This window comes from Hakea prostrata, chromosome 9 (genome assembly GCF_041222555.1).
Source record: "Hakea prostrata isolate BN-2017 chromosome 9, UWA_Hpros_2, whole genome shotgun sequence".
In the NCBI taxonomy this organism is placed as follows: domain Eukaryota; kingdom Viridiplantae; phylum Streptophyta; class Magnoliopsida; order Proteales; family Proteaceae; genus Hakea; species Hakea prostrata.
Genome location: NC_142608.1, coordinates 32,569,950 through 32,630,897, shown reverse-complemented (window position 1 = coordinate 32,630,897; position 60,948 = coordinate 32,569,950). Strand labels below are relative to the sequence as shown.

At 39.2% G+C, this 60,948-nt stretch overlaps 1 protein-coding gene and 1 non-coding gene across 2 annotated transcripts; one reads left to right on the top strand and one right to left on the bottom strand.

Annotated features, from left to right (window-relative positions):
• Window positions 1–5,141: 5,141 nt before the first annotated feature.
• LOC149005126 (Rab3 GTPase-activating protein non-catalytic subunit) lies at window positions 5,142–48,396 on the top strand. The gene is made up of 8 exons (XM_089167701.1): window positions 5,142–5,641; window positions 18,524–18,658; window positions 18,909–19,097; window positions 36,417–36,478; window positions 36,605–36,762; window positions 43,318–43,466; window positions 43,553–43,690; window positions 46,410–48,396. The coding sequence occupies exons 1-8, from the start codon at window positions 5,294–5,296 to the stop codon at window positions 46,593–46,595; spliced, it is 1,365 nt and encodes a 454-aa protein (XP_089023827.1). The 5' UTR covers window positions 5,142–5,293; the 3' UTR covers window positions 46,596–48,396.
• A 9,225-nt stretch (window positions 48,397–57,621) lies between these two features.
• On the bottom strand, window positions 57,622–57,728 carry LOC149005125 (small nucleolar RNA R71). The gene has a single exon (XR_016169992.1). It is a non-coding gene; the product is annotated as a small nucleolar RNA R71 (small nucleolar RNA).
• Between the last annotated feature and the right edge of the window lie 3,220 nt (window positions 57,729–60,948).

The window sequence follows — 60,948 nt, the reverse complement described above, 5'->3', positions numbered from 1 at the left end:
GTCCTCATCAGAAACCATGGTTGGGGATTTGGTCACCACTCTCTCACATCACCATTGGTATAAGTATTGGCGCATGTCACGGCAAAGCCTAGCCCAACGCAAGTCATCTACTCAGTCGTATCAAGTTAGATCTGAATACTTCCCCTATAGCACCGACCAACTCGGTTCCGTATCATTCACACTAGAGTCAGTGTATCCTATGGCTACAACCAACTCGGACTACGGACTCATCAAACCTATTGGTCATCCACAAATGGTAAACGGGAAGCTCTCACGTCCTCTCATGGATTGGTTACCGGTCTTAAGCGCCCGTGAGCCCAAGTCTATCCATTTGCAACCCTACCAATAAATGGCCCCTTCCGGGTATCCGCAGTATGGTTTATGTCCTCTCACGGGGTGGTTACCGGTCTTGAGCTCCCATCAACCATACCCTACCACGGGTCGTTCGGTCTCAATACCCGGTCTGATACAACAAGGATAGTCCTAACCATACATCTAGACAATCCTATGTATTGATTGCAATAGCAAGAATTGATGGGGAATAAATTAGGGGGATGATAAGAACTAAATTAGAATCATGAATCAATAGTAATTCAAACCTAGCATACATCTACACTTCAATTTGAATTAAAGAATAGGTTGAAATGGAGGAAATCATGGGGTTGTAATGTAGGTGAACATAATCATAGCAAGAATGAATTGAGATTGGTGGAAATGAAAGGGGAAGCTCATGGCCAAGTGTTTGCAAGGTTGCAGCACTTCAGCCATGGTCCAAAGATTATAAATTAATAATAGATTGAGTAGATTAGAAGAAGAATAAGAGAATTCATACATTCATTTGATGATTGAGATGGAAAACCAATGATTGGAGTCAATGATCTTCACAAACACCAAGAGATGGCCTAGGGAATGTCACTCCTCGTTCTTTGGAGTGCCAATGATCAGGGTAGACATTCATTCAGGAGTTCCAAAAAGGTAGGGTCAAAATGGTAAGTATTTTTGTGATTTTCGAATTTCATAACTACTGGTTGACTGGCTGGTCGACTGGTTAGTCGACCAAGGCTGACAGCAACCTTAGAACATGGATTCGGAAGGCCAGACTAATCCGAATTGAGTTGGGTTTTCTCCTACAAGTCAATCAACAAGTCTAGTTTCAAGAAATACCTTCGAATTGAGCATGGGGGTTCAATAGGTGCTTCAACTAATTCAATCTTCTTCAATATGCAGATTTTCACTAAACATTGACAACGTGCTCAAGTAAGGGGCATCATTGTCAATGTCCACAGGCTCTGGATCAAGCATCAAATCTTCAACCAAGAGGGCCCTCAAGTCTCTTCTACCTCCACTTTGGGTCTTCGAACCTACAACAGTACAAAATCCGGGCCGGGTCAGGGTTAGGATAAGGCTGGATTTTACAGGAATGATCCTGACATAAAAGAAGCTAAGTTTACCAGGTATATCTTAGAAGCAAATTCAGTTTTCTTCATGAAGCTGAAAGCAACAATGTATTACACTGTAATACTTTCTTAGCACATGAATTAACATACTTTGAGATCTGGTACTATAACTCCGTGTTATAGTTTTTAAAGACCTAAATTTACCCTTCCTCAAAATCCATCCCTTGGCCCTTCTTTTTTGGGCTGCCCTTCTCTCTAGTCCACCCATGTCACTTCCCCTTCATTCACCTTAGGCCAACCCATCATCTCTCCCCACACCCCTCTCAGCCTAGTCTTTCTAGCCCTTCCTCTCTATTTGCCCTTCTCTCTCTCTCCTTGTCTCCTGAGTTCCCCCCCCCGGATTTGTTCTCTTCCACCCTCTCCCCCATTTTGGGGATTTGTTTTCATCCACCCTCAGTCCTAAACCCTGGTTGTTTTGGTTGTCCTATTTTTTTTTTTTTTTTTAGTGGTCAAATGGCCATATTTTGGCACAAAACTTTAAGCAACCTAATTAATCATTTTTTACTACAGTTGAAGCTTTAAATATGAAAACAAACTAAAGCTTAGATTGATTTCATTTCCAAGGGTGGTACTATACTTTTCGAACTACACATAATTTAGTTCTAGAATGCATGAAACCCAATGACAACTACTGCAATATGCATTAGAAACAGATAAAATCCAATTAATACAAAATAAATGTACTAGTTTACAAGTAGTTAAGTACGGTTGTATGAGCAAAGGTTAAAACATCCCCACAAAACCATTTGTCCAACTCTGTCAACATGCATGGGTTTTGGATATGCTCTAACTCTCGAAGGAAAAAGGGTGTGTGTCTATAAAATGGAATGGTTCCGTTTCAAGTACCTGCAGAACGGAATGGTTCTGTTTTATCACTGTGATCAGTCTAATGAAACGGAATGGTTCCATTTCAAGTACCTTCAGAACGGAACCATTCCGTTTCATCAGACTGATCACAGTGATGAAACGGAATGGTTCCGTTATACAGGTACTTGAAATGGAACCATTCCGTTTCATCAGACTAATCACAATGATGAAACAAAACCATTCCGTTTCGTCACTGTGATCACTCTGATAAAACGGAATGGTTCCGTTTTGAAGGTACTTGAAACGAACCATTCCGTTTTATCAGAGTGATCACAGTGATGAAACGGAATGGTTCCGTTTCAAATACCAGCAGAACAGAACCATTCCGTTTTATCAGAACGGAATGGTTCCGTTTCAAAGTATTTCCATTTCCTCTAAAATGTGTTAAAAAAAAAAAAAAGACATCAAATTCGTCATTCAACCAAATAGATCACATACAAATTGTCAATCATAAAAAGCATAGTTTTTTTCCAAATCCCCTTAAATACAAATTGTTAACCAAATTGTTCAATACTTTAAATTCCTCTAAACTTCTTAGAAACACCTATAAACTTCTCATAAAAAGCATATTTGTTCCAAATCCCCTATAACTTGGTGCCAATCTCTACATTTTTCTCATCCACTGGAACAAATAAGGGCTTTAAATTGGATGAAGACTTGGAGGAACTGAGGAAAACGGATTCAATGGAACAAGATATAAAAAGTGAAGCAGGCTCAAATAGGCCTCTTTGCTTGCATAGAAAATTGAATAACCTGGAAATCCCTAGAAGGAATGGTCTATTTGAGAAACTAGAGTGCAACAATCCATGGGTAGTCACAGGTGAGAACAATTTATTGGCAGACTCTTTATTGGGTGCTTATCAAACAGCAAGAGAATCATAAAAAACAGATTAAGATGACATGGTTTATAAGCAGAACTTAGATCATGCAGAATATAATTCCCAAGGAATCAATCTTCCGGCAGATCAACTCACACAAAGGATTGAATTCTTATAAATTAGGAAAGCAGCTATCTTGCAAATGGACAACAGGAGTGGGACCTCGTATTGGCTGTGTCGGAGACTATCCATCAGAGCTTCAATTCCATGTTTTGGAGCAAGTAGACTTGTCTAACAGAAGTGTCAGAGCCAACTCCTCTTCAAGGAATTCATCAGGCTTGAGCTCGAAGGTCTCCACACCAACCACATCGCGAAAAGAAAACACAACAACAAAAAAATCTGATATCAAACAAGGGAAAATCCCTAATAAGTTCTTTTGTTAGCGTAGACAAGTTAGGGAAATTCTTTGGCATTCTTTTTCAAGATTATTTTTTTTTTTATTCTTTTTGTAGATCAACAACAAAAATTCTATGTAACCTGTACGAGGTACACCCTCCCAAGTCGTGCAAAATTGTACCAGAAGTGAGTGCTCAACTTGGCAAGAGTATTAGATTAAAGCAAAGAAGGCAAAAACATAAGGATCTAAACAAAAACTACATTTGCAGGAATAATCCTTGACACCATAGATTGTGTATTCAAAATTAAGGAACATCCCCAAGATTAGAGATAAAAAGAACCACCCAAGTTAAGAAGGGCTGCAGATGCTTTTTAATCAACTCCCCTACAAGGTTATGTAATAACAGCAGAAAAAATAACAACAAAAGTAAAAACAACCATGTACAAACTACCCACTGATCTACTACATTTAAAAAGATCACACAATTCTAACGCTAGAAACAAAATGAAGAAGATCCATAACAACATAATTCAACATGAAGGACAGAATACTTCTAGCTCTGTAGATCCAAAGCATGAAAGGAATAGGACATATAAATCTTACTGAAACCAAATTGTTGTTCAGGTTGAATCCTAGTGAAAACCAGACTGAGCGTGTTCTTGAACAACCTTTGTATCGTTTAGACTCTCAGAAATCTTTAGAAGTGGAAAAATCAACCTTTGCACATGGGAGAGAGTTCTTGAACAACCTTTGTTGTCTTCGATTGCCGGGAAAGCTTCATCGAGCTTGGAAAAAACCAACGTCTTCCCTTTGATTTACCATCTTTAGATTCAGGGACAGAAGAAAGTTTGATCGATTATCAAATTTGGGAGGGAGAATAGCCATGTGAACGAAGAACTACCGAGATAACGAAACTGAAGAGAGAGAGAGAGAGAGAGTGACGAAGCCTTCAAAAGCCCTCTTTGTGGAAGAGTTGCTGAGTTTTGCCCTGTTCGCACCTTCATTTTCTTTTTAAAAAACTCAATTTTGTAAACCTCGGTTTTGTGTTTTTGTAATTGTATGTTGTTTTTTAAAACGTATTTTCTGTAATTGTATGGAATATGATTACAAATACATATTATGGTTTTGGACGGTTTAAAGCAATTGAGTTTGAGTCGAGCCGCCCACTCGAATTGCATTAATACGCTGGACCAAACCATCCAAATGAACCTTGCTTTAACACTTTTTTTTTTGGTAACAAAGGCGCTTTATATATAGAAAAATTGGGGTGGGATATTACATATGCCGTCGGTAAGGATTGAACCCATGGGTTTTCAACCACTCCACTATTTTGCCACTGGCAAAGGAAACCCTGCTTTAAGCCTTTAACACTTGTTTTTATTTTTTCAGTATTATAATCAATCCAGCCATCCGATCTTAATCGGACGGCTGGCTTGACGGATGGCGCATGACCCAAACAAAATCCGGCGGAGTCCCTCAGAAGTATTAGGAAATGTGAAGGTAATTATGCCGGTTGAACCGGCGGTCTAGTCTTCGGTTCATTTCGGTTGTTCCGATATCAAGCCTGGTGGCCATACGACAGGTAATCGCCCTCCAGCGAGAAGCAAAATGTTTCCGTTGAAAACGCTTTGCCGACGCCAAGGGTAAAGAAGCGTCAAGCCTCTTTCTTTCATCCGTTGATCTCCTCATTCTCTGTGTCTGCTACCTATCCTTACACTTCTTGCTCTGGGATTTGGTTCTATAATGGTTTATCGATGGCCAAGAGGTCGCATGTGACGGAACTTGGCTGCATTGCTTGTGAAGAATTGTCCGAATTTGGGGCTGGCAAGGAAGGGTGGCTGGTCGACAACCCCTCCCTTCTTACCGCCCTCGACACTCATTCTCTCGCTCTTGCTGATCGTTGTAACATTCTCATCCTCGGCTGGAATGAAGATGATCCCTATAATCGTTCCTTCAAGATCCGACCTTCTCTGTCCCCCACGGAGGGCGAGATTACCGCCATCGAATGGCTCATTTTTGATGAAATCCGTGCAATTGCCATTGGAACCTCCAGTGGGTGTCTGCTCATCTACTCTCTTGGAGGCGATCTAATTCATAAACAGGTATCTTCAATACCAAAGCAAAATCTCCTTATTTTTTGGGTGTGTGGGTGTGGGTGAGTAAAGACGGGATTCGGACTCTGTATAATTTTACGCTACAATGTTTGAAAACTAAATTATTTTGGGAAAATTATATTTTGATGTTTTTAGTTGGTAAAAGGTATGCTTTTGTAACCTGTTTCTCCCGCATCGGACGTAGCCGAATATGAGGTCGAAACATAAGCAACTGATTCTGACCTAAATTTTTTTTAGTTGAACGAACTTAATTTTTTCTTTGAGATTGTAGTCCATATAAATGTCAAAAATATAATTTCCTTGCTTTGGACAATGAAAAAAGCACAAGATTAGTTGCATCTAGTTAGTTGGAAGGTACACTATGATGAGATATGCTGTTTATACCTTCAACTCTGAATTGGAACATAAGATCCTGTATGCTTGTGCTAAACCTGTGACAGAAGTTATATTACAAGAGCTGGTTTAAGTTACTAAGAATATTTCCTCACAACATTCTTCATATACCTGGGTAATATTCTCGTTTGCTTGGGCACTTTTTTATCATTCAGATAGTGAGTGGTGTCTACTTTTTGTATTGATAAAAGTTTCCTTAAAATATTTTCTTAGATAATTTAAAATTTCACTGCAAATTATCATTTCCATTTGAACATGTGGCGGACTTCAAAATTCACCGATGATTGATTTTAAAGAGATTGATAATTCAAAGTGCAAAGCAATTTTCAAATTTAAATCGTTGTTTGGCATTAATAGGGCTAACTGTTAATCCTCCTTCTCACCTAAGTGAACCACAGGTTCAATTCAATGAGCTAACTTGCTTACAGAATAGAGTTCTACTGAGATTAAAACAACCACTTGGAGTTTTGAATCTTGATCAGAATTACTCTTGTAACCATCATGAGTTTCCTTTACATTTAATTGCTTTACCTCCGCTATAATATATTATATGCATCCATATTCTAAGAGCAATCTAGAAAATCAACTAATGTTCTGAAACAAAGTCTATACAAGATTTTAAATGTTCTTAAAGTTTTTTAAAGTAACTTTAAAGGCAGTATCTTTGTCCTAACCATAGTTATAGCTGGATCAACTAACATGCTTCAGATTGGAAGGTTATTGATGCTGCATAAGTCAACAATCGTGAGAAGATTGATAATGTTCGAGGTGACCTCTTTCTTCCCTTTGGGAGCAACATGCTTCAGTAGGTGAAGTAAGAGCATATGGAAAATATCTCTAGTCTTATGTGGAGGAGTGGTACTCTTAACATATGAATTTGTTAACTACTTCCTTGCAGCATTAAGTTTTCATTGAGATAGTTTTTTTTTTTTTTTTTGGCTGAGCCTGTAAACTTTGACTTTTTCGTATTGGTTATAGAAAAGAATATAATTAGGTAAGAGAGGGCAAAGGAAAATGCAAGGAAGAGATAATTGGGTCTGAGGATGAATTGGAAACATGGCCCTGCTTCCCCACCATTCCACCACCACAGATTAATCCTCCTCCATCTCTAAGAGCAGAATCTACAGAAAAATCACTACTGCTGAAGTACACCCCTCAAAGGATCCAGAACAAGTTCATCAAGGATGAAATTATAGGGAGAAGAGAAAAGGAAGACAGAAAGCCTAGAAATTATATGGAGAAGAGAAAAGGAAGACAGAAAGTCTAGAAATTATATGGAGAAGAGAAAAGGAAGACAGAAAGCCTAGCACTTCATTGAGGATCTTTACTTACTGAAGTGCAGTTAGGTCTTCTGCATTGAAGAATTTTTTTTCTTTTTTTCCATTCTCCAATTAGCTAAATCAACTTCACCGTTTACCTTGATTTAATCTCATATCATTGCTTTCAAAAACTCATTGCCTTGGAGAATCAGGCCAAATTTGTTGCCACACCTTGTGCACTAGAGACCAATTCTGTGGCTAAAATTTTCTTCTCATGGTAGTCTTTTTCCACTCTTCTTTCTTGTCTCTAGAGAAGTCTTCATCCAACTTATCTAGTTCAATATTGGGAGATTCATTAGTCTATGTTTTCTGGATGAAATGACCTGTTGGTGGAGGGTCGATTAGGAGAAGGCATGATTCAAGATCTTGACTTTGAGGCCCATCTCGCAAACTCTAAAAAGTGTGTTGGCTGGTCAAGTTGGTGGAACCTTTTTGATGTAACTCAGGTTCTGGGCTAGTCTTCGGATCCTCTCAAATTGAACCAGGTAACAAATAATGAATCCCTGGGAAGTTCATTTATTTTGGTAACTTGCAGGGAACAAAATTTAGAAAAGAGTAGGGTATGGGATGAATTTGCGAAGGTTGGGGTTTTAGTTATATCTAAGATGGGATGGTTTTGATGAAGAATATGGGAAAGTTTCAGTTAACAAAGATCCCTCGATGGGTTGGGTTTAATTGAGAAAATTATATCTTGGGTATGGAATGTGTTAGGGAAAATTAGGGTTTTAACAAGCCCAAGATAGGATGGTTTTGGAGAAGAAAATGGGAAAGGTTTAGATTAACAAAAATCTAGACGGATGTGGAAAGGATTTAGGGTTTTGGGAAAAATCAGGGTGATGTGAACACGATTTTAGGGTTGGGGTTTCTAGATGGGGTTCCCAAAGAATTAAAATAGGGTGGATGAAGTGGAGAGGTGCGTCCGGGGTCTTATGTGATCGGCGTATTCCATTAAAGCTTAAAGGAAAATTTTATAGGACCGTTGTTCAACCAGCTATGATGTACGGTGCAGAGTGTTGGACTGTTAAAAAGAATCATATAGATAAACTCAGTGTAGCATAAATGAGGACGCTAAGATGGATGAGTGGCAAAACTAGGATGGATAAGATAAGAAACGATCATATTGAGTTGGGCTGGGAGTTGCTCCCATAAGTGATAAGCTTAGAGAAAGTCGTTTGAGGTGGCACGACCACGTTCAACAGAGACCTATAAATGCTCCTGTACGGAGAAGTGATATAATCCATATTGAAGGAACTAGAAGAGCTAGGGGTAGACCTAAGATAACCTTAGGAGAAGTGGTGAGAAAGGATATGTATAGCTTAGGCCTTGTATCTAGCATGACCTCGAACAGAACTGATTGGAGGGCAAGAATCCATGTAGCCGACCCCATTTAGTTGGGACAAGGCTTTTTTGTTGTTGTTGTTGTTGTTGTTGGTTTCTAGATGGGGTTCGTTCCCTAAAATTTAGGGTTTGCCCAGAATCTTCCAGCAGTTTAATGGGATGATGTAAGGAACCAAGGATGATTATAAGACTATTATGGGAAGATCAATCTAAGATTTTTTGGGAAAGATCTATTATCACAAATCAGATGGGTATGGGTTAATTTGGAAAAGGGGCAAAATTAGGGCTTTATCGAATCCCTATGGGATGGTTTTGAGATATCCAGATCACCCTCGGGTTGATGCTAAAGAAGAATAAGACAATTTGGATCACTATGGGGGGTTGTTTCTTGGAGATCTTGGAAGAGGATTCTTGGATCTTGGACAATCTTCTCAAATCTTTCTTTTCCTTTTTTCCTTCTTCTCTTTTCTTTTCCGTTTTTCTTCTTTCTGTATTCAGATTCTGCTGCAAGTCAGAAAAGGGGGTGGGAGGGGTGCGATAGATAGACGGGATGGAATGGGCAGCTGTAGGGTAGGGAAGAGGTGGGGGAGGGGCTGGGAGGTGTGGCAGAGGGTAGGGGAGTTGCAGGGGTTGGGGAATGCTGCTGCTGTGATGCGGCAGCAAGGGGGAGGGGTCCAGGGTGGTGCGTAAGGGGAAGGGGAGGGCTTGTGGGGGTCTAGGGGAGGTGGGGGATGGCCGTGGGAACTAGGGAAGGTGAGAGAGGGGCTGGGGGAATGCTGTACTTACCTGTTTAAGGCTACTGTTGACTGTTAATTGTTGCTGGAATTGTTGAAGAAGGATGCTAGACAGTGTTGCTGATCTTAAAGAAGAAAGCTTGACTCAATCCACCGTGGCCCCCTCAAACAGGAACCATGGTCCTCCAAACTCAGTATTCTTATTCAATTTTTAGACTTAATTTTACAAGAAAGAGTAGGCTTATTTATAGCTTACTAAAAGAACTGAGAAGAAAGAGTAGGCTTATTTATAGCTTTTACTAAAAGAACTGAGTACCATAGCTATCCGAAGGTGAAATGGATGGTATCTCACTAAAATCAAGTACTTGGGGTGTCGTTCAGCCTCCTTTCAAGGGAAGGGAGGCCTTCACTTGCCACGCTTCCTCCCTCACTTGACCCTGACAATGAAGCGAGAATTGAATCAATTACTTATTTCAGTCAGCTTGCTCTCAAACTAGCAGTACTGGAACCGACCTCATAGACACGATTCAACTCGATTCCTTGTTTGCCTCCCCTCCATTCCTACTCCCTTGCTCTTGCTTGCTTGACTGACTCACTAACTCCTACCGGGACGAAATCCTGCAGCCAATTGCTGGCTCTGAATAACCAGCCCAGCATAAGCTCAATTCTTCCATAACATAACGGGGCGGGGTTGCGGCGAGCCGAATGATGTAGGTGCACAAGAGTGCTTCGCGCCACAACCATCTCTGTTTTATAGGTTACACGGACCGATGCCTGCTGCTTCATCTGGGAGAAAAAAAGCCTCCTAATTTAGGTCTCTTCCTCTTCTTTAATGGATGGGAACTCATCGAATTGAAAGGATTTCGAATGAGTTGAAAGATGGCAAAAACCCGCCCCACTTGCCCTCTTGATTGAGTTCTTGTTCTTGTGAGAAATTCAGTCTGAACTTTATTGGCTCCATCCTGAAACCAGCAGCTGCTTCTCTAGTTTCTTGGTCAATAATTAGATTTAATTTTACAAGAAAGAGTAGGCTTATTTATAGCTTACTAAAAGACCGTAAAGTGGGATTCCCTTAACAGATGTAATGAACCCTATTTGATACATTCTGAAATAAAATTATAAGTAACTTAAAACTCTAATTATCACATGCTAAATTCTATTAAATTAAGAACTCTAATTGACATGTGTTGGACTAAAGACTCAAGTACTCCTCTTAATTAACTCAAACTGGACTTCTTAACTGACCAAAACTCTTCGGAAAAATAGAAGATTAAATTCTGAAAATAAAAATCAGCCACTAAATTAGGGCTAAAGTGACCAAATACCCCTTCTGGAGGGTTCAGCCAGCCATGGAAGCACCCATGGGGCCCATTCTAGGGTTTCGGCCAAGGGCGGAATTCTAGTTCACATCACAGGGTTTAATGAAAACTAAATGGGAAGGAAGGGTTGGGGAAACTCACGGTTGATCTTGGGAAGGTTTGGAGGCTTTCTTGGTTGATATTGACTTCTCTCTTGCTTTCTTGATTTTCTTTCAAGGACTCTTAAGCTGTTGCAGGATCTTGGAGTTGAAGAAGGAAGAAAGCTGCAGAAATTCAATATGTAGCTGTGGGGATCCTCCTTGGAACCCATGATTCCAATCCTCCTTCAATGCTTGCAATTTTATTAATCCAATCTGATTTTTTCATGAGGGAGTGGCTCTCTTTTATAGCCAGCCTTACATTGAAGGAAAATAAACTAGGACATTCAAAACTCTAGTAGGCTTACTCAAAAAACTCAACTACTTTGTCATAAAAGAACTTTATAACTTAGAGGACTCCAATCCAAATTCTAAGAGTAGATATGAATTCTTGAAAATAAGGAAATTAAGATGGACTCGAATTTGGGGATCCCAACATAATTGGGAGTCTCACCTAGAATGGGAATCTTAAATAAATTGACCAAAACAAAACCAAACTCAATAATAAAAATATATATGGACTCCAACAGTAGTCTGCATCTGTCTAGCCTTACTAGGGCTCCTTAGAGGGGGGAAATGACCAAACCACCTCTGGATAGAATTCGGCCAGCCTTTTGGTACGCCAGTTGGGCTTGTTTCCCTCTTTGATGGTTTTTTTTTTTGGGGGGGGGGGGAGATGGGGGAGGGGCGGAGGTGGGCCTGGTTCCATCAGCTCTCCCCTTCTTGCAAACATTCATTTCCTAATGAATGTGCTTACCATAAAATTCTAGATCAATCCTCTGGAGATTTCCTATTTAAACTTGTCCTCGCATCTTGCAGTGGGTAGGGAGTAACATGTGCGTTGCTGCTTGCACCTTTCCCAGGCAAAACTTTGACAAGATATGAGCACTAGGAATGAAATCGTCAAGTCTGGAGACCTTTTCCAAGAATCATGGGGATATGATGAATTCAACATGTTTAGGTTCAGAATCAGTAGTTATGCCCTTGGGGTCTTCTCATTCCACCACTTCTGCCAATGCTGCTTTCTTGGGTATGCCATCATGAACTCTTGTAATGCCATCTCCGTACTTGAGTTCTTCAGGAACAACTTGAACTTCAAAGGCTCCTAGGGGAATGTTCTCAATTACTTCTTTCTCTTCCTCTGTGGTAGCCTTGCTTGCCTTGTCGTTGCTTACTGTGTTTCCTTTTGGGAAAATCAGGGTTTATCAAAACTAAACGGGAAGGAAGGGTTTGGGAAAATCTGTGGTTGATCTTGGGAAGGTTTGGAGGCTTTCTTGATGGATCTTGACTTCTTTCTTTTCTTGCTCTCTCTGTCTTTTTGGTTTTTTTCTTTCTTTCTTCTTTTCTTTTCTTTGATTTCTTTTTCTTTTTTCCTAAGCTACCGCAAGATCAAGGAAGGGAAGGGAAGGGGAAAGAGAAGGGTTGGTTGTGCAAGGGTTGGGGGGTTGGTTTGCTGCTGCTGCAAGAGAAAGAGAGGGGTGGGGGTGGTTGCACATCAGAGGAGGAAACAGGAGTAGGGGAGGGGCTGGGTTTTACTTGTTCATAGAGTGGACTGGTACACTCTAGCTCTGTTGTAGGGGAGGACTCTAAGCTGTTACAGGATCTTGTAGTTGAAGAAGGAAGAAAGCTGCAGAAAATTCAGTACTCAACCGTGGGATGGAATGCACAACTCAAACTCTCCTTCAATGCTTGGAATTTTATTAATCCAGTCTGATTTTTACAGAAGGGAGTGGCTCTCTTATATAGCTTTACATTGAAGGAAAATTAGATACGATTTTCAGTTGGAAAACCAACTAAAACTCTAATTGGCTTACCAACAAACTCAACTACTACTCTACTACTTTGACATAAAAAACTCTTTAACTAACTCCAGGGGACTCCAAATTTTGGGAGTAGTTATGGATTCCCAAATTAAGATGGACTCAAATTAGGAGATCTCAACATTACTAGGAATCTCACCTTGACTAGGACTCTTAAATAAATTGACCAACACCAAGCCAAACTCTAGTAAAAATAGATATGGACTCCTGACAGTAGTCTGCATCTGATCAGCCCTACTAGGGCTCCAAAGAGGGGGTAAAATGACCAAATACCCTTGGACGGAATTTGGCCAGCCCTTTGGTGCGCCAATTGGGTTTGGTTCTAGGGTCCATCTTTGATTTCTTTTTTGGGGGTGGGGGTCGCCTTGTTACATAACTTTTTCCCAACTTGCCTTTTCAAACACTGATGACCTCAAATTGATGAAAAAAATAAAAAAATAAAAAATAGTGTGATTGTAAGTTTCACTTTAGATCCAAAGTTGGAATGTGCTACAGTGAATTAAAACCTTAAAATGGCATATTGTATGCATCATATACTCATGTTAATGCTCAGAGTTCAAAATTCTGAGAGTCTAATACATTACACATGTTCATAGTTCAAATTACAAAGTTCAGATGGTAATTTAAATCATCAAAGTTACATCTTGATAGTTGATGCTATGTGTTAAGCACATTGTCTCATCTGCTACATCATCTTGTCTCGCTAACTGGAGAAAGCGACATATCTTGTTTCTTGTACCATAGGAGAAGGGATCAAATCAGTTAATTGAAGAGGATTTTTGACTGTAAATTTTGAATTAAGCCTTTAACAGCCTTTTTCCCTTTAATACTTATACTTTTGTTTTATAGGTTATCATGTTCTGAATTCTATATTTGTAGTTTAACAGCCTTTTTTCGCCTTTATATTCTTAATTCTGTTCAATTATACCGTGGTTTGTTACCTACTCTGTTGTTAATATAATTCATATATTGTAAGAACATCCGATGTAAATTATTTGAAGGAGTTCCATAGGGCCTAGGGTTGATTACCCAAACCCTAGGACCCCTAATTCAAACCAGCGGCATTTTGGTAACTTTGGCAATATTCAGCTTCTTAGGTCTGGGTTCCAGTGAGTCTAGTTTGTTGTCTAGACCCTAGATCTATTTTTGTTTTATTATTTCGTTTAGTCAAAGTTATTGTAAAGCCCTAGTCTAGGTGAGATTCCCAGTTATGTTGGGATCCCCTAATTGAATCCACTTTGATATTCCTACTCCATATCTACTTTTAGAATTTGGATGGAGTGGAGTTTTCTAGAGTAAGTTATGGAGGTTTCTCGTGCAAGTTAAAATCTTAGTCAATTAGTAGTTAGAGTTGGAATTGGTTAGCCTGTTGGAGTTCTAACTAGATTTCAAAATTTGAGCCCCCCCTCTCTTATTTGAGGCTGTAAATCAAACTTTGAAACTGTGTAATCACAAATTTAATTTAATGAAAATAATCTTGAGTTTGGAGGCAAGTCAAATTGTAGCTTCTTGGGAAGGCCATGCCGGCAGTGTGGGATCATCTTCTTCAATTTCCAGCTTAGTTCTTCAATCTCCAGCTGGAATTCGGAATTCAACAACTACAGCAGTCCCCTAGCCATCTCTAAGGAAGTACAGCCCCTCCTCCCTCTTCCCTGGCTCACACAAACCCTCCCCCACCCTTCCCCTCTATTGCAGACATCCCCAACCCCCTTGTAAATCCTGTGACACCCACCCTTAGGACCCCTCCCCCTTCAACTTTAGTTCATCGCCTGTCCTTCCTAACCCTAAACCCTTAGTACAGCTCATCCCCCTTCTCCTGTCTCCCTCCTTCTTAAACCTGTGGCAGCTTAGTAAACCCTAAAAGCTTAAATGCAGGATTTTCCCTAACCCTAGAACGCCTGTAATTCCCAAACTCCAACTCCAATTGCATTCCCCTTTTAGTATTAGCATCCCCACCCCTTTTCTCACGCTCGACCCAAACCCTAGCCCAATCCAAGCTTTCCAAGCCCTTTAGGACTCTTCAAACCAAGGTTGTAAAAGCGACAAAGCGAGGTAATAAAGCGATAAAGCGCCAAAAAAAGTGAAGACGAAGTGGTGAAAGCATTCTAGCGTTAATTTTTTGATATTTGATCCAATCATCCAAATATCAAAAGTTACTTAAAATTCCTTTCATATAATCAGTATATAAGATTGGAAAATGAACATAGTCATTAACTTCAAACATAGCAACATCAAAGTCACAAATCAAACTTCAAATCTGTACACTGCATCTTTCCCACTCAAGCCAACAGGAGCAAGTGCCTACTGCTGATTCAGAATAAAAATTGATAACACACCCAAAAGGAGAAAGAGAAGAGCATGTACCACAAAGCAGTGTACCTCATATTGAATGCAAAATTGAATGATAATACTATTATATGAAACCTGAAAAACTATAAAGGCATAGACTTGAGATCCTGCAGTCTATATAGTACACTTGGACAGTAACCATTCTGTTCTAAGTTCTAACATCAAAGCACGATTGCCAAAACTTGAAGAACTAAGCACAATATATACTACTTATATGCTACTTAACTTATTAAGATTACAAATTCAGACTAAAAAAACCTAATGTCGCCTGAGAAGAAGATAGTGCCGGAGAGGAAGACCGCTTCACGGGGGGGGGGGGGGACTAGAAAAAAACAAGTTGGGGAAAGAGGGGCTGACTTCACTTACCTTTGACTGGAACTGAGAGATGCCCAGAAGTGACGAAACAGAGGAAGAAGTGAAGAATTGAAAAGGCCTGCAACTACCCACGATGACATCTCACAGTGAAAAAAAAAAGAAAAAAAGAAAAAAAATCCCGGCAATGACAGCTTTGCAGAGGCAGTGACTTTAATCCTGATGACTTCACTTACCTTCAACAAGAGTGAGACGCTGCTGGAAAATCCCGTGAGGAGCAGAGGGTTTGAGAGTGAGAGAGTGGAGACGATTATTTTTGATTTAGGATTTTAGGTTTCTTACTTTCTTTTCTTTTGTTTATATTTTATTATTTTTCTCTTTTTTAATTTGATTCCATGTATCACAGTTAGTATAAGTAAGCCAATAAAATTTTTGTGATTGGAATCCCCTTGATGCAGTTATTATTATGTACCATTGATTTTGGTATCTTTTATAAAAAAGGTTAAAAAGAATAGAAACCAAAAAAGCGATCGCTTGGCGATGAAGGCATCCAAAGTGCCTGCCTGGACGCCTAGGCGACGCCTTGGTCTACAAAGTGGGTGCTTTTTTGATTTCAAATAAATCGACTGTCGCTCAGTCTTTTTTATACCACTTGGATGCTTAAGCATCACTTTGACAACTATGCTTCAAACAGGCTAAACCAATTAGGTGGACCTAAACTTGTTAGATTAACCTGAAATTACAAAACACAAACAACAACAACCCTCCTAAGCCCAACCAAACCCAAAGACAGCATCCTTTAAAAGCCTAACCTAAGCTGAACTTCAAAAATAGCAGCAGCTGAACCTACTACCCTCTTCCCAACCCTTTAAACCTTTGGAGCTTAACCCTAAAACTGAATTCCAGATTTGGGACTTCAATTATAGCAAGGGTACAAGCTTTTCAACCTACAATTCATTGTTCTAAGCCTGGCCAAACCCATCTTGGGTACTGTTTAGTTCATTGAAAACCTAATTCCTCCTAGAAATCTCCTATAAGACAGCTGGTTCATCGAGAGAGGGTCCTGGAGTAAGCCCAATTTTTGGCATAATATTGAAACTCGAAATGGCTTACATCAGTATCATTGAACATGATCCTTAGGTGACACTTTATTAGGATGTTGATCACGTTGGAATGCCTAGTGCCTTGACAAGTATGTTCCAGAGTTTCCTTAATTTTTTTCTTTTCTTTTTTTATTTTTTGGGTTGGGGGGGGGGGATGGTGGAGGAAATGCATAACCATGCAGAGAGAAACCCAGTTGCTTTTGTATTCAATCCTGTCCCTTGGATACAAGCAATGCTCATATTTAAAGATGTAAAATTATTACTCTTAACTAGACTCAAACTGGAAAAGAACTTGCAAACCAAATCCAAAACTAAGTAGCCTATTCCCCTTTTTCTTTTTTTTATATAGAATGAATAAATTGTCTATTCTTAATTGTCCAACTTGAACAAGTATGCAATTTCCAACCTTTGTTGTATAAAATCCAGGTAGGACAAATTCTTGCTTTGGCCCTTGAAATGGGTCAAATTTGTCTAGCTTGGCTAGAGCAACTGCATCACCCATCCAGAACTCTAGTCGCCTCATGCATGCGTAGCTTTCCATTTTCCATCAGAATGGAGAGCGAATAGATTGGTATTGCTGCTGAATAGCGTGGAACTATCAATATGGTAAAGAGGTTAAACGTGTAGGACATTAATGATATGGGACTGGATTTAAGTGCTTAAATCAAGAGAATACCACTTTTTAAAATATTTTACTGTCATCTAAGAGGTTTGTATTTGCATTTCTTATGTGACCACCTTGAATAACATTAAGTTATTGAATACTTACTTTACCCTATCTATGTCAATATTAGACAATAGCATATTCTTTAGTACTTAGTTTATTATCTTAGAGTGTAGGATCTTTTATTTATTCATATATTTATAGAAGGGTGTATACCTGGTGCACTAGGCTCATGCCACTGTGGGAAAGGCTGATTCCTGAGTCGAACCTGTGACCATGGTGGGAGATCTTGCTCTCGAGCGAGATCTCACCACTCCAAAATAGAGATATCTCGACCGAGATGGCGAGATCTCGGTCGAGATCTACCAAAATTTTGGCGTAATCTCGATGGCCCATCTCGGTGGGTTTTAGGGCCCCGGTTGGGCTGAAATTTGGTATTTAGCCTATTTAAGGCCTTTTGAAGACATTGGTAGCCTTAGATTTGTGAGAAAATAACCCTAAGTATGTCTTCTAAGTCGATCCTATGTGTGAAACCGAAATGCTGTGAAATGCAAGGTTAAACAACATGTAATGTAGAGATATCAAGTAATTCATTTCATCAACTATAAAGTATCAAATACATTACACATCAAACTATCAAAGAACTTAAATGTCTTCAAAATTTTACAACCATAAGAAGTTTTAGACTTCTAGAAAGTCATAAATCATCATCCATAAGTTCACAATCACAATAGTATGTGAGTAATAAGATTACAAGATTACAAGACAACAAGAGTATCACTCAGCATTCTGCATCAACTGATTCTGAACGGTGGCCACATATGACTCCCAAGTCAACTCATCACTGTAGTATTTCACATATCGGTTTAAATGTCACATTAAATTGGTTTCCATGAAAGTGTAGATCAAAGCTTGTGGATCAACATATATTTACACTAGACTCACACACCCATTGTTGAACATTCTATTTGAAAAAATTCAAATTTGGGTAAAATCTTACCTTTGTTGAAGATCTAGTTGAATTATGCTTGAATGATGATAATTTGATGTTATAGATGTCTTAAAGATGTTTAGAAGTTGAATCCCCAACAAATTCCGACAAAAAATCAAGTTTCTGGCAAGTTTTGATGGTTTGCAGCGAGAGAGAGGCGAGATCTCGCCGACATATGGCGAGATCTCGGTGAGATGTGGCGAGATCTCCCATCTCTCAGATCTCGTCTCTCCTCTCATCTCACTATCTCAAAATAGCAAGATATCTCGCGAGATCTTCCACCATGCCTGTGACCACTATATTGAAATGGAGCAATTAGCACCTTATTGTTGCATGGTCTATTGTCATTATTTGTTAAAATTTTTGACTCTTGTTTATTCTTTTTATACAGAATATATATCCTGGGCGTGTACTTAGGTTGAGAATTCGTGGAACCAGGAATGGTTTTTCTCAGAATACATCTTCAGAAGAGGTTTCTGTTGTTATGCCAGGTGTAATAGCACGCTTTGATGCATCAGTTATTCAGGTATGTCAGTTCAGTAATATGGAGAAAGTGCTGTAATAAAATTGCATTTTTGATGTAGTGATGATCAAGCAGATCCAACAATTATGAGTTCTTTTCTTTGAGGAGGGAATGGTAATTGCTCAAAAATAGACATTTGAGAGCAAGTTTAACTGTCATTCACTAGAATATTTTCTTAAACTAATAGATTTCTTATGAGTTTACCTCATGGAAGTTACATGTATCTCATGCAAGTCACATGTATTGGATGTAGAGCTTGCTCCAACGTTGGTTTCAAGAAGCACGTTCACACTGGGATCAGATATTACAAAAGCAAAATCCAGAGGAATCGGGAAACTCGTATGGGAGACTGCAACACCAGCTTTGGAATGTCAGCAAGTATGGGACATGTGTTGATGCAGCAATTACAGGGATAATGCCACCTCCACTGATGGAACTTCAGGTTAAATAGCTTCTTTATAAGCTGTATAAGTTAACTATCAATATTTGAAAATAATTGCCAGGATCATATGCTCTGGAGTGATGGCCTAATCTCAATTGGCTTATGCCGTTCACAAATGACTTCTGATTGGCATCAGTCATATTCCACTTATACACTCTATTACCCATTTCTGCTGTTTGTTGGTGTTAAAAATTTCTGTTAGACATGTTTGAACCACTTCAAATGGCTTTTCTTCATCTCGGCATATATTGGATTTTCTTCCCTCGGATTTGTTAGCAATTTTGTTTTCTTTTGTCTTGCTGCTTACCATCTCAACATCCTTAGATGTGCATGTTTGTGTCCTGTTTATCTGTTTTTGCTACATTCAGGTTCGTGTAACTTCTGGCCTTGTAGCCATCTTATGAATGATATTTGTTTCCGATAAAATGTTCTATCCAGTTCCAGTATCCGCATAAAATTCCAGAGCCTTCTCTCAGTCAATCTCCCTGCAATAATTCTGGAAGTGTCAGTCAATGTGCCTCCTTAATTACTGAATTACTATTTAACCATTGCACCACTGAGATCAGCCTTCTGTTGATCAATTTTCTTGTCCCATTCGCATCCCTAGTTACTTATTTATCCATGTTTACGACCAATGCTGTACTTCTGCTGCTACTTTTACTTACGTGTTCTAGTAAAATGACAATAATAGGTAGATTATTAGAAAGGTAGTAAATCTCAGTTCAGCCAACCGATGGGGCTGAAACTATGATAAGTGGAGGTCCTAATAGCTGGTTATGCAGCTAAAATAACAACTGATGGTTAGATTAGGAGAATCATGTGTCAACATGGAATGGAAAAAATGGATCTGTTGGTCAGATGCTTCCTAGATTCTGGTTATGGTAGCATGGGTGCTGAAGGATAAAATATAGAAAAGGAGGCCTATCCAATGGCTGCGAAGGAGACAAAAAACATGAAGTTCCTACAACTAGAATTGAACAGAACCAAAATTGCAGGAATAGAAGAGCTAGAGAAAACCTGAAGAAATTAAGTGTGTAGCAGACAAGTAGCAGCAGGAACAAAATAGTAATGATAATTTCCAAAGGAGTTCTAGAAATCATTGAATGATAGGCTATGATACAGTGAGCTTACCTGCTGGAACTGATAGAACTGTGAAAAAAAAAAAAAAAAGAAGGAAAAAAAGAAAAAGAAAAAGAAAAAAAAGGAGGCCGTGAATCAAGAATTTCGGTTGATAGATGAAGGCGTTGGTCCATCGTGCCTTAGGGGTAATCATCTGCGCCAGTGTATAAAAAGACATTTGAAATTCTTACAGTTGCAAGGAGAGCTTATGGACAAAAAATGAGCATTCCGGCAGCTTTTCCACTTATGATCAGTGTGGTTCGAGAACTTGTAAGGTATCTCTCTCTTTCGAAAGGGTGAGACGAAATGAAGGATGAGACTCAAGAGCATAAATCTTGGTTGAGTCGAGATCATGAACCAAGTTTGATTCAACCTGGGTCTTGATCAACCCAACCCTTTGATATATCTCGCTTGAGTTGATATAAACTCCTCAAAACTCTGGCGAGATATCTGACTTTCACTTTATTACTTCTGGTTCTTCAAATCTTCTACTTTTGTTAGACTTTTTTTCAGAAATCTTGGTCGGAGCAGCTCCTCCATGTGATTAAGATCACTCCCACTCCATCTAGGGCAAGGATTGAAGTCTTTTTCAGGCAAAACTTCAATGTGTAATGTATTAGACTTGTTTGAAGTGAAGTTTGAACATTAGATTATTCATAATATTGCTTATGTGATGCATACAATAGGCCATTTTTGGGTGCGTCTTCAGCCTAGCCATATCAAGCTTGGTGTGGGAACTCATATTTATCTTACTTTTCATTACTCAGAGGTTCATCACTATGTTTAGGAGTCCTGAAATAGGGTGGACAGCAAGTATTAGCCACAAAAGACACCTAAAACCCATTGAGTTGGGCATCAAGTTGGGAAGAAATTTTTTTCCTAACCTGGTGAGATCATGCCAAGATCTTGGTTTTTTGGCCGAGCGAAATGGCTACCAAACTCGAGATCTTGAACCATTGGAAGAAGTCATGGAAGAAAGGGGGAATATGACCTGGCTTTACCACCAATGCCAGGGGAAAGGCCACCTTGAATCCCAATCTAGGATTCACCACCTTGGAGTTGCTGCTGCTTCACCACAGCAGCCATCAAATTGCATTTAATAAGAGACAGTATAATTGCTCTCCCTTTACTTGTGTTTATATATTTAATGCTGTTAGAAAATGAGTAACTCTTCTTAAAGGAAGATCTTATTTCTTTTGCTATTACATAAAAGGAAATAACGGAAAAAGTAGCTACTGAGGTAGCTGTTGGCTTGACTAAGAAAATATCTTAAAATTTAGAATAAAATGTAATCCGTATGAGAATATTTCAGCAGACCTTCCAGCAATATCCCGACAGATCTTCAGACTCCACACACTTCCAACAGTAGAAAAACACACTTTTGAGGATAATATTTGACAACAAATATGGGAACTACTAGTAGCTATCAGTCTTTGAAGGCAGCCCACACATCATCTGATCTTAAAAGCATGTTTTACTAAAATCACTTGATGTAGATATATAAAAATGATTAAAGAACCTTTAGGAGGATGAATGTAGGTAATGCACAATGCCTGAGTGAGTCTTAATAAAGGTCCGAAGAGCTTATGAGGTTGTGGTTTATCTTGGACTCTTGGTAGTTGTATTAACAAACTAAAAGGAAAATGCCAGATGAATGGTGAGAACCATTGTGCTTTTTTACCAAAATAAAGCTGATTTTTTATTGCTGAAATAACTATATAGGCAAAAAACTTAATGAGTTATACTATGAAAATATGGGTGAAGATTATTGAAATCCAAAAAAAAAAATTTATTGAAATCCATGAAACAGCAAACTTTTATGGAGAACAAATATGATATCCCAGGAAGATTCATGACAAAAGCTATTCACTTACTTTGGTGACTGATAGAAAGGTCTATAGATTGCAAGAAGGGTCGGTCCCTGGAGAGTTGATCTGATAAGAACTGTATAAAGTGTTTCAAGTAAATTATACAGACATAATTGAAGATATATATGATGGTGTGTTGACTAGCGGACGCAACTGTGTAGGACTGGAGGATCAAGGTGTTGAATTCAAATTTACAGTTTGGTTGCGTCAAAGATCTTTAAGCACTTATCTGTTTGTGCTAGTCAAGGGAAGGGTTAAGGATTTACCTGGTGTGAGATGTCACATTGTTCAAGGAACCCTAGATGCTGTCGGAGTAAAGGATCATCAACAAGGGCTTTCTAGTGCGTTGTAGATTTTTATCCAAGATTTGTATCATTTGATGATGCCATGTGAATCGCTACAAACATGTAAAGTGTATGGCTAACCCAATAACGAAAGTTTTGTGAGGGGATTGGAGCAGGCTACCATGAACAAAAGTTCTTCTTTCTAAAGAGATTTGATTCGGAACTATTATATGTCCTCATTCAATATGAGATTTCATGGTGTACTATTTTGCTGGATACTGTTTGGTGGATGACAAAGGTTACGCCAGATTGGAGTTATGGAAACCAAACTTGGAAGAAAAATATTCTAAGTATGTTAGGGCAGAAATTGAGGTGGTGAAAATTAATGAGATGGAGGTTATGCAATTTTTTTTTCCTCATGTTTTCGGCCTCACTGATAATTAAAGGTGGGTTATTAGAGGATCACATTTCATATAGAATTAAAATGGGCTGGATGATGTGGAGTGGTGGCTCGTGGTCAGTGGGGAAAAGCTCGATTTTTCTGCGACAATGGCACTGGGAATTGTTACTTAGTTGGGAAAACCTTGCTTCCCTTCTCCTTTGTGTTACTCTCCCTGGTTTCCGTCTCCACTTGTGGTGTGATGAAGGTTTGAGCATGGTAGGATCTACACTAGGTACCACCTTATACTTGGATGCCAGAACACTGAGTAAGGAGAGACTAAGCTTTGCCCTTATTTGCATTGAAGTTCCTATAGAGGCTTCCCCGCCTTCATCCATCACCATCAAGGAGGAAAAGGGGTTTTCATTCACCCAACAAGTGCATTTTGAATGGAAACCTACCACATTGTCTGACTTGCAAGGATGTCCTGCCATCACTCATGCATGACTGATGCTTGACATGGGAGTGTTGCGGCTCTCAGACTAGCCCCTACCTCTGTTTCCCTGGCGGAATGATGGGAAATTCCTCTGTGGCCTGTGAGCCTTCTTGTGAGAGATCACTGCAGTATTATAGCCGGAATTGCAAGGGGTTCTCCGGTAAAATAACCTCTTTGAAAACTGGAATTTATGAAGAATCAAAACTGATTCTCCTTGTCTGATGAGATCCTTGAATAGATTGCCCCAAACTCCCTGCTGCCTTAGCTATGGGACCCCCAGATCCTGTCACTGACCCCTGCACTGATCCTGCTGCCTCTGCTCCCCTCCTTCCTTGTGTTTCTTCTTCATCTTTTGATTTCTCTGCCTGTTTACCTGCAATCACAGCCCTTGCCTCTGTTTCCTTGGCAGCTGCCTTGCATCAAAACCTCCCTCCTATCTCTTCTTTCCCTGCCGTCTACTCTCTACAATCGTAGACCTATGCCTCCTGCTCCCTGCAACCATAGCCTTCTGCTAGCCATTGCTCCATCTCAGCTCTCCTCCCTCTGTTGTAGAGAGATTGCTCTCTTTCACCTTTTGTTTCCTCTCTCCCTCTTGTGGGGCCCACTCATCAGCCTCTCCCTCACAAGAGTTCCCACCCCTTTCCTCTTGCTCCCCATCGCTTTATTTGGACTCAGATTCTATCTCACTGCGGCCCACCCAACAGGCTCTCCGCCACTCGAGTTCTGCACCCCACTCCTCTTGCTCCCCATCGCTTCATTTGGGCTTAGGTTTTGCCTTGCTGTGGCCCACTCTTCAGTGCTTACCCACTGCAACCCACCTGCTCGCCACCTCTCCCCTGGCCCACCTCCAGCCCTTCCCCCATTCCTCCTCCCGAGATCACCTCCCCCCCCCCCCCCCCCCCCAACTTTTCAGGCACTGGCCGACCCATTGGTCCCCCTCCCCTAACCCTTCTTCGGGCTTCACCCAACCCTCTTCAGGAGTCTATCTTGACCCTATTTTGGTGATTGTAGGTGGCATTGACTACAAGCATGGGGGTTCTGCTGACATTGATACCCCTTCTCCTCCTCTTTGAGATCGTAGGAGAAGTAATCATTCTACTAAAGGGCACCAACACCTTGATAAAGACTTCAATGTTGAGCTCAAGCCTTTTGGGGAGGAAGAAGAAGAATAGGAAAACCTAGTTTGGAAATTTGGGACTTCTGGGGAGTACACAAATAGAAAGAGGAAAGGGGGGAAACGGAGTTTAGAGGATTGTAAAAAGAATAGCTGATGTGAACCCAGATTTAGGGTTAAGGGTAGTATTGGAATTTTCCTAAATCTAAGGGTTGCCCAGGAATTGCCAGCAAATAGAATGGGTATCGTGGGGCTTATGGGGTATTCTGTTACTCTAAAACTCTAATGTAGTGTGAACTCGGATCTGGATTTTTAACAAAAATCAGAAACTAGGGCTTTTTTATTTCCTTGGGGGGGGGGGTTGTTTCAGCTAGGGGCAGAAGGCCTGCACTTGCTGTTCTGTAATTTCAGAACTTGTTTCGCTGGTCCGTGAGTGTAGGGTATGGGCAGAAGTTGAAGTAGTTTCAGATTTCAGAAGTTTAAAAGTAATTTGCAGAATTTTCTGTTGAAGATGTAAGTGCAGGTAACTTGTGACTTAGGGAAATAGGATTTAATTAGGTAACCAACAGTAGGACTAAAGCCTAGGGCTAGGTGATCCTACAACAGCAACCAGAAGTCTCATCCCAACTAAACCTTGTCCCAACTTAATGGGGTCGGCTAAATGGATTCTTGCCTTCGAATCAGCTTTGTTTGTGGCCATGCTAGAAACAAGGCCTAAGCTATGCATATCCTTTCTCCCCACTTCTCTTAAGGTTATCTTAGGTCTGCCCCTAGCTCTTCTAATTCCTTAAATCTGTATTACATCACTTTTCCGTACAAGGGCATTTACAAGCATCCGTTGAATGTGGCTGTGCCACCTCAATCGACTTTCTCGTAGCTTATCACTTATCAGAGCTACTCCCAAACATAAAAGAAAATTCTACCGTAATTGTCAAAATTTTGGTTGAAATGTCTGCATTTTAAAAAAATGAAACAAAATTCCAATTATTTTGGAAAAGTTGTCAAATTTCGGAGATTTTGACCATTTCAACATTCCAATTTTTTTCCCCTTAGTTTTTGTTGATTTTTATCCCATTTTCACCTAATTTCCACAACCCCTTTGCCTTCAAACACCTCCTAAGCCACATCAGCTACAAAGAAACTCCGACAACAATAGAATGTGAAGCATGAGCCATGCCCAACAATTCCAAACTTCCCCTTTTTAATTTTTGTTTTGTTAATGCCTTAAATGATCTTGTATTGCCTTGAAATTAATATATGTTTAGCCTAGGACTATGATCTATGATTGTGTTTTGTTAAACTTATCTTTTTATTATTTGCTACCATTTTTTCATTTTCTGATTTTAATAATTATTTTCTAAAATTATATATTTTTATTTTATTTATATATGATATATAGGCTTCAACTTAATATAGGTGAGAAACCATCACTAGATCTAGTTGGTCATTTTATTTTATTGACTTGTTGTACATGTAACCATTCTATCAAACAATTCATGTATGCTAATGATTCTGTGCCTGTATGCAATATAGTTTACACTTGTCGGAACCAATCATTTGTTAGTATACTTGAATGATAAATTTTCAATGGTTTTTTTTTGTGGCAAAATACTAGTTCCATTGTGTTTATTTATTATGCTTGAAATAGGTAGTATGCAAAAATCCAAATCATTTTGAGTCCATATGAGGCCCGAAATTGAAGTTCCAATTTTCAGAAAAAAGTATCCAGTTTCGACCAAAACATTGAAATTTCGGATTTTGCAAGGTTGAAATTACTGTTTGGTCAAATTTTCTTCTTTGCTCCCAAACCAACTCTAATACGATCATTCCTTGTCTTATCCTAGTGGGAGGAAAATGATGCTAAAGGGGATGGGGAAGATGGATTGGCAGAGGGGCGGGCTCTGGTGCTATCACAGGGAAGCAAAGGAGTGGGTGGGGACCTACGGATGCAAGGGGAGAGATGGGGAAGGGCTTGCGTGAGAAAGAGGAGGGGGTAGGAAAGCTGTGATGTGGGGGAGGGGATTGGACTAAGCTGGGATTGATTTGGATCTGTTGTCTGATGGCTGTAGTCGGTGGAAAACTTGCTGGAAATTGCAGAACAGAATTCAAAAGCTTGAAGACACCTGCTGGAAACTTGAGTGATGCTGAATATTTGAAGAAGATCTTCTAAAATTCGCTGAGGCCCTCTCAAAACAGGAACAACGGTCCTTAATAACTATTCATTCAATCCAACTTGAGAATTACAATGAGCAATGATGCTTATTTATAGCCTTTACAAAGAAATAAGAACTTGACTCAAACTCAACTAAGACTTTGATACCAACTTAACTACCACTTACAATAAAAGATCTCTTCTTGAAATTAAAGACTGATTTATCTATAAGTCCTCTTTAGGAATAGACTCCCTACCTTAATAAACCACAACCACTTAATAAAGATAAGTTCTAATCAAAGGCAGCCTCCTAAAAGATAGGAGCCATCTTTGTTGAAGAATCTTATCATATTCACAACCTCACCAATTCAAACGCAAGTCAAATTAAGAAATTAAAACCAACACAAAATCTAAAAATAAATCTGGAAATAATTCCAGCACTGAAAAGAGGGCTAAAATGTCATAAAATACCCCTGGAATGGGGTTTGGCCAGCTCGAGGAGGTTCTTGGAACCATCTTGAGGGCCCCACCTAGGGTTTGGCTGGGGGGGTCTTTGTGTTCACATCAATAACTTGTTGTTAATGTTAAAGAGCCTCTGGAATGCTTGGATTAGTTGCTGAACTTGCAAGCATTCCAACAGTTTTGAAGCTTCTTTAATGGAGACAAATGATAAAGCTTGGGGGAGTCAGAGAAGAGATAGAGGGAATTAGTTACTGATGTGAACCAGATTCTAGAGTTTAGTGGTCTAAGATGGCCCTAGAATCAACCTCACTCTGGGATCCTTTCTCTTGGGAACCAGCAGTCTTGTAGGGTTGTGAATGCCTTTGGAGGTTGGTGTTTGATGGTTTCTAGAGTTCACAAGGTTTAGGTGAAGTTCTAGAAGGGTTTGGCCAGGCTTAGGGTTAAAGGACTTAAAGTTCTTAAACCTTGCTATAACTAAGGTTTCTGATCCATAATTTATGATTAGGGTTAGCCTTAGGGAATTATAGGGCTGAATTGAAGGATACTAGTGTTCTGCTAGATTGGCTGCTGCTGTTTTATATTCTCAGCATTGGATTTATAAGTTAGGGTTCGGGAACTAGGGTCTTAGGGTTTCGATTAGGTTAGGAATGGGACTGTTTTTGTATTTTAGGATTTTAGGTTAAATTCTATAGGTTTTGGGTTTCAATTGTGGTTTTTCTACTTGGAGTAGGACTTTTAGGTAGATCAACTACGGTTAAGAATGGGAAGGGGAAGTAGAGGAGGTGTAGTGATGCAAAATTAAAGACATATTTAAGAAAGAAAAAAACCCATTGGGTTAAGCCCATCAAAAGCCTAAAGCTATCACTTGAATCAGCCCATGGCTTTCATGGGCTAGGACTATTTTAATGGGTTAAAGTTAGCCCACATATGTTGAACTTCATAGTCTAGACCTACGTCCAAGTCTAGTTTTTGAAAAGTTAATAAAAGCGGCTGTGGTTTGAAATTAAAAGAACTCATTGTCAATGGAGTTTTCCTTTGTCAAAGAGTTATGTAGTAGTTGAGTTATTAATAGGTAGGTGGTGTTAGCTAATGGTTGGATGTTACCATTAATGTTTATGTCTCTTTAGAATGCTATATAAAGAGACTTATGTAAGAGGTGAGGACACAACTCATCTATTGGAATCAAATTGCTTTGTTAGCATTCCTTTTCTATGGAGACTCCTTCTGTTTGATCAAGGTAGGTTGGTGTTCGATCCAATCGATCCACCTTGCGGTGTGAAGCCCGGGTGTTATATTGTTATTTTCAATTCCCTCATATTGTCCTTTAAATTTATTTATGATAGTTCTGCCCCTATTTTAAAGATCTATTCAGCCCGTATTGTTATGTTATTATCCTTATAATACCACTTTAGTTTCAGCCTTCTTTCACATTTAAATTTTGTTTCATCTTAAGTCTATCAAATCTAAACTTGATTCCCTATGAAAGGTCCTATTTGGCTACTGTTTTGATCAATCAAATACAGTACTACATTATTTGGTATCAGAGCCATGACAGGGAGTGAAAATTCTGGACCATCCAGTCCAACTAATCCTATGGCGGCAATGATGGAGATGGTTCAACAACCGAGCAACCAAATCACTGCGAACCAGAAGCAAATGGATGAGAGGTTCTCAGAAATGGAGGCTAGAGTTGCTGCCTCTACTCATGCTCCTCACCCTCCACTTGATGAAAAATCCCATCCAGCTCATTTTGTAGCCAATTTTCCTACTCGGAGAAATATGAGAGAGGACCCCAAAGGATTCCAGTTGTCCAACCAACTTTTGAGGAACACCTATGAAGTTATTTCGCTGGAGAACAACCTACATTCTATAGGCATGTTGGTGACTCTTACAGCGTTAAGCTTGAACTCAAAGAATACTCGGGTAAGCATGATCCTCAAGTCTTTTTTGATTGGTTGGCAGCGTTGGATGACTATTTTGATTGGTATGAACTATCGGAGGTACGAAAGATGAACTTTTAGCGCGTACCAAGCTGGTTGGAGTTGCACGTGAATGGTGGAGAACTCGCGAATATGAATTGGAAGATCGTGGTAGAGCTCCTACTACATGCGAGGAAATGAAGGAAGATCTGAGAGAAAAGTACTTGTTGTCTACTTTTCGATTGTGACTACGAGACAAGTAAAATTCTCTTTGTCAAGGGAACTTGTTAGTTGCAGAATATATGGAACAATTTGACTCTCTTTCTTCTCGTACAGGAATTCGAGAGAGGGAGATCCAAATCTTATCACGTTTCAGGTTGGGTTTATGGCTTGAAATCAATAGGGCCATGCTGTGGATGTAGATAACGTGTGGGATTGTTTTGAAAAGGCCTTACGTGCGGAAGAATTATTGGTATCCAACAAAAAAAGGTTTGGATACCAAGCCGGGGAGGCTAGGCGAGAATTTTCAGCACCAAAACCTACAACAACAACTTCTACTCAACCCACATTTCCTACTTGACAAGTTAAAGGGCAAGGCTCCTATGACTAGTGGCACAATGTTTTCACTGTTAAGAGGTTGGACATTATGCTAAATATTGCCCACGCTGTCAAAAGATTAATGCTGTTATTGAGATAGAAAAGTCAGTAGAGGAAGAAGATCCTGATCTACTCCCATACCCACTCGATGATGGTGACTATGACGGAGCTGCATATGATGAAGATGATGCTAATAGAGGTGATGCTTATGGCATTCATATAGTAAGCTGCATCTTGGTGGTTGAAACCAAAGGAGAGGACTAGCAGCACAATTGTATCTTCTACAGCCGTATGAAGTCCGGAGATAATACCGCTTTGGTGATAGTTGACAGTGGGAGCTGCGTCAATGTTACTTCAGACACCTTTGCGAAGAAAGCAAACTTGAAGTTGAAGAAGCACCCTCAACGCTATCGGGTATCCTTGCTGAATGGGAATACTCTAGAGGTAAAACAACGGTGTTCCGTACCACTAAAGCTCCATCAATATGAGGAAGAGGTATAGTGTGATGTAATCCCTATGCATCTTACTGATTTTCTGTTTGGTCGACCATGGATGTATGATAATGATGTTATGGTTGGGGGGAAGAAAAACCAATGTGTATTTAAATTTAAAGGACTTCACACTATCCTCCACCTAGTCAACATCCTAGCTGAAATGCGTCAACTGAGGTCCTTGAGGACCAACCAAAAGGGGACAAAAGGGAACCAATGAAGCACAAAAGTTGTTGTCCATACCACAAAAGAAGCTGTTGGTTGTTCCTCACAAGGAGTTCATTCACACTAGCCATGATACAGGGTTGGTATTGGCTCTTGTTACAAGGGAAGTCACGCCTCCACCTGAGGTGACATTCCCTCCACCCATCAAAGAGTTACTTTCTGATTTTTCTGATGTGGTTCTTGATGAGTTGCCTAATGAGCTACCTCCTATGCACGATATTCAACATGCCATTGATTTGGTACCGAGTTCGGTGTTACCAAACCTACTGACTTATTGCCTTAGCCCAACAGAGCATAATGAACTCAAAAGACAGGTGAATGAGTTGCTACATAAAGGATTCATTCAGGAGAGCTTAAGTCCAGGTGCTGTACCAACATTACTGACTCCAAAGAAGGATGGCTCATGGCGCATGTGTGTGGACAGTAGAGCAATTAACAAGATTACAGTCAAGTGTAGGTTTCCTATACTGCGGCTTGATGACATGTTAGACATGCTATCCGGGGCTAAGATCTTTTGTAAATTGGATCATAAAAGTGGCTATCATCAGATTTGTATTCAGCCTGGAGACGAGTGGAAGACTGCCTTCAAGACCAAGGATGGACTATTCGAATGGAAAGTCATGCCTTTTGGTCTAATGAATGCACCTAGTACATTCATAAGGGTGATGATACAGGTACTCCGTCCTTTTATTGGTCAATTTTTTGTCGTATATTTTGATGATATATTGATCTACAGCAAGCATCCAAATGATCACATCGATCATCTACGACAAGTCTTGAGAGTGCTTCACCATGAGAAGCTATACATCAATCTCAAGAAATGCTCCTTTATGCTGCCAAAGGTTGTGTTCCTTGGTTTTATTGTCTCATCACAGGGGGTTGAAGCTGATCCAGAGAAGATAAAAAGTATAACAGATTGGGCTACACCAAAGACAATCATCGAGGTTTGTAGTTTTCATGGACTTGCATCGTTTTACAGGAGATTCAAGTCTTTCATCTTATCAAGCAAAAGATGATAGAGGCTCCAATACTTTACCTGCCATATTTTGACCATACATTTGAGGTAGTAATTGATGCCTCACATATTGGTCTAGGAGGTGTATTGATGCAAGGAGGGTTTCTCATCGTTTTCTACAACGAGAAACTCAATGATGCCAAGCGACGCTATTCGACATATGATCTGGAGCTCTATGTTGTTGTCCAAGTGTTGTGCCATTGGAGACATTATCTCATCGGCAAAGAGTTCATTCTCTATATCGAACATGAGGTGTTGAAGTATCTACATTCACAAAAGTCGATCAACAACAGGCACGTTAAATGGGTTATTTATATCCAAGAGTTTGCCTTCGCAATGAAGTACAATGCAGGAAAGGAGAATACAATGGCTGATGCATTGAGTCGAAAAGTACTTACTCTTAGCACATTCTCAGCACATGCAGTTAGCATTAATCAGATATGTGATGAGTATGCATCTGACGAAAGCATGACGAAGATTTCAACATGCCATACAAGGAGTTACAACAAGGCATGCAACATTATAAATACTCACTTCACGATGGGTATTTGTTTTTGGGAACTTGGTTATGCATCCCAAATTCTTCCCTACGACATCACATCATACGGGAGTTGCATGACGGAGGTTTGGGAGGTCACTTCGCTAGAGATAAAACTATCATACAAGTTATTGATTGGTATTATTGGCCTTATATTGCAAAGGATGTTGATAATGTAATCAAAAGATGCAGAGTCTGTCAGCTAGCCAAGGGAACCAAGCAAAATATAGGTCTGTACTCACCATTACCAGTTCCTCATGCACCTTGGATTGATATTAGTATGGATTTCGTACTTGGGCTACCATCAACAAAAGAGCGATACGACTCCATCATGGTGGTGGTTGATCGATTCTCAAAGATGGCTCACTTTATACCATGTCACAAGACCTTTGATGCATCTCACATTGCAAAGATATTATTTAAGGAGGTTGTACGACTACATGGGCTACCAAGTAACCTTGTCTCAAATCGTGACGTCAAATTCATGAGCTACTTTTGGAAGACATTGTGACTGAAAAGTAACACAAAGTTACAGTTTTCAACCGCATTCCATCCACAAATTGACGGGCAGACAGAAGTGGTGAATCGAAGCTTGGGAAACTTACTGAGGTGTTTGGTTCGTGACTATGAGAAGACATGGCCGTCCATACTTGACATAGTTGAGTTTGCTTACAACAATTCTGTTAATCATACGACAGGTCGTACTCCTTTTGAGATTCTACTTGGAGTTCAACCCTGACGGCCTATAGACCTCATTCCACTACCACCACAAGCACGCGTGAGTATTGAGGCTGACGAGTTTTTGCGCCATATCATAGAGGTACATGCTGATGTTCGCCGAAGAATAGCTCTCAGCAATGATGTCTACAAGGCTACAACAGATCGTCATCGATGATATGTGGAGTTTCAACCGGGAGACATGTTGATGGTTCGTGTCAACCCAGAAAGGTTCCAACATGGGGTCAACAACAAACTCCATCCAAAGAAGATGGGTCCATACAAGGTGCTGAAACGCATTGGACCAAATGCTTATGTACTCGAGCTACCAGAAGAAATGAACATAAGCAATGTTTTCAACGTGGCTGACTTGCATCTTTATGTAGGACACCACTCTGATGATGGAGTCACTGAACAAATGTTGAGGCTGCCCCAACTCATGCTACCAATTACTGACATCATTGAGGAGGTTTTGGATGACTCTTACAAAACCACTCGTCGTGGCACTGGATACCATGCTTTCCTCGTCAAATGGAAGAATCGTCCACGACATGATAGTACTTGGACATGTTGATGATTTTAAGAAACTCGATCCCGATTTGTATGAACGTTACATGTCATTCATTCATTCGTCGAAGACGAATGTTTTCAAGCAAGGGAGAGTTGATGCAGAATTAAAGACATATTTAAGAAAGAAAAAAGCCCATTGGGTTAGACCCATCAAAAGCCTAAAGCTATCACCTGAATCAGCCCATGGCTTTCATGGGCTAGGACTGTTTTAGTGGGTTAAAGTTAGCCCACACATATGTTGAACTTCATAGTCTAGACCTAAGTCCAAGTCTAGTTTTTGAAAAGTCAATAAAAGGGGTTGTGGTTTGAAAATAAAAGAACTCATTGTCAAAGGAGTTTTCCTTTGTCAAAGAGGTAGGTAGTAGTTGAGTTATTAATAGATAGGTGGTGTTAGCTAGTGGTTGGATGTTACCATTAATGTTTATGTCTCTTTTGAATGCTATATAAAGAGACTTATGTAAGAGGTGAGGACACAACTCATCTATTGAAATCAAATTGCTTTGTTAGCATTCCTTCTCTATGGAGACTCCTTGTGTTTGATCAAGGTAGGTTGGTATTTGATCAAGGTAGGTTGGTGTTCGATCCAATCGATCCACCTTGCGGTGTGAAGCCCGGGTGTTATATTGTTATTTTCAATTCCTTCATATTGTCCTTTCAATTTCTTCATTATAGTTTTGCCCCTATTTTAACGATGTATTCAGCCCGTATTGTTATGTTATTATCCTTATAATACCACTCTAGTTTCAGCCCTCTTTCGCATTTAAATTTTGTTTCATCTCAAGTCTATCAAATCTGAACTTGATTCCCTGTGAAAGGTCCCTATTTGGCTACTGATTTGATCAATCAAATACAGTAGTACTACATTATGTAGGAGATGTTAATCCTAAGTATTTTTCGAGTGTGGTTGGGGGTTTAGGTTAAACTAGGTTAATTCTAGAGTTTGAAGATGAATTGTAGAATTTTAGTGAAGAGGATGAAGTGCAGGAATTTAGAAGTGCTACAGTTTGGGTCTTTTGATGGAAAATAATAGTAGGGATGGACTGATGTAATATTGGGTAAGGTGCGATCCTATTAGAGGGGTAGGGGTTGGGGAATTAAGAAGGGAGGGGTGATGCTGCTACCATATGGAAGAGGGGAGGGGATGGGGATGCGTTGCTAGGAATCTGATACAGACAAAGATTCTATCATATCTCACTAATTTGGAATCTAGGAGAATATATGGAATCGAAACAAGAAACAGTCTGAAACTAGGGGATTCCCACACAACGTAGGAAACATACCCTAACTAGGACTCTTCAATAACTCTCAAAATAATGATTTAATACGAAAGCAAAAGTAGATCTAGGGTCTTAATGACATGCTGGACCCAATGAAACCCTAACCTTTGACTTCATGAAAATTGTCAAAATGATCAAGTATCTCTAGTATGACTAGGGGCCATTGGGTTTGGGGAATGTAATCCTAGGCCATATGCTTCCCCTGGAAACTGTTTACATCAGTTAAACTAACTCAAAAAGCAATATTGCTCAAAATAGAACTTTCATTGATCTGATTGTGGCCTCAACTGAGCCATTGCATCACTATATATAAGCCACATTGGCTGACAGAAGACTTAGAAACTTGAGTTACTTGGATGGAAATAGAAACTATGACTAAAATAGAAACTTAAGCTACTGTTCACATAAACAGTAACTTTAGCTTTCTTATTGGAAAAACTACTTTAATTAAGTCTAGAGTAAAGCAATCACTAAGCTATAAATTCAAAATAACGAAAACCTAAACCCATAATTTTAGCTATTGGTGTAGGGAAGATCCCTTGCACCTGAGATTGATTTTAGGCAACCAAACTGCATTAGACCAGCTAAGATGTATGGTGCAGAATATTGAAAAGTCAAGAAGCATCATGTAGATAATTCAATGTAATGGTATGAGGATATTGCGATGGATGTGTGGCAGAACTATGATAAGGTAATGCATCTCATAATAGAACTAATCTTGGAGTAGCTTTGATATGATGTGGTAACCTACGAGAAAGTCGTCTGAAGAGGCATGGTTATTTTCAACTTGGGCCATTGAATGAATGAGTGCTCCAGTTGATAGGAGTAATTTGATTCAGATTGAAGAAACTTGAAGAGCCAAGGGGCAGACCTAAACTGACCCTAGCAGAAGCATGTTTTGAGAACTCGAACTTGAGGGCAAATGGGCAATCCCGCCCTTCCAAGAAAAGAGAGTTGGGCCAAGCTCTGAGCAAGACGTCAGAATATATATATATATATATATATTTCTGAGGGGGGGGGGCGCTCAAATGTCCTTGAGGGATATTGATGTCACTGTCGATGAAAGTTGATGTCCACCCTCTTTTGGGTCTTCGGTACAAACTGATGACTTCAGATTTTTATATAGTGTAAATGAGAGTTTTATTTCAGTTCCAAGTTGGAAACTTACTTGAAATAAAACCCTAAAATGGCCTATTGGAAAGATTAGATTTGGGAGATTTTTTTGTTAATTCCTTTTGTAGATTAACTTGAAAATGGATGGAATGAAATAGGGATGGTGTAGTAGTGCTAAGAATGAGATGGAATATCTTGTGACAACAAAATCCAGTGAAGAAATGGAGGAGTCTTGGCAACTCATTCTCCAGCAGCTCAAAAGGGAGAAAAGTCTTCCGTCTCAGCAAGATTGAGTTGGGAGACTTTTAAAGGTTGGCTTGGTTTAAGTTGCGTTGAGATTTAGGTGAACCGATATATCAACTGAGATTTAAGATAATTTGTTTTGCCTCTCATCTCGTCTTGATTTTTGGAATGAGCAAGATATCTCGCAAGATCTCATGAGTTCTCATACTATGAGGAGAATTGTAAGGAAAGACATGCATAGCCTGCGCTTTGTATTAAGTGTGATCATGATAGAGATGATTGGATGACAAGTATCCATGTAGCATCTCAGCTTGGAATATAATGATCCCAACCCTAAATTGTCTTCTTAAAAAAAATGCGGAAAGAAAATACTGTCTGGAGGCATCACAACTTGAGCCACTTCTTGAAACAGTAAGTTTATGCTGTCTCTCATAAAACCTGTCATACTGTCTATGCGCTCTCATGACAGTCAAAAGCAACTGTTGTGTCAGTCATATTCCAAACATGTGATTTGTTTGCCTTCTTTCACTGGTATTGCTTCTGGGTCCTTGATTCTGCCCCAATAATTTACCTACTGGCCCCTTAAATGTTTTTGTAGCATTAATGTGGAGGCTTATGGAGGAATCCTGTATTGCAGTGAGGCTTCCTTGTAGTCAATTATCTACCTCAGTTGATGATTTAATGGGAAATATCTGAAGTTATTCTGCTATTTGAATTCAGCTGCTTTTATTCTTGGACAGTCAAGTCAATGTTACTACTGTGCAGTCGCTATTGGAGAGGATGCTGTACTTTCTGCTTACAGGTGAGAATGGTTGCATTTGGAAAATTTACTTTCTCATACTTGTTCCCTCTTATTAATCTCATAGTGGTTCATTCTTTTTTGAGATGATTTATTTTTGGGTTTAACTTGCATTTCACCTGGTAACAGGCTTTCAGAAGACAGAAGCAGATCTTTAGTTGGAACCATTTTGTCGAAAGTTCTTCCTGTTACATTTTCAACATTGACGTCCTTCTCTAAGATGATATGGCGAAGTGAGCAAACATCAACCGGAAAAACAGACGTGAAACCTCAGCCATTTGCTAGAGGTGAATTGATGTGTACAGTTATTGTTTTTTAATGTTATGCGATGTGTTGGAAGTCTACTTTTCTGTTATATTCTATCAAGTATATAGTTGTTCTATGGTTCAAATCTTAGTTGCAACCTAATCTGAATTTCTTCTTCTTTTTTCTCTCTCTCTCTCTCTCTCTCTCTCTTTTTTTTGGGGGGGGGGGTGTGGAGGGGCGGGGGGAATTACAACTTGCAAACTGTTTTCTTTATAGCTGAACTATATTTCTAGATTGGTGTAATGTATGAACAAAATTTGGTTTCATGACATCCTTGTTGGTTGAAGCACAAGAGGTTATACTGATTGCAGATTTTTGGTTCTGCATAATAGCATTTTAGGCACAACCTACTCAAGGACAAAATCCCAAAATGCTGGTAAGTTTGCATCTAAAAAAATTACTAGGGAAAAGATAATATCACATAATTGTTTCAAAGGCCCCTGATATCATCTGTAGTTAAAGTTGACTTATTGTGCCCTAATTTTGTAGAGTATTCGATTCTAGAATGATTTTATTGTGCAAGCACTAGGGAGTCAACAAACCTCAATGTTGCTCTGAGGTCAACTGTTAAGAACCCACGAATCGAATGCAAAACTAATATTACTTAATTAATAGAATAACGAAGAACAATGATAAACTGGTTACAATCACCCCCAAAGCACATTGCTGCCCCTCTGCCTACGGCTGCCCAAACACACATAAATACTCCTTAACTCCTCCTAACATCTTACCCCTATTTATAACCCTTAATCAACCCTAATTCTCTCTCTCTCTCTCTCTCTCTCTCTCTCTCTCCTTAATGTAGCATAATACTATGATCCCAAGGCCCTTCACTACCGGCCCCTCAAAATTCACCTTGTCCTCAAGGTAAGGAAAATTAGAAGCTTGATCTTCACATGCTTGCCACGTAACCATGTCAATTCAGTGTCTTCAAGAACAAACCTTCTTGAAAACCAGCCGAGTCTATACCCACATAACTCCAAGCAGCCCACGAAAACCTTCGAAACTTCTGCTGCACTAAGTTGTGCATCAATATATATATAAAGGGCTTTCAACAGATAGGAACCATGGAGTCCCACATGGGCAGTGTCAACCGTGTCCCTTAAGAAACTGAAAACATTGTCACTATCTTCTACAAATGTGCAGAGGAAGCAATCAAATACAGGCCAGTCTACACATTCCCCCGCATATTGTTCAAGCAAAGAAGTGGAGAAAAACTCACTCCCAGATCCCAACGTTGCAAAGGGATTCAGTATGTTTGGACAAAGGCATGTATCATTGCCTTCTGGTGCATGAATAGTAAGATCTCTGTCGGCGTATACAATAAAACATCGCCTAACACTGTAAGTCCAGAACTGAATCCACCAAAAAAGTGCCTGAGTTTTCGCATAAATCGCCCCGGATGTGTGAGTATGACAAGTTCTGCAAGAAGATATCCCAATCTCGCTTCCAACCACCCTAGTGAGAAGTCTGTCCTAACCTCGTTTGCAGGCCAGCATGCACAACATAGAAAAAAAAATTGAGGGAAACTCAAGTTTCGACCAGGTGAAAATGGGAAAATGGGAAACTGGGAAATTTCGAGGAAATTTAGGATTTTTTCGTGCAAGTTTCGACAAGTTTTAGGGAGTATTTTAGGGTAGGATTTAAGCTAATTAGAGTATAAAGAACACATTGACTGTATTTTGCTAAAAAAGTCAATGTAAATATGTCACTCAATGTATATAACATCAATGTAGAGTTGTCCGAGAAGTACACTATAAATTTAACTACTTAAGTACAAAACATTCAATATATAATTTCTAACTCCAAAACATCAAATACAAAGTAACTAACAATAAAAGGAAAGTACAACTTAGTTCCAAGAGGAGTGCCAAGAGTGGATCCATCCTGTGAGTTGAGTAGTACTATGCCTGTAATATCCTCTCCTCCAACCAACGAACATAGACATCCCATGACATTTTATGCCTGTGGTTGTCAAGGTAATCGACAACTATAACTTTATTAGTCTGGTCATCAACATGTCTAAGATATCCAATCTGAGGGAATACACAATTTGGATAGGGAAGTCCTGATGGAGGGGGTTATTTGAGGAAACATGAAAGAAGCAAAAAAATTGAAAATTTGGGAAAGCTACAAAACTTGTAGAAAAAGTCCCAGGTTTCCACGAAATTTCCCAAGTTTCCCATGAAATTTCCCATGTTTCCCACAAAATTTGGGATTTTTTTTTCTCATGAACCAACTGGTCCAGCTGGGTTGAACCAAGTTTTGACAGGTTTCGAGGTTTCTACAAAATTTCGACTGTTTCGATCGAAACTTGGGATTTTTTTCAGTCCCCTAGTTTTTCGTTTTGAGGTTCCCAAAATGGAAAATTTCGCTGGAAATTTCGCAAGTTTCGACAGAACTTTGTTCTATGCGTACAAGAGATTGTCCTCCCCGCAGTTGGAACCTGCAGGTTATTGGGGGAAGAGCATCGGTGGACAATTCGCTCAGGTGGAATACCCCTTCCAGCTGTTGCTGCTATCGCTGCACTCGAGCTTCAAACTGCATTGAGTTGAAGATAGAAGAAAGAGGAAAAATATTGTTCCATTAATGCCCACGGGAGTTTTGCTTTGTCAATGGGTTATTTCCTAATTGACAACACCTAAAACAAAACTGCTGGGCTGGGCCTGAAATTAAAATTGGTAAGAGGTCCATAACTTAATTCTTGATTAGTTAACCCATAAGGCAAAAAAGTGGGTTGTGGGTATTTTGAAGTAACTGGGCTTCCCATAGCCCACTTTGCTGCTTTTAAAAACTGACCCACATGAAATGACCAGAACAGGGTTAGTGGTCCAACCACTGCCCAGTTCAATCCTTTCTTCTTCCTCTCTACTGCTGCGATCCCAACTCCAATTTCTGCTGCCGATTGTGATATCTCCTTCCTCTTTAGAGTTGTAGACAATCCAAAAAAATCATCAAAAGATTTCACGATCAAATCTACCCGGTTAACCACATCTTGGAGATCTCCGTCAATGGGAAAGAATTTATTCGGCAATTGCACCTATGTCGCACCAGATTTTTGCCAGAATTCAAGCTGTTTCGTCTCCGATGGTGCCGACGAGTCCCCTTCCATCACTACCTCCATCACCCATGGTGGTTTTGTTGGAGTTCTTGCTTCCCAATCCACCTTACTTCTTATCCGGAAAAGCCTTTATGCCCCACTCCTATGTTTTTTCTCTTCTCTCTATTTAGTGGAAAAATCAAATAAAACTTCAATGCCAATGTTTCGACTATCGGCGCCAGCCTGTACAGGTCTGAAATTAATCATGGCTTCATCTGCAATTTTTGCCTTTGTCAATCCGCTTCCTCTACCTTGTGATTGCATAGCATGGTTGTCTTCACTAACATTGATCGCTGTTTCATTATTGTGCGAATTCAAAATTCATTTTGATTCTTTGTCATAATCAAAGTCTATTTTCATGGCTTCTTGGAAACTCATCCAAGTAAATTCGGACCAAGATCTATCATACACCCAGTCCAGCGCATCTCCTTCCAAATGTTGGAGAACCACACTCAACCTTCTCTCCTCCTCAGTTTGGTGTTCCTAACAGATTAACAACACTTCAAAAAGCCATTCTTGCACATTGTCTCACCAGAGAACATGGATAATCTGGTGTCCATCTAATCCCGTGGATTGTTACTGCTCTGATACCAATTTGTTAAGAACCCATGAATCGAATGCAAAACTAATATTATTTAATTAATAGAATAACGAAGAGCAATAATAAATTGATTTACAATGGTGCCAGTCACCCCGAAAGCACATTGCTGCCCCTCTGCCTACGGCTGCCCAACAAACCACTCACATAAATAATCCTTAACTCCTCCTAACATCTTACCCCTGCTTATAACCTTTAATAAACCCTAATTCTCTCTCTCTCTCTCTCGCTTCTTAATGTAGCATAATACTATGATCCCGAGGCCCTATCATCAACCTTCTTGATCAAGCTGATGTATAAAAGAAAATTGGGAAAGTTTCAGCACCCCTCCCTGAGTTTCCCCCAAAATTAAGCCACTCCATGGTTTACCCACATGATCGGTGACACCCCCATGGAGTATCACTCAGACTGCTTGCTGTTAGTGAATGGATGTTAAGTGTGGTGTCATCAGTTCAAATATTTTTAAAAGACAAAAATACTCATCTCTCCCACAGCATTTATCCTTCAATTAACTCAACCAAGGTTCTTCTCTGAAACTTGCCGCCTCATTATGAAGCTGATAAACTCATTGCTTGGATAATTGTATCCAAGGTCATGGTAATTGCGGGACATTCTCAAACCTTCAGATCCTGAGTTTTTTGTTGACATTGACAGATGGCCCCTCACACAGAATTTGGTTGAATCCCTTTGAATCTATAGAAAATGAATCCAACTGTTGCCCCTTAAGATTTATTTATTTGAAAGAAGTATTAAAATGTTAAATGGGCTTCGTCAAGGCTGGTAATGGGGTATGCTGTCTCGCAAATTACCATTAGAATTAAAAATCAATTGGAAATATTGTTTGATTCCTCCCCAAAACTCTCCCCTTCTTTTCTGATATTTCTCAATTTCTGCCATCAATGGATGCTTCAGACTTTTGAGACTCTATTTAGCATTTCCAAAATCTATTCTTCCTCCCTTTTTGGGTGCATTGATTTCATGTCTCATTGATGGGTGCTTCAGTCTTGAGGCTTCTTTCGGAATTATAGCAATGACACAGACTTCAATTTTCCTGTTCTTCTTCTCCGTCTTCACAGTGATTGTTGGCCTCACAAGTTTGGGGTCTAGTATAGTTGGAAGTTAGAGTTTAGAATTAACTAGGTCTACCATAATAGATTTATGACAAAAGAGGAGAGAAGAACCTAGGAAGCATGAGAGTTGGGTTAGCGACGGTGATGTAGTGCCATTTAGCAGTGGTGTTGTGGTGAAATGAGAGATGGTGGTGTGGTGGGGCTTTGGAGGACAAATAGTAGTAAATGGTTCTACTTAATGGGGGGTACTATAGTAAAATGGGCTTACAAGACGAACAGTGTTAGAAATAGGGGGTCTGATCTGATTTATAGTTTGCTTGTGTTTCAGGGTTGTATTGATTTTAAGGGGTAACTCGGGTTGGTGCTAAAATTTCCCATGAATATTTCCTGCAGTCCATGTATCGACCCTGGTAACTTGCAGTGCTAGGATCCCTTAAGCAAGTCTGCGATGGGATTGAATTCTAATATTAGAGATTGATGAACAAAATGAATTATTAATCAGAGCGTGACTACTTGTCCTAGCCAATCTCATATTCTCATTTGATTTTACTGGAGGAAAATAATTAGCGTTATTCAATTTTTGGCATCTAAGGTTTTCATATTTTATGTATTTCCATGAAATGTTCTTGTGTCGGGAGCATTTCAATTTATTTTGCCTGTCGGGTTTGGGAGTTTCATGTGACTGACTGAATTTTCATTTGTTTGTCCGTCACATGTTTTTATAACTTTTCTTCGGATTGCATGAAACAATGGCACTACCGTCTATGTCAGCCCGATTTCCAATAATCTGCTCCAAGGCTGGAAATGCAAAAGTATACCTTGAACCATGAAAGAAACAGTGAGAGATCGATTGTAGCCAAGATCAACACAATAATGAAGAATGAATTGAATATAAGTGATACTTAAACTGCATTTTTATTTTGTGGTTACATGTGAAATAAGAAACGTGGAAGAGTAACTGAATAAGGATGGTATATAAAAGGAACAGGATCAGCTTGTCATCCCATCATCATCTTGCCCAGGGCCTCTTCTCTATGGTCTCTGACCGTCGTCATGTCTCACAGCTTCAACTGTTACTCTTTTTCTTCATTCCCTGTCCTTTTTCTCAGCATCATACTCTTATGCATAAATACCCAATCACAGAATTACCCAGCCCCAACCTAATTAAGAAACTAGATAACTCCCCCCCCCCAAACACCCCCCCCCCCCCCCCAAAAAAAAAAAAAATGAAAGAAAAAGAAAGGTAATCTACTAGTTCATAAAATCAACGCAATAAAGACATCTCATAAAATCTAGCTGTCATCCTTTGAAATTGGAACTTCTAATTTCTAAATTCGATAATAAAGTTTAAATAGTAACAAACTGAAATTAGAAACTTAAGCTCACCTTCTAAGTATGAAATAGAAATTATACTTTGGCATTGTAAGAATTAAATCTTTCTCCACTTGATGGGCCCACAAGATCTTCTACAAAGCATTCTTACACAAGGTAAACATGAGATGTGACACTGTTTGTGTGAAGTCTGAGCAGTTTTTCCCCCAGATGTTTCAAGCTATATTAGAGTTGGGGTTCAGTATTTTGATTACTGGGTTAATAAGTTTTGCATGCAGCAGACGTTTTCACATTATTGCGGATGTGGTGAAGAGAGATTTTGTCATTGTAATTTACGATGATACATTCCCTGCTTCTGGAAATCATTGTATTGGTAAAGTTCTTAGTTTCTTTTTCTATAACAAATAGCTTTTGACTGACACCCACCTTGTGGCAGCATTTCCTTTGACATGCTTGAAAGATAATCCAAGAAAAGGAGAGAAACTCACCCTTTCGCCTAGTGGCAAATTGGCTGCTATTGCAGATTCACTTGGTCGTATTTTACTGCTAGACACTCAGGCACTTGTAGTTGTGCGGTTATGGAAGGTTCTATTTCCATATAGACTTGAGTTGATTTTTCTATAGGATCACCAGAATTTTTCTTTCTTGACACCAGACTTCCTTTTTATTAGGGATATCGTGATGCGTGCTGCCTATTTATGGAGATGTTAGTTGATCGAGATACAGCATCGACTTCTTATTATGAACCCTTGAAGAGTGACTATTTTCTTTGTCTTGCCATTCATGCACCTCGGAAACAAATACTTGAGGTATATCGTTCTTCATTATAGAGAAGTTGTGGATGGCCTTTCCTTTGTGTATGTGATTGGTTTCACTTTTAGATCTCAGAAAAGGGCTCTAATTTATGGAACTAAGTTTATTTGATAACTATTACCATCTCATCATTAAAAAATGTTGTCTTAGGACACTTGTCTGAACGTCCTAATTAATGTTGAAGCAAGAAACTATTTGTTCTTTCACTACCCGAGAGAGAGAAAAAAAAGAGAAAAAAGGAAAAAAGAAAAAAGAAAAAAAGAGAAAGAAAGAAAGAAAGAAAGGAAACTATTTGTTCGTCCCTGTTGCAAAATGAGTTATTGCCTAAAATGCTAATTAGTTGTTAGTTTATTTATTTATTTATTTATTTATTTATTATACTTGTCAGGTGTGTTATTTGGTTTCTCATTTGAGCAAATGCCTTCCCTATCATAATCTTCTATATGGTCTTGGTTTTTGTCCAATTCCGTATCATGTCTTGAGGTTACCTGTAGCATCCATGGGAATGTCAAATACCGAGCTTTTGACCATCATCAGTTTTTAAATCCTTTTCCTTATGCTGCTTGGCTGATTTGTGTTTTCCAATAAAGATTTCTTCATATGGTCTTTATTGATCTAGAAAAAGATTTTTGTAGAGTCCCTAGAGAATTAATTTGGCAAGTACTAGAGAAGGGAAATGATGCAACTAAATATGTGGACATAGTTAAAGATATGTATGATGGTTCAGTGATAAGTGTAAAAACGATGGGAGACAAGATGGTGAATTCCCGATTATAGTTGGACTACATCTAGGATTAGTTTAAGCCCGTTATTTATTTGCACTAGAGTAGATGATTTAACTATAGACATTTGTTAAATGATTGAGTAAAATTTAGTTTCTTCGCTTTGATCTTTATGTTTTATTGGATCTGTGTAGCTGTTGCATTTAGATTTGGTCTTACATTGGTTATGATTCTTGTACGTATTTTAGGTAACAAATATGTGGGACAGAAATGATTTTATTTGTTTCTAGATTACTAGGGATGTAATCTAGATTGATTGTAACCAGTTTAGGAATCTCCTAAACTGAAGATTATGTAATGGGTATTTATTTTCTGCATGAGGGGAAGGGCAGCAACCTCTTGAGCTCCCTCTCTTCTCACTTCTTCTTCTCCATTCCTCCCTCTCTCTCTCTCTCTCTCTCTCTCTCTCTCTATCGTCTCACCATCTTCCTTCTGTTTTTCCAGTTTTCAAGATGTGGTTCTTTGGTGTATACTTTTTGCTGATGATAATGATTAATACCAAAAATCATGTAGAGCAGCTTTGGAATCAAAAGACTTTAAACTAGGTAGAATGAACATGTAATATGTAGTGTCTAACTTTAGTCGTGATTGGATGGATGATAAGGTGTTGAAACTTAATGAGAAGGAGATTCCACAAAGTGATTTTTGGTACTTTGGTTCAATCATAAATAAAGAAGGTGATATAGAAGAAGATGCTTCCCAAAGAATTAAAATATAATGGATGAAGTGGGATGCATTTGTGGTTTTTTGTGATCAACATACTCCTTTAAAGCTCAAAGGAGAATTTTATAGGACCATCATATGATTAACTATAATGTTATGGTGTTGAGTGTTGGGCTGCTAAAAATGTCATTTAGGTAGACATAGTATAGCAGAAATGAGGATGCTAAGATGGATGAGTGGCAAATCGAGGAAGGATAGGTAAAGAATGATCTTATAATGGGTAGTTCCGATAAAAAGATAAGCTACAAGAAAATCAATTGAGGTCTTTAAATGACCCTATAATCCAAATCGAAGGAACTAGATGACCTAGGGACAAACTTAACATTACCTTAGGAGAAGTGGTGAGAAAGGATATGCATGGTTTAGGCTTTGTATCTAGTATGACCTTAAATAGAGCTGATTGGAAGAGAAGGATGAATGTAGCTTACCCCATTTAGTTGGGATAAAGCTTCTTGTTGTGTTGTTGAATAAGATTGGGCAGTCTACTGATTATGAGCTTAAGTTTGTTCTTTCAAAGATTCTCTAATTTTTGTTCTCAACTACTTAGAACTACTAAGATATTGACAAGTATTTGCAATGAGTTATTTGTCTCGTTATCAGTGATGTATTCATCTATATAAGGAAATAGGGATTGGATTTCTAATTCTTTCAGTACAAGCTTAATAACCTTAGCATGGCATTTATTTTTAATTGAAAAACTTTGATAAATTTTTAGCAATCATACAGAAATGTATGTGTTGCCGGTGTGTTGACCAACTTATATCTTAACATAATCAGCATGTTCAATCTGCAAGGGGAGAAAATGTTTTGATAAACTAGATAGTTCTCAGAAATCCTTCCATATCTTTTATGTTGCTATTGGATAAATATAATAAGTTAGTTAATTAAATCCTGGAAAGCTTACATGCCTGCTAGAAGTTCTGTACCTACAACCTGCCTGTTGGCTTAACTTCCTTTCTTCCATGCCTACATGTGTAAGACACAATTCAGGATTTGTAGTCTGATAATCTGGGGTTCTCAAGGTTTGTACTCCCACGTCCACTATCCATAGCATATGATTTCCCCACTCACCATTGTATTTTAAGTAACTAGACTAATTCAACAAGTTCTCTTTTATGCTTTAGTCCTCTCTAGTTCTTTTGGTTTTTCAGAAGTGATTTTTTAGTTCTTTATCTGGGAAATCTTATATCTTTGCATGGTATGCATGCAGGTGTGGAAGATGCGAACTGGACCCCGTATTCTAACCATTCACTGTCCTAAAGGTAGTAGAATCCTTCAGCCGACCTATAGGTTTGGTTCATCATCATCATCTTCATCATCATATGTTCCTCTTGAAGTTTTCTTGTTGAATGGAGACTCTGGTCAAGTATCTGTTCTGAATCGCTCCCTCAATTGAGAGGAAACTGATATTATTTTATCATAATTTGATCAAATTCATGGGTTTCTCCACACCGATTCCATCTTTTTGGGTACCGCCATCATATTCCATTTAGTTTAGGTCATGTCTATTTTGTTTGGACTGAGTGGTTCTTTCCTGTGGTGAAAAGAGAATCTCTTCACATGGCACACACCCCTTTATTGCTGTTGGATAGAACTTCTCACTCACTCTATACTCACTGTTTTTCTTTGGGTAAGTGCAGTCTTCACTGTTCTCTTCACATAGTAGTTTGGGATTTCATGGAATTCTATTGTGAATACTTCCACCGGACTAAAGCTGACCCTCGTACATTTTTTGGTTCCCCCTCATCATCAATGAGGGAAAAATACAAAAATTTTTCTAACTTAACACCAATGAGTTATATGAGAGGGCATATGGTTGCTTGGGTACAATGAACTAATCTAGTTGTCTACCTATTCAACCATCTGATTCGTAGATCAACCCTTTAAAGCGATTACTCTAAAGTTGTCTCAGAGATTTCAAGATTTATCCTTGCGAAACTTGTCATGATCATTCCAAGAACAGCTGAGTTCACTTGTGGCTTCATTAGGCAGCATTTTTTCAATACCAGTTCAGGATCCACATGAGATCTGCCAGTGTATTTTATTTATGTATTAGAAAACAAAAAGTATTATTTTTTAATGGAAATACAATATAGGAGTTCTGTAATGTAACTATCTTCTATTGGTTATGGGTTCTTATGACTTCCAAAATATCATTTACATGAAAACTTTTACAGAGAAACAAACAAGACAAAGATCTTTTATGCTTTCTAGTTGAACGCGTTGGCTTTAACTCCTAGTCTTTGGTTCAGCCGGTGGGAGCCGTGAGGAATATGGTTGGTGGTTCCTTCCTGTTTAATGTTGTGGTCCAAACTAGCTTCTTGTGCCCTACTTAAATGTTGTCTAATAGTTCCTTTTGAAATGTATAGGTGGCTATCTTTTTGGTCGGAAAGGAGGAGCATGTTAATCAGACAATGAATGTCTCCTTTTCCCCCAATTAGCCAAGGTCTGACAGGTCAGCTTTTGTGCATCTCGACTAATTGTCGGGAGAGATTAGAACAGCAATGTAGCGGTTTCTGGTCTTGTAAACTGTAGATGCTTAGATACAACATCTAATCTAGGAACCATATATCCAACAGCGCTCTGCCCTAGTCGCTCCTATGCACCTAACCGTCTGGGTTATGGGTCGTCCGTTTTTCTAGTTTAAATGCGAAAATGCTGCTTCTGTCCAATGCTCAAACAGCTATTAAATTGTGGAGGAAAAAGTTCTGTGGAGGAGCATGGTCTATGCATACAAAGCAAAGAACCATTGAAAGCAGCTACAAAGCTATTTTGACGAAGACCAATTTCCATCATATAGGGTGCTCCTGCGTCCATTCTGGGCCCTAAATGCGTATGTGTCGCTGTTTTTCAACGTTGGTCATCACAGGGCTGCTTATGAGTTATTTTTGAGCTCTTCAAAATAATTGATTATGGGCTTCAAACTGTTTTAAAGAGCCTGCCTTGCTGTATTGGGCGGTTTTCGTATTCTCCATTTCTCCACACATATCTCTCACCCCTTTTCCATCCTTTAGGCCTATGGACACCGAGTACTTGGTGATTAGTTTGTTAAAGACCATCCCCCCTCCCCCCTCCAAAAAAAAATTAAAGGGAAAATTTCAAGAACACTCCAAAATACATAGCAAAAATCACAAATAGTCAAAAAATATATAAAGTTGGCAAGTTGGCAGAGACACCCCAAAATGTCTCTTAAAATGGCACAATGGTACACTCCGTTAGAAGATTTCGTTAAGACATATTTAGATAATTCATAATTTTTAAATTACCTTTAATGTCCTGTGACTTTACCGTATTATACTAACTATTTGTCTCTAATTTTTTTTAAATTTAATAACAATATTGCCCTTATTTGAATTTTAATCGTAACATCTTCTTCTTGAAAATTAAAAAAGAAAAGAAGAAATAAATCATACATTTTCAAATCAACATGAAGCTTTTTAGACTTCAGAGTGTAGGGTGTTTATTCACCTCCTATGATTGATTACCGGGGAAGTAAAAGTTGATTGAGACATGTTGGGGCCATACTAACTGTTCATCAAATTATAGTAAGTACAATGAAATTGATTTTTATTGGAATAGTCATCTGCTTTGATAACTGAACTAATCAGGGAAACATTATTTGGTTGACAATGGCATCAGGGCTGACCATCACTTGGTGGTTCAACTACTCAACAGCATCAGGGCTGACCATCTGGACCTGCACTTGAAGGGATATGCACAGGCATTCAATTATAGGCAGGGTATTATCCAATTCCCTGGTGAAATTATAAAATACAGTTAAATAATAGTTTTATAGATTTATGATGCTAAAATATTATAATTTATTAAATAATAATTTAAATTGACGCGAAAGAAACTCATGGGCACAGTTTGTGATTTTAGATACGGCACTTGAACATCAAAACCAACGGGGGACTCTAGGGTAGTGGATTTAGTCCACCGTGTGAATCTCCTTGACTTTTTCCTTGGTTTTCTGTCATATAATATATTCTAGTGTGGATGCATAATTTCTCTCACAGAATAAATTACTTCGCTCTGCGTCTTTTCTACTCATTTGAGTTATTTGGTAATGCACATGTAGCTGCAAAATCCTCCTTGACCGTACAAAAAGTGAACCAGTAAAAACGTGCTCGACCGGGTTGGTCGAGTAACGCCGCCGCCGATCTAGTTAGTCAAATATCCAATTTTTTAATGAAGAAAGCAAATAGCTAGTTGGTATGATTGTGAAATTTAGCCCTAACCCTAACCCGGAAACCCTTTTGTTTGTAGGTCCGAAGACCCGAAGTGAAGGTAGAAGGTAATTTTAGGCCATCTCAATGAAAGACATGGTGTTTAACCCAGAACCCATGGAGATTGATGATGGAGTCCCATACTTGGAAACCTTTTCAGAGTTGGAGAATAATTTATACCTTGAAGAAGAAGAGCTTGGTTGAGGGACTTGAAGCCTATTTGGACATGGTTTGAAGGCATCCCTCAATGCTAGGTGAATTGCTTGTTGAGTTGGGAGAAGCCCCATCGAAAATTTTGAGGTTTGGAGCTTCAATTCCCTAATATGGGCTTGCTGTCAGCCTGGGTCGATTGTTTGTGTCGACTGGACCAATCGACCCAGCCAGTCGACCCACAGTGACAGGGGCTTCATTGTGAACTTTTGATTTTTAGGGTTTTGATGCTCTATTTAATGGGACTACGTGGTTTTTAGCCACACTTATTTCTAAAGCCTTTGGAGAACGTGGGTAGCCTCTCTCAAGCCTATTTCTTCGAGTTGTGGAAGATCCTTTGCGAATTCTCAAGTCTTTCGGCGATCATTCTTCATTAAGGTTAGTAATCGATCATACTATTCATGATCTACTCTCATATTGATTTCTTCTCATCTCTGTAATTATTAAGATGGTTTTGTAACCTTGCAAACACCTCTTCTTCAATCTTTGTAGTTGTGAGTGAATCTCCATTCACTCCAATGCTTCTATGATCTGCACAACATGATTTTAGGAAAAGATCTTGTGAAATCTTCATTGATGTGTGATCATTCTGTTGTTTTGATTTCTAAAGCATGTTAGATTCATTCTTATGTTAGTTTCTAACTATGACCTACTGTTGCTATTCTTTTAGAGTGAATTCTCATTCTCTCTAGCCTTTCTGTTGAATTCACGGACTGTTTTCTCTAAAAATCTAGTTTTTTATTAAATTATAATTCTATTCTTTTGATCAATGTTGATATCTAATCTATGCTAGTTAGTCTTAGACTGCTGTTCTAGAGTTTCCCTTAAACTTCGGAGTGTTTTGAATCCCGGAAGTTGAGTTTCGGATCAAAATTCAGATTTCTATTCCTAACTGTTCATTGTTCTTGGTCTGTCTTGATCCATTTGACTTTTGATCTTTGAGGGTTTGTTCTTAATGATTGAACTATGCTTGTTTAGGGTTTATTTGCTAACCTTGGATCTATCCTCTTTGTTCCTTCGGAATTCTTCGAAGCTATTTAAGGTAAGAATGGTTGATTCTCTAATAACCTAAAATGCATGATCTTTTGTTTATGATTCGGATTTGCATGATCTTACTATTGTTCTTATAATTCTTTATAATTTTATTGTTGCTGTAAGTACTGTAATTACAGTAGGTCTTGTTCATGTATTTCTTTTATTAAATTGATCATGTATGAATGATTATCTTTCTATGCATCGGATTATCAGTTGTGTATGTGAATGACTGATTTGGGAATGTGATTGCTTAAGCATAATTTGGGAATGGGGAATGTCCTTTTGACATTTCTATCTTTGGACATCAGAGGAAGTGGTATGGGACATTTCCTATGGTGCCCCTTGACTCTTTGCCGGATTATTGGTTGACATACCTAGGTCTTGTCTAGCAATGTTTGGTTAGGATGTCCCTGTTATATCAGACCTGATTCGGAAGGGTGTTGAGACCGAGTAACCCGTGGCAGTAATGGGGGTTTGTGGGCGCTCAAGACCGGTAACCAACCCGTGAGAGGACATGAATCACATTGTGGGTGTGAAATCCAGCCCTATTCTAACCCTGACCCTGACCTGGAACTCTTGATGTTGGTAGGTCCGAATGGAAGAAGGAGAGACTTGTGGGCCCTCTTAGTTGAAGACTTGGTGTTAGATTTTGAGCCCATGGATATTGACAGTGATGCCCCTTACTTGGATACATTGTCAGTGTTTAGTGAGAAGCTACACCTAGAAGAGGGGAAGTCTAGTTGAAGTACTTGATGCGCTTTCGGGTCTTGTTTGAAGGTGTTTCTCTAATCTAGACTTGTTAATTGACTGTAGGAGAAAACCCACATCAATTTTGATCATTCTAGCCCTTCATTTCCTTGAACCAAGCTTGCTGTCATTGCTTGGTCGACTGAATTGGTCGACTGGGTTAGTCGACCGAGCCAGTCGACGAAAGGATTCCCAAATCCGAGAATTTGATGCTTTTTGGATATTCTCTTCTCTACTTAAGTGAGCATCATGTCTTGAACCCTATTTCACACTTCTAGCTTGCTAAGAACGAGGGGAGAGCTTCCCAAAGCACTTCCTTGGTAGTGGTGAAAGAATATTGCATTCAATCATTGCTAATCATTGCCTCTTGTCTCCATTATCATCTACAAGGTATGATTTCTCTCTCTTGCTTTGTATCCTACTCTATTTTCTTCTTCTTCTTGCTGTTGTAACCTTGAAGTTGGTGCTGCAACCTTGCAACTAGCACTTCAAGTGTTAATTCATTGCTAATGCATGATCTCATTCCATTTCTACCTATGCTATGCTCTCATTTTGATTCTTGCATATGCATTTCTATGATTGTCTTCTTAGCATCTTGTATTCTTGTCCTAAACTGAAGTATGAAGCATGCTAAGTCTGATTTCTATGCTAGCTTATGATCCTAATCTATTGCTTATCAATTCCCCCAGCTAATTCCCTAATATACCTTGCAATTACATTTGATTTCATTGAAGATTATGATTCTTGCATATAGAACTTAGGGTTTCAATTTGGGGATTCCTAATTAGACCATTAGATTATGCTAATTACTTGCTAGATAGTGTTCTTATATTGTTACTATCAATCCCTCCAAGTTTCAGATCCATCCGAGCCCCGGAAGCTAGGTTTCGAATCAAAATTTACTATTCAGCCCTGCACTATTCACTTGGTGGACTGGGTCAGTTGACCAAGTTAGTCAACCCATTGGTTGCTGAACTGTGTACTTCGCCGATTTGATCCGTTCGACTTCCCATTTTCCCGATTTCTTTTCTAATCTTTCATCTATGTTTGTCTAGGGTCTATATACCATCTTTGGATCCTACTCTTGTGACCTTTGGTAAGGACGGTTATCACCATATAATATAGACTATGTGATTATTACATTGATGTTGACAACTTAGTAGGCTTAGCTTATTGGTTGTATTTGGACATCATATGATTGCTGTAGGTACTTTATGACAGTAGTATCATGTTTACATACTCTTGCTTATCATGATTATTATTTCTTGTTCCTTGCTCATAAAATAGCAGAAATGATGATCGAAAACACGCTATGCCTTGATCCGCGAGTCATACTCGTCCACTAAATCGTAGGTGCAGTCACAGGGAAATCCCGAAATTCAAAGCAACCCGTTATCCAATAAAGACCTAAGATTCCTAATAATAAACCAAAATCCTCTACACGATTAGTTACAAACGCTTTTTGACAAGCATTTGGCGAACGGATAAAGCCCAGGATGGGAAGTAGCATCTCTTTCGGAGTTGAATCGGGAATCCTACTCTAAATAAGAATCTAATCACGGGCTCTCAGGTGGCAAAGGTCTTCCTTACCTTACCGCTTTCCGTTAGCTTCAATCATTATGTATTGAACAGAGGCAAAAGCCTCGGTAACGGTTGGACGATAGTAAAAAGTCATAGCAAACCCCGTAGCTACTTGTACTAAAAAACAAGTAAGCGTAATACCCCCTAATTTCATATATGATTGATCATGTGAGGTTATGACTTATCTTTCAATATGATGAAGTATCATGTATGTATGATATGGTGAAATTGAGAATGTGATCGGATAAGTATGATTTGGGATTAGGGAATGTCCTTTTGACATTTATGTCCTTGGATATTGGAGGGAATAGTATAGGATGTTCTCCGAAGATGCCCATTGACACTTTTCTAGATTATTGGAGGTCATATAAGGGACTTGTCTAGATGTGTTGGGTAGGACATCCTTGTTGTATCAGACCCGAATCAGAAGGGCATTGAGACCGAACGACCCACGGTTGTAATGTGGGTTTATGGGCGCTCAAGATCGGTAACCAACCTATGAGAGGACATAGATCACATTATGGATACTCGTTGAGGCCATTTATTGGTAGGGTTCAAATAGTTGGACTTGGGCTCACGGGTGCACAAGACCGATAACCAACCCATGAGTGGACGTGAGAGCTTCCCGTTTACTATTTGTGGATGACCAATAGGGTTGATGAGTCCGTAGTCCGAGCTGGTTGGTGCCTTAGGATACGTGACTCTAGTGTGAAGGATACGAACTGAGTTGGTTGTAGTCATAGGGGAAGTATCCGGATCTGACATGATACGACTGAGTAGATGACTTGCATTGGGCTAGGCTTTACCTTTACATGCGGCAATACTTATACCAGTAGTGATGTGAGAGAGTGGTGACTTAACCCCAGCCATGGATTGTCCCGAGGGATGCAGGACCCAATTACCACCGGAGAACCCAAGATACCGAGATGGTTTAGGGAAGAGTGATTTGAGACCCACCCAGAGAAGTATGGTGCTATGACTTAAAGCATGTCTACCATAGAGACTAGCATATGTAGAATTAGAATCATATTTGCATCATCTGTTTCATATCATCTTGCATTATGTTATGTTTTGTATCATGTTATTTATGTATTATGGAATAACTGCATTGCTGAGTTCTCTTGAACTCATTCATTTTTGTGCAATTGTTTTGTTAGATTACTCTACTCTCAAGGTCCTGGCTACTATGAAGATCACATTGAAGATCTCGAGGGTGGTTACACTCCGTTCCAGGATTAGCTCGACCTTAGTATGGGAGAGGCCGTGTTTGGTCTCCTATGTTTATACATATGAGGATATTCTGTATAAGATGAAGGAAACCTTAGTTTAGATTTTTATACTGTTATACTCCTTTTAAGTTTTGGATTTGTAAGCTTTAACATTGATTTATCTACATTCTGTTGCTACTGAGGGAGTGATTTCCGCTCACTCCCTCTCTTTTTGAATTATATGTTTACATTGGTATCTTTTATTCACCGCTTTGATTATCTTGTTCTTATCTTATTCATGATTTCATTTATTATATGCTTTGACCTTGATTATTATTGTTCATGATTGTGTTATCGCGTATGTGGGAGGTATGGTTGCTCGATACTTGATCCTTGGGATTGTGGATCACATACCCGGGTATGCCAGGTTGGGTACCGGTTGGGTGGATGTGATAGTGGTGGCCATTCATCGGTAGGGTTGTAGTAGTAGACTTGGGCTCATGGGCGCTCAAGACCAGTAACGAACCCGTGAGAGGACATGAGAGCTTCCTGTATACTATTTGTGGATGACAAATAGGGTTGATGAGTCCGTAGTTCCAGTTGGTTATAGCCATAGGATACGCTGACTCTAGTGAGAAGGATACCGGAAAGGATCGCGATAGGCGAGGAATGGAAGTATCTAACTTTGAGTTGATATAACTAAGTAGAAGACTTGCATTGGGCTAGGTTTAACCTTGACATGCGCCAATACTCAGACCAATGGTGTTGTGAGAGAACGGTGACCTAAACCCCAGCCATGGAATGTCCGAGAGGGATTTAGGACCCAATTACCACCAGAGAACCAAATATACAGAGATGGTTGAGGGAGACTGATTTGAGACCTACCCAGAGGAGTATGGTTCTATGACTTAAAGCATGTCTGCCAATAGAGACTAGCATACAAAAAATTAGAATCATACATGCATGTCTGTTTTATATCATGATGCATCCTTTATGATTTGCTATCATGCTTTACTGTGTTATTATGGAATAAACTGCCTTGCTAAGTTCTTTTGAACTCACTCCTTTTTGCTACATCTTTGTTAGACTTATCTGCAAGTATAGATGACTATGAGGGCCAGTACTATGAAGCCCAAGCGGATGACTCATACGGTACCCCAGGTATTTGCTACGGTGACTACGATGGTGAAGACTACCAGGACGAAGCTGGAGCTTATCAAGATTAGTTTGACCTTAGTACTTCTGTGTCAGCGATGGGACATCATCTATTTTCCTTATAGACATACTGTTTATAGATTTTAGGAAACATTTGTTTAGAATAGTTTACTTCTTTCGTTCCATTTTGGAAATCGGTTGTAATCTTTTTTTTAATTTCGATCTACATTTCCGCTATTACTATAGGGTGATTTCCTGCTACACTCTACATTTGATTAAAATATTGGTACCATTCTTTCCCGCAATTTGATTATGTGATAAGCATGCATTTACTGTTATTTATTTGATTTAATTCCCCATACTTATTTAATTAAAGAGAGCTAATTGAGTATTTTTGTGTATTTTTCAGGAATAAGGAGATTTTGGATATTAGAGATAATATGGAGTAAAGTTGGCAAATATATTAGATATTGGTGGATTTTAAATCATGGCATTCAATCTTGCTGTTTAAGAAATCATGAAAAGTGAGATCTTAGCCAAATTGGAAACATGTGGAGGTTTAAGGAACAAAATTGATAATAAATCTGAAAATCGGGTAAACAGACATACCTTCAGTATTTTGGGCATATCTCTATCGTATGAGCTTGGATTTCGATGATTCAAGATGATATGGAACGATATTGAAAATATCTACAACTTTCTAGTTTTGAGTTTTTTCAAAATCCGAACGAATAAAGGTCAAATCTATGGGTAAAGAGAAGGGATTCATTGTGTGCGGGAGACATAAAAGAGAAGCCAACCACAGAAGGGAAGACGGCGAACGCGGCTTTCATCTCTCTCATTGCTGAAGAAGAAGACCACATCTCTCTCTCTCTCTCCCCCCCTATGATTCATCTTTATTTTTCTTATGAACTTTATGATAATGAGTAGCTAGTTCCTTTTCTTTGGGATGCAGATGAACCATGCTTATTTCATTAATTTGATTGTTCTATCTCTTCTAGTTGATTGTGTTTGAGTTTGGCCAAAGATGTTCTATAGCTCAGCGAACTAAGCGTGCCAAGCTTCCTCGAAGGACGATAGTCTTGCGAAGATAGGGTATACTTAGGAAGACCATCCCTAATTTACTTTGAAGTGTAGAGTTATATCGGTTAGGGAAAAGCATTGGGGATTCAAAATCCCAAAGATCTTCACATATTCATAGTTAACGTTTTTGCATTAATTAGTAGATTTAGTTTAAATTTAGTTTTGTTGAATTCAATCTTAGTAACTTAGCCTTTCAGTTCCCCATAGTTCAACCCCGTACTTCTGCTTGCTAGATTAGTATAGGATTTTATTTTTGATTGGTTAGTGACACGATCAAATTTTGGCGCTGTTGCCGGGGAACCAAAGCACGGTTGCTAGGATTGATTTTTGTCAATTAGGCATAATTTTTAGAGTAATTTTAGTGTTTTTAATTTTTAATTTTTCTTTTCTTATTTAACTGATCTCTTTTTCTTTTGTTTTGTAGGTAACTGCAAGAGTAGCAATTCGATAATTAGTTTAGGTTATCTTTTCTTTCTTAGATATAATTGTATTTAGGACTTTTCAATTGTAATATTACATTAGATTGGGTCGTTTAGGTTAATTTAAAAAAAAATCCCCATCCCTCAGATCCCACATGTGTAACTTTTGTTCGAAAGATCACGTGGATTGCGCTTTAGGTACGTCCTAAACTTTCCCTTTTGCTATAGTTATTTTCTTTGAATTTTACTTATTTAGCTTCTTCTTTTTTTCTTCTTCTATGTGTATGCATGGTCGTCCGTCCCTAAACCCTGAGTTGACTCCACTTGACTTAGAGTTAGAAGAGACTTTGGCCAACCTTAGCAGGCAAAGAACCATGGCAAACTATGAGCCTCCAATGAGGCCCTTGAGTGAGCATTTCATTCCTACGATATATACTCCGGTTTCTTGTATTCAGTTGCCTAACATAGAGGCGGCTCAATATGAGATCAAATCTAGTGTGATTCAAATGCTACCATCTTTTTATGGACTTGCCAATGAAGAGCCTTATAAGCACTTAGATGAGTTTTTAGAGGTGTCCTCCACGGTTAAAATTCAAAACCTCTCAGTTGATGCTTTAAGGTTACTTCTTTTCCCATTCTCCCTTAAAGATAAAGCTAAGCATTGGCTTCATTTTTTGGACAATGTTAAAATTTTCACTTGGGTAGAAATGCAACAGGAGTTCCTTAAAAAGTTCTTCCCCATTGGCCGTACCAATAGCATTAGGGGAGCGATAACGAGTTTCTCCCAACAAGAAGGAGAACAATTTCATGAGGCTTGGGAAAGACTAAAAGAATTACCTAGAAAGTGCCCCCACCATGCTATTCCTAAATGGCAATTGGTTCAATGCTTTTATGATGGCCTTAGAGACCGACATAGGCAAATGGTTGATTCTTCTTGTGGTGGGACTTTCATGCACAAGAATGAGAATGAGGCATGGGAACTTTTTGAGACCCTTAGTGAAAACTCCCAACACCATGCTTCAACAGCTAGGATTGAGATTCCATCCATTGGGCAACCAAAGAGGAGCGGTCTCTATGAGATTAATCCTACCATTGAGATGAGCACTAAGGTTGACTTGCTATCAAAGAAATTGGACCATCTCTTGTCATTAGGACAACAAACCCCATCTCCACTTCCTACAAGTTTCTCTCCACCTAATCAGATTGAAGCATGTGCTTTATGTTCTAGCCTATCCCATCATGTCACTGATTGCTATTTGGCTACACAATACCCTGAGTTTGTTAAGGAGCATACACATTTGGCCCAAGGAGTTTCTAAATTTGGCAATGATCCATATTCCAATATCTATAACCCAGGATGGCGAAACCACCCCAATTTTTCATGGTGAAACTCAATGCCCAATTCCTCTAATCAAAAACCTTATAGGCCACCTCCATTTAATATGCACCAAAATGCCTATAGGAATGAGCAACCATCATCTTCACAACCCTCACATAATTCATCATTTGAGGATAAGGTACTAAAAGCACTTAGTGGATTAGAGCAAAACACTCAATTGTTGCATTCCCATTCTCAGTCCATTAACAAATTGGAAACTCAACTTGGTCAACTAGCTGATGCCATCAGTAGGAGGGAGGTTGGCCAATTACCTAGTCAACCAATAGGTAACCCTAATCATCAAATTGGGTCTAGGAAAGAACAAGTCCAAGCAGTCTCGGTTGTGACACGCAGTGGGAAGGAATATTATGCACCTTTGCCTACTCCTAAGCCATTGCCCATTGATCTTGCGAGTCGAGAAGAGGTTGATTTGATCTATGAGACTGGCAATGATGCACACAAGTCTAGTAAAGAAACACCACTTGTGAGTATTTCCCATCAATTTTCTTGTAAGGGGTTGCACATTCCGATTGTAGAGGGTCCTATTCCTAAATCTTACACTCCCAAAGTCCCCTTCCCAGAAGCTCTTGAGTCCTCAATTCCAGATTCTAGAAAGAATGAATCATTAAGCCCAAATAGGGGTGAAGAGTGCTTTGCAATTAACTTTATTGATGAGGTAGTGGTTGATTATATTCCAATCATGCTTATTGATGATCCCCTACAACATTACTTGCCATTTGGGGAATCTAACCTAAATATTGAGGAAGTCAACACATTGTTGGACTCTTCCACTTCTTTGAAGCAGTCACCATTCACATTTAGATTTGAGCTTCCACCTCCATTGGCTGCTTTTTACTGAGTCTGGCTGAAGACTCTAAACTTAGCGCTTTATGGGAGGCAACCCATATGTTTAGATATTATTTATTGTTCTTTTTCCTTTATTTTCTTTGTTTGTTGTTAGGTTTTACTGTTGCGTGCTCTATCATGAATTCAAACATCGGGTACACTCTTTCCTCTATTTGCTTCGATTATTTCTTTTGCATGCACTGAGGTCATTGCATAATTTAAGTGTGAAAGGGTCCCTATCTGGCATACCCGAGAGTGTGATCCACAGCCCGAAGATCAGGTATCGAGTAATCAACCTCCCACATAAACAATAACATAATCATGAACAATCATAATAAAAGTGCGGAAGATAAACCATAGATCCAATAAGGAAAGAATGAATCATATATAAATCAGAGTACTAGATATAATCAGAGTGTCAAAAACAGATATGTAAAGTGTCACGCCCTCCCAGCCGGTACCCTATCTGGCATACCCGAGAGTGTGATCCACAGCCCGAAGATCAGGTATCAAGTGATCAACCTCCCACATAAACAATAACATAATCATGAACAATCATAACAAAAGTGCGGAAGATAAACCATAGATCCAATAAAGAAAGAATGAATCATAAATGAATCAGAATAATAGATATAATCAGAGTATCAAACAGATAAGTAAAGTGAGGCAAAAATCCCACTTTACAACCAGCGGAAAAGTAGCTCTAAAGAGAATAAACTAAATAAAATCTAATCCCAGTAGCTAGTACATTGGGTAACTAAATTGTTCTCCACTTTATAGACAACATCCTTATAAGTGTAAATCTCATAAATGGCACAAGGACGCTTCCACTCGATGGTCGGACTAAGCATCGTACGGAGCATAACCACTCGCGGGATCTTCGGAGTAATTGTGGTAACCGCAATCACCTTCCCGGAGATATGCCTCTTCGCCTTGCGCTTCTTCATAGGGGCCGTCATAGTACTCGGTGACTGCGGGATAGTCTAACAAACATTGTACAATAAAGGAATGAGTTTCAAAGAAACTCGGTAAAGCGATTAAAATCCATAATAACATAAATGGCGGGATTCCAGAACAAACATAAATGCAATATGATATGAGACAAGCAATGAATGAATGAATCTAACTCTATGTATGCTGGTCTCTATTAGCGGACATGCTTTAAGTCATAGCACCGTACTTCTTTAGGAAAGTCCACTCACATCCTCAACCATTTAAGATATCTTGGATTCTCTCACGGATCATTTCACCGGTCTTGAGCAGCCGATTGGTAATGGGTCCTTCATCCCTCGGGACAAACCATGGCAGGGGGTTAAGTCAACACACTCTCTCACAACCATTTGGTATAAATCTTGGCGCATGTCGGGGTAAAACCTAGCCAAATGCAAGTCTTCTACTTAGTTACATCAAGTCAGATCCAGATACTTCCATTCCTCGTCCCTGACGATCCTTTCCGGTATCCTTCACACTAGAGTCCTCATAGTCCCTGACTACGGACTCATCAACCCTATTGATCATCCACATATGGTAAACGGGAAGCTCTCACGTCCTCTCACGGGTTGGTTACCGGTCTTAAGCGCCCGTGAGCCCAAGTCTAACCATATGCAACCCTACCAATAAATGGCCCCCACAATGTGATTCCCTGTCCTCTCACGGGTTGGTTACCGGTCTTGAGCGCCCATGAATCCCCATTGCTACCACGGGTCGTTCGGTCTCAATACCCCTCCGATTAGGGTCGACATAACCAGGACATCCTAGCCAAACACTACTAGACAATCCTAGATATGTCATCCAACGGTTTAGGAAGGTGTCCAGAGGGCATCTCCGGAAACATCCCATAATATTCCCGTAGTAGTCC

Excerpts from the sequence above, each read along its gene's own strand:
- LOC149005126 (XM_089167701.1), top strand. The coding sequence starts at position 5,294 with ATGGCCAAGAGGTCGCATGTGACGGAACTTGGCTGCATTGCTTGTGAA. Across the intron at positions 18,659-18,908 it reads TTGATGCATCAGTTATTCAG|AGCTTGCTCCAACGTTGGTT; the intron begins GTATGTCAGTTC and ends TATTGGATGTAG. Across the intron at positions 36,479-36,604 it reads GCTGTACTTTCTGCTTACAG|GCTTTCAGAAGACAGAAGCA; the intron begins GTGAGAATGGTT and ends ACCTGGTAACAG.